Source organism: Phalangium opilio, unplaced genomic scaffold (genome assembly GCF_054372755.1).
Source record: "Phalangium opilio isolate 3A_F unplaced genomic scaffold, DU_Popi_V2 ptg001170l_1, whole genome shotgun sequence".
NCBI lineage: Eukaryota > Metazoa > Arthropoda > Arachnida > Opiliones > Phalangiidae > Phalangium > Phalangium opilio.
The window spans coordinates 4,490,392-4,562,480 of record NW_028324255.1 but is presented as its reverse complement, the minus strand read 5'-3'; the positions used below and the strand labels follow the sequence as shown (position 1 = coordinate 4,562,480).

The following is a 72,089-nucleotide window of genomic DNA, read 5'->3' as shown; positions in this document are numbered from 1 at the left end:
GTAAAAACCTTGACTTTTTACGTCACATCTGAGACCTCACAACACCGCTCCCGGATCGGCTCGAACCACCAACCTATTGGTTAACAGCCGAACGCGCTAACCATTGCGCCACGGAAGCCCAAAAGTTAAATGCTCGTTAGGTATTGTGTAAAAACCTTGACTTTTTACGTCACATCTGAGACCTCACAACACCGCTCCCGGATGGGCTCGAACCACCAACCTTTCGGTTAACAGCCGAACGCGCTAACCATTGCGCCACGGAAGCCCAAAAGTTAAATACTCGTCAGGTATTGTGTAAAAACCTTGACTTCTTAGGTCACATCTGAGACCTCACAACACCGCTCCCGGATGGGCTCGAACCACCAACCTATTGGTTAACAGCCGAACGCGCTAACCATTGCGCCACGGAAGCACAAAAGTTAAATGCTCGTCAGGTATTGTGTAAAAACCTTGACTTTTTACGTCACATCTGAGACCTCACAACACCGCTCCCGGATGGGCTCGAACCACCAACCTATTGGTTAACAGCCGAACGCGCTAAACATTGCGCCACGGAAGCCCAAAAGTTAAATGCTCGTTAGGTATTGTGTAAAAACCTTGACTTTTTACGTCACATCTGAGACCTCACAACACCGCTCCCGGATGGGCTCGAACCACCAACCTATTGGTTAACAGCCGAACGCGCTAACCATTGCGCCACGGAAGCCCAAAAGTTAAATGCTCGTCAGGTATTATGTAAAAACCTTGACTTTTTACGTCACATCTGAGACCTCACAACACCGCTCCCGGATGGGGTCGAACCACCAACCTATTGGTTAACAGCCGAACGCGCTAACTATTGCGCCACGGAAGCCCAAAAACTAAATGGTCGTCAGGTATTGTGGAAAAACTTTGGCTTTCTACGTTACATTTGAGATCACACAACACCGCTCCCGGATGGGCTCGAACCACCAACCTATTGGTTAACAGCCGAACGCGCTAACCATTGATCCACGGAAGCTCAGAAATTAAATGGTTGTCAGGTATTGTGGAAAAACTTTGGCTTTCTACGTTACATTTGAGACCCCACAACACCTTTCCCGGGTGGGCTCGAACCACCAACCTTTCGATTAACAGCTGAACGCGCTAACCATTATGCCACGGAAGCCCAGAAATTAAATGCTCGTCAGGTATTGTGTAAAAACCTTGACTTTTTACGTCACATCTGAGACCTCACAACACCGCTCCCGGATGGGCTCGAACCACCAACCTATTGGTTAACAGCCGAACGCGCTAACCATTGCGCCACGGAAGCCCAAAAGTTAAATGCTCGTCAGGTATTGTGTAAAAACCTTGACTTTTTACGTCAAATCTGAGACCTCACAACACCGCTCCCGGATGGGGTCGAACCACCAACCTATTGGTTCACAGCCGAACGCGCTAACCATTGCGCCACGGAAGCCCAAAAATTAAATGGTCGTCATTTATTGTGCAAAAACTTTGGCTTTCTACGTTACATTTGAGATCCCACAACACCGCTCCCGGATGGGCTCGAACCACCAACCTATTGGTTAACAGCCGAACGTGCTAACCATTGCGCCACGGAAGCCCAAAAATTAAATGGTCGTCAGGTATTGTGGAAAAACTTTGGCTTTCTACGTTACATCTGAGACCCTACAACACCTCTCCCGGGTGGGCTCGAACCACCAACCTTTCGGTTAACAGCCGAACGCGCTAACCATTGAGCCACGGAAGCTCAGAAATTAAATGGTTGTCACGTAATGTGTAAAAGTTTTGACTTTTTGCGCTACATCTGAGACCACACAACACCTCTCCCGGTTGGGCTCGAACCAACAATCTTTCGATTAACAGCTGAACGCGCTAACCATTGCGCCACGGAAGCCCAAAAATGAAATGGTCGTCAGGTATTGTGGAAAAACTTTTACTTTCTACGTTACATTACATGGTCGAGAAACGTCGATTTTGAAAATGGTATTAAAAATCGAGGTACATTTTTATTTATTGATCAATCGAGATGAAATCACTTTTAATGAGTATTTTATAGGTAATTAAGCTTAAGTCGGTCAAAAATTTTTCCAGAAAAAAATGCATTCAAAAGTGTACCGAAAAAAATCGCATGTTTTTTTCTTCAAGATACAAAATCCGTGACAACGATTTCTTATTGAAAATTGAATTTGAACAGTTTTTTGAATGAATATCGTTACATTTGCTTGAGTTACAGCAAAAAATACAAAAATAATGGTTTCAGTGGGTATATTTGAAAATAGTGAAAAAATTCTCAAAATGTGCTTTTCTGGTCGAGAAACGTCGATTTTGATAATGGTATTAAAAATCGAGGTACATTTTTATTTATTGATCAATTGAGATGAAATCACTTTTATTGAGTATTTTGTAGGTTATTAAGCTTAAGTCGGTCAAAAATTTGTCCAGAAAAAAATGCATTCAAAAGTGTACCGAAAAAATCGCATGTTTTTTCTTCAAGATACGAAATCCGTGACAACGATTTCTTATTGAAAATTGAATTTGAACAGTTTTTTGAATGAATATCGTTACATTTGCTTGAATTAGAGCAAAAAATACAAAAATAATGGTTTCAGTGGTTATATTTGAAAATAGTGTAAAAATTCTCAAAATGTGCTTTTCTGGTCGAGAAACGTCGATTTTGAAAAAGGTATTAAAAATCGAGGTTCATTTTTATTTATTGATCAATCGAGATGAAATCACTTTTAATGAGTATTTTGTAGGTAATTAAGCTTAAGTCGGTCAAAAATTTGTCCAGAAAAAAATGCATTCAAAAGTGTACCGAAAAAATCGCATGTTTTTTTCTTCAAGATACGAAATCCGTGACAACGATTTCTTATTGAAAATTGAATTTGAACAGTTTTTTTAATGAATATCGTTACATTTGCTTGAATTACAGCAAAAAATACAAAAATAATGGTTTCAGTGGTTATATTTGAAAATAGTGAAAAAATACTCAAAATGTGCTTTTCTGGTCGCGAAACGTCGATTTTGAAAATGGTATTAAAAATCGAGGTACATTTTTATTTATTGATCAATCGAGATGAAATCACTTTTAATGAGTATTTTATAGGTAATTAAGCTTAAGTCGGTCAAAAATTTGTCCAGAAAAAAATGCATTCAAAAGTGTACCGAAAAAATCGCATGTTTTTTCTTCAAGAAACGAAATCCGTGACAACGATTTCTTATTGAAAATTGAATTTGAACAGTTTTTTGAATGAATATCGTTACATTTGCTTGAATTAAAGCAAAAAGTACAAAAATAATGGTTTCAGTGGTTATATTTGAAAATATTGAAAAAATACTCAAAATGTGCTTCTCTGGTCGAGAAATGTCGTTTTCGAAAATGTTATTAAAAATCGAGGTACATTTTTATTTATTGATCAATCGAGATGTAATCACTTTTAATGAGTATTTTGTAGGTAATTAAGCTGAATTCGGTCAAAAAATTTGTCCAGAAAAAATGCATTCAAAAGTGTACCGAAAAAATCGCATGTTTTTTTCTTCAAGATACAAAATCCGTGACAACGATTTCTTACTGAAAGTTGAATTTGAACAGTTTTTTGAATGAATATCGTTACATTTGCTTGAATTAGAGCAAAAAATACAAAAATAATGGTTTCAGTGGTTATATTGGAAAATAGTGTAAAAATTCTCAAAATGTGCTTTTCTGGTCGAGAAACGTCGATTTTGAAAAAGGTATTAAAAATCGAGGTACATTTTTATTTATTGATCAATCGAGATGAAATCACTTTTAATGAGTATTTTATAGGTAATTAAGCTTAAGTCGGTCAAAAATTTGTCCAGAAAAAAATGCATTCAAAAGTTTACCGAAAAAATCGCATGTTTTTTTTCTTCAAGATACGAAATCCGTGACAACGATTTCTTATTGAAAATTGAATTTGAACAGTTTTTTGAATGAATATCGTTACATTTGCTTGAATTACAGCAAAAAATACAAAAATAATGGTTTCAGTGGTTATATTTGAAAATAGTGTAAAAATTCTCAAAATGTGCTTTTCTGGTCGAGAAACGTCGATTTTGAAAATGGTATTAAAAATCGAGGTACATTTTTATTTATTGATCAATCGAGATGAAATCACTTTTAATGAGTATTTTATAGGTAATTAAGCTTAAGTCGGTCAAAAATTTTTCCAGAAAAAAATGCATTCAAAAGTGTACCGAAAAAAATCGCATGTTTTTTTCTTCAAGATACAAAATCCGTGACAACGATTTCTTATTGAAAATTGAATTTGAACAGTTTTTTGAATGAATATCGTTACATTTGCTTGAGTTACAGCAAAAAATACAAAAATAATGGTTTCAGTGGTTATATTTGAAAATAGTGAAAAAATTCTCAAAATGTGCTTTTCTGGTCGAGAAACGTCGATTTTGAAAATGGTATTAAAAATCGAGGTACATTTTTATTTATTGATCAATCGAGATGAAATCACTTTTAATGAGTATTTTATAGGTAATTAAGCTTAAGTCGGTCAAAAATTTTTCCAGAAAAAAATGCATTCAAAAGTGTACCGAAAAAAATCGCATGTTTTTTTCTTCAAGATACAATATCCGTGACAACGATTTCTTATTGAAAATTGAATTTGAACAGTTTTTTGAATGAATATCGTTACATTTGCTTGAGTTACAGCAAAAAATACAAAAATAATGGTTTCAGTGGTTATATTTGAAACTAGTGTAAAAATTCTCAAAATGTGCTTTTCTGGTCGCGAAACGTCGATTTTGAAAATGGTATTAAAAATCGAGGTACATTTTTATTTATTGATCAATCGAGATGAAATCACTTTTAATGAGTATTTTATAGGTAATTAAGCTTAAGTCGGTCAAAAATTTTTCCAGAAAAAAATGCATTCAAAAGTGTACCGAAAAAAATCGCATGTTTTTTTCTTCAAGATACAATATCCGTGACAACGATTTCTTATTGAAAATTGAATTTGAACAGTTTTTTGAATGAATATCGTTACATTTGCTTGAGTTACAGCAAAAAATACAAAAATAATGGTTTCAGTGGGTATATTTGAAAATAGTGAAAAAATTCTCAAAATGTGCTTTTCTGGTCGAGAAACGTCGATTTTGATAATGGTATTAAAAATCGAGGTACATTTTTATTTATTGATCAATCGAGATGAAATCACTTTTATTGAGTATTTTGTAGGTTATTAAGCTTAAGTCGGTCAAAAATTTGTCCAGAAAAAAATGCATTCAAAAGTGTACCGAAAAAATCGCATGTTTTTTCTTCAAGATACGAAATCCGTGACAACGATTTCTTATTGAAAATTGAATTTGAACAGTTTTTTGAATGAATATCGTTACATTTGCTTGAATTAGAGCAAAAAATACAAAAATAATGGTTTCAGTGGTTATATTTGAAACTAGTGTAAAAATTCTCAAAATGTGCTTTTCTGGTCGCGAAACGTCGATTTTGAAAATGGTATTAAAAATCGAGGTACATTTTTATTTATTGATCAATCGAGATGAAATCACTTTTAATGAGTATTTTATAGGTAATTAAGCTTAAGTCGGTCAAAAATTTGTCCAGAAAAAAATGCATTCAAAAGTGTACCGAAAAAATCGCATGTTTTTTCTTCAAGAAACGAAATCCGTGACAACGATTTCTTATTGAAAATTGAATTTGAACAGTTTTTTGAATGAATATCGTTACATTTGCTTGAATTACAGCAAAAAATACAAAAATAATGGTTTCAGTGGGTATATTTGAAAATAGTGAAAAAATTCTCAAAATGTGCTTTTCTGGTCGAGAAACGTCGATTTTGATAATGGTATTAAAAATCGAGGTACATTTTTATTTATTGATCAATCGAGATGAAATCACTTTTATTGAGTATTTTGTAGGTTATTAAGCTTAAGTCGGTCAAAAATTTGTCCAGAAAAAAATGCATTCAAAAGTGTACCGAAAAAATCGCATGTTTTTTCTTCAAGATACGAAATCCGTGACAACGATTTCTTATTGAAAATTGAATTTGAACAGTTTTTTGAATGAATATCGTTACATTTGCTTGAATTAGAGCAAAAAATACAAAAATAATGGTTTCAGTGGTTATATTTGAAACTAGTGTAAAAATTCTCAAAATGTGCTTTTCTGGTCGCGAAACGTCGATTTTGAAAATGGTATTAAAAATCGAGGTACATTTTTATTTATTGATCAATCGAGATGAAATCACTTTTAATGAGTATTTTATAGGTAATTAAGCTTAAGTCGGTCAAAAATTTGTCCAGAAAAAAATGCATTCAAAAGTGTACCGAAAAAATCGCATGTTTTTTCTTCAAGAAACGAAATCCGTGACAACGATTTCTTATTGAAAATTGAATTTGAACAGTTTTTTGAATGAATATCGTTACATTTGCTTGAATTACAGCAAAAAATACAAAAATAATGGTTTCAGTGGTTATATTTGAAAATAGTGAAAAAATTTTCAAAATGTGCTTTTCTGGTCGAGAAACGTCGATTTTGAAAATGGTATTGAAAATCGAGGTACATTTTTATTTATTGATCAATCGAGATGAAATCACATTTAATGAGTATTTTATAGGTAATTAAGCCGAATTCGGTCAAATATTTGTCCAGAAAAAAATGCATTCAAAAGTGTACCGAAAAAATCGCATGTTTTTTTTCTTCAAGATACAAAATCCGTGACAACGATTTCTTATTGAAAATTGAATTTGAACAGTTTTTTGAATGAATATCGTTACATTTGCTTGAATTAAAGCAAAAAGTACAAAAATAATGGTATCAGTGGTTATATTTGAAAATATTGAAAAAATAGTCAAAATGTGCTTCTCTGGTCGAGAAACTTCGTTTTCGAAAATGTTATTAAAAATCGAGGTACAATTTTATTTATTGATCAATCGAGATGAAATCACTTTTAATGAGTATTTTATAGGTAATTAAGCTTAAGTCGGTCAAAAATTTGTCCAGAAAAAAATGCATTCAAAAGTGTACCGAAAAAATCGCATGTTTTTTTCTTCAAGATACAAAATCCGTGACAACGATTTCTTATTGAAAATTGAATTTGAACAGTTTTTTGAATGAATATCGTTACATTTGCTTGAATTAAAGCAAAAAGTACAAAAATAGTGGTTTCAGTGGTTATATTTGAAAATATTGAAAAAATACTCAAAATGTGCTTCTCTGGTCGAGAAACGTCGTTTTCGAAAATGTTATTAAAAATCGAGGTACAATTTTATTTATTGATCAATCGAGATGTAATCACTTTTAACGAGTATTTTGTAGGTAATTAAGCTTAAGTCGGTCAAAAATTTGTCCAGAAAAAAATGCATTCAAAAGTGTACCGAAAAAATCGCATGTTTTTTCTTCAAGATACGAAATCCGTGACAACGATTTCTTATTGAAAATTGAATTTGAACAGTTTTTTGAATGAATATCGTTACATTTGCTTGAGTTACAGCAAAAAATACAAAAATAATGGTTTCAGTGGTTATATTTGAAAATAGTGAAAAAATTCTCAAAATGTGCTTTTCTGGTCGAGAAACGTCGATTTTGATAATGGTATTAAAAATCGAGGTACATTTTTATTTATTGATCAATCGAGATGAAATCACTTTTATTGAGTATTTTGTAGGTAATTAAGCTTAAGTCGGTCAAAAATTTGTCCAGAAAAAAATGCATTCAAAAGTGTACCGAAAAAATCGCATGTTTTTCTTCAAGATACGAAATCCGTGACAACGATTTCTTATTGAAAATTGAATTTGAACAGTTTTCAATAAGAAATCGTTGTCACGGATTTTGTATCTTGAAGAAAAAAACATGCGATTTTTTCGGTACACTTTTGAATGCATTTTTTTCTGGACAAATTTTTGACCGACGTAAGCTTAATTACCCATAAAATACTCATTAAAAGTGATTTCATCTCGATTGATCAATAAATAAAATTGTACCTCGATTTTTAATAACATTTTCGAAAACGAAGTTTCTCGACCAGAGAAGCACATTTTGACTATTTTTTCAATATTTTCAAATATAACCACTGAAACCATTATTTTTGTACTTTTTGCTTTAATTCAAGCAAATGTAACGATATTCATTCAAAAAACTGTTCAAATTCAATTTTCAATAAGAAATCGTTGTCACGGATTTTGTATCTTGAAGAAAAAAAACATGCGATTTTTTCGGTACACTTTTGAATGCATTTATTTCTGGACAAATATTTGACCGAATTCGGCTTAATTACCTATAAAATACTCATTAAATGTGATTTCATCTCGATTGATCAATAAATAAAAATGTACCTCGATTTTTAATACCATTTTCAAAATCGACGTTTCTCGACCAGAAAAGCACATTTTGAAAATTTTTTCACTATTTTCAAATATAACCACTGAAACCATTATTTTTGTATTTTTTGCTGTAATTCAAGCAAATGTAACGATATTCATTCAAAAAACTGTTCAAATTCAATTTTCAATAAGAAATCGTTGTCACGGATTTCGTATCTTGAAGAAAAAACATGCGATATTTTCGGTACACTTTTGAATGCATTTTTTTCTTAAAAAATTTTTGACCGACTTAAGCTTAATTACCTATAAAATACTCATTAAAAGTGATTTCATCTCGATTGATCAATAAATAAAAATGTACCTCGATTTTTAATACCTTTTTCAAAATCGACGTTTCTCGATCAGAAAAGCACATTTTGAGAATTTTTACACTATTTTCAAATATAACCACTGAAACCATTATTTTTGTATTTTTTGCTCAAATTCAAGCAAATGTAACGATATTCATTCAAAAAACTGTTCAAATTCAATTTTCAATAAGAAATCGTTGTCACGGATTTCGAATCTTGAAGAAAAAACATGCGATTTTTTCGGTACACTTTTGAATGCATTTTTTTCTGGACAAATTTTTGACCGACTTAAGCTTAATTACCTACAAAATACTCAATAAAAGTGATTTCATCTCGATTGATCAATAAATAAAAATGTACCTCGATTTTTAATACCATTATCAAAATCGACGTTTCTCGACCAGAAAAGCACATTTTGAGAATTTTTTCACTATTTTCAAATATATCCACTGAAACCATTATTTTTGTATTTTTTGCTGTAATTCAAGCAAATGTAACGATATTCATTCAAAAAACTGTTCAAATTCAATTTTCAATAAGAAATCGTTGTCACGGATTTCGTATCTTGAAGAAAAAACATGCGATTTTTTCGGTACACTTTTGAATGCATTTTTTTCTGGACAAATTTTTGACCGACTTAAGCTTAATTACCTACAAAATACTCAATAAAATTGATTTCATCTCGATTGATCAATAAATAAAAATGTACCTCGATTTTTAATACCATTATCAAAATCGACGTTTCTCGACCAGAAAAGCACATTTTGAGAATTTTTTCACTATTTTCAAATATAACCACTGAAACCATTATTTTTGTATTTTTTGCTGTAACTCAAGCAAATGTAACGATATTCATTCAAAAAACTGTTCAAATTCAATTTTCAATAAGAAATCGTTGTCACGGATTTTGAATCTTGAAGAAAAAAACATGCGATTTTTTCGGTACACTTTTGAATGCATTTTTTTCTGGACAAATTTTTGACCGACTTAAGCTTAATTGCCTATAAAATACTCATTAAAAGTGATTTCATCTCGATTGATCAATAAATAAAAATGTACCTCGATTTTTAATACCATTTTCAAAATCGACGTTTCGCGACCAGAAAAGCACATTTTGAAAATTTTTCCACTATTTTCAAATATAACCACTGAAACCATTATTTTTGTATTTTTTGCTGTAATTCAAGCAAATGTAACGATATTCATTCAAAAAACTGTTCAAATTCAATTTTCAATAAGAAATCGTTGTCACGGATTTCGTATCTTGAAGAAAAAAACATGCGATTTTTTCGGTACACTTTTGAATGCATTTTTTTCTGGACAAATTTTTGACCGACTTAAGCTTAATTACCTATAAAATACTCATTAAAAGTGATTTCATCTCGATTGATCAATAAATAAAATTGTACCTCGATTTTTAATAACATTTTCGAAAACGAAGTTTCTCGACCAGAGAAGCACATTTTGACTATTTTTTCAATATTTTCAAATATAACCACTGAAACCATTATTTTTGTACTTTTTGCTTTAATTCAAGCAAATGTAACGATATTCATTCAAAAAACTGTTCAAATTCAATTTTCAATAAGAAATCGTTGTCACGGATTTTGTATCTTGAAGAAAAAAAACATGCGATTTTTTCGGTACACTTTTGAATGCATTTTTTTCTGGACAAATATTTAACCGAATTCGGCTTAATTACCTATAAAATACTCATTAAATGTGATTTCATCTCGATTGATCAATAAATAAAAATGTACCTCGATTTTCAATACCATTTTCAAAATCGACGTTTCTCGACCAGAAAAGCACATTTTGAAAATTTTTTCACTATTTTCAAATATAACCACTGAAACCATTATTTTTGTATTTTTTGCTGTAATTCAAGCAAATGTAACGATATTCATTCAAAAAACTGTTCAAATTCAATTTTCAATAAGAAATCGTTGTCACGGATTTCGTATCTTGAAGAAAAAACATGCGATTTTTTCGGTACACTTTTGAATGCATTTTTTTCTGGACAAATTTTTGACCGACTTAAGCTTAATTACCTACAAAATACTCAATAAAAGTGATTTCATCTCGATTGATCAATAAATAAAAATGTACCTCGATTTTTAATACCATTATCAAAATCGACGTTTCTCGACCAGAAAAGCCCATTTGAGAATTTTTTCACTATTTTCAAATATAACCACTGAAACCATTATTTTTGTATTTTTTGCTGTAACTCAAGCAAATGTAACGATATTCATTCAAAAAACTGTTCAAATTCAATTTTCAATAAGAAATCGTTGTCACGGATTTTGAATCTTGAAGAAAAAAACATGCGATTTTTTTCGGTACACTTTTGAATGCATTTTTTTCTGGAAAAATTTTTGACCGACTTAAGCTTAATTACCTATAAAATACTCATTAAAAGTGATTTCATCTCGATTGTTCAATAAATAAAAATGTACCTCGATTTTTAATACCTTTTTCAAAATCGACGTTTCTCGACCAGAAAAGCACATTTTGAGAATTTTTACACTATTTTCAAATATAACCACTGAAACCATTATTTTTGTATTTTTTGCTCAAATTCAAGCAAATGTAACGATATTCATTCAAAAAACTGTTCAAATTCAATTTTCAATAAGAAATCGTTGTCACGGATTTCGTATCTTGAAGAAAAAACATGCGATTTTTTCGGTACACTTTTGAATGCATTTTTTCTGGACAAATTTTTGACCGACTTAAGCTTAATTACCTACAAAATACTCAATAAAAGTGATTTCATCTCGATTGATCAATAAATAAAAATGTACCTCGATTTTTAATACCATTATCAAAATCGACGTTTCTCGACCAGAAAAGCACATTTTGAGAATTTTTTCACTATTTTCAAATATAACCACTGAAACCATTATTTTTGTACTTTTTGCTTTAATTCAAGCAAATGTAACGATATTCATTCAAAAAACTGTTCAAATTCAATTTTCAATAAGAAATCGTTGTCACGGATTTTGTATCTTGAAGAAAAAAAAACATGCGATTTTTTCGGTACACTTTTGAATGCATTTTTTTCTGGACAAATATTTGACCGAATTCGGCTTAATTACCTATAAAATACTCATTAAATGTGATTTCATCTCGATTGATCAATAAATAAAAATGTACCTCGATTTTCAATACCATTTTCAAAATCGACGTTTCTCGACCAGAAAAGCACATTTTGAAAATTTTTTCACTATTTTCAAATATAACCACTGAAACCATTATTTTTGTATTTTTTGCTGTAATTCAAGCAAATGTAACGATATTCATTCAAAAAACTGTTCAAATTCAATTTTCAATAAGAAATCGTTGTCACGGATTTCGTATCTTGAAGAAAAAACATGCGATTTTTTCGGTACACTTTTGAATGCATTTTTTTCTGGACAAATTTTTGACCGACTTAAGCTTAATTACCTACAAAATACTCAATAAAAGTGATTTCATCTCGATTGATCAATAAATAAAAATGTACCTCGATTTTTAATACCATTATCAAAATCGACGTTTCTCGACCAGAAAAGCACATTTGAGAATTTTTTCACTATTTTCAAATATAACCACTGAAACCATTATTTTTGTATTTTTTGCTGTAACTCAAGCAAATGTAACTATATTCATTCAAAAAACTGTTCAAATTCAATTTTCAATAAGAAATCGTTGTCACGGATTTTGAATCTTGAAGAAAAAAACATGCGATTTTTTTCGGTACACTTTTGAATGCATTTTTTTCTGGAAAAATGTTTGACCGACTTAAGCTTAATTACCTATAAAATACTCATTAAAAGTGATTTCATCTCGATTGTTCAATAAATAAAAATGTACCTCGATTTTTAATACCTTTTTCAAAATCGACGTTTCTCGACCAGAAAAGCACATTTTGAGAATTTTTACACTATTTTCAAATATAACCACTGAAACCATTATTTTTGTATTTTTTGCTCAAATTCAAGCAAATGTAACGATATTCATTCAAAAAACTGTTCAAATTCAATTTTCAATAAGAAATCGTTGTCACGGATTTCGTATCTTGAAGAAAAAACATGCGATTTTTTCGGTACACTTTTGAATGCATTTTTTTCTGGACAAATTTTTGACCGACTTAAGCTTAATTACCTACAAAATACTCAATAAAAGTGATTTCATCTCGATTGATCAATAAATAAAAATGTACCTCGATTTTTAATACCATTATCAAAATCGACGTTTCTCGACCAGAAAAGCCCATTTGAGAATTTTTTCACTATTTTCAAATATAACCACTGAAACCATTATTTTTGTATTTTTTGCTGTAACTCAAGCAAATGTAACGATATTCATTCAAAAAACTGTTCAAATTCAATTTTCAATAAGAAATCGTTGTCACGGATTTTGAATCTTGAAGAAAAAAACATGCGATTTTTTTCGGTACACTTTTGAATGCATTTTTTTCTGGAAAAATTTTTGACCGACTTAAGCTTAATTACCTATAAAATACTCATTAAAAGTGATTTCATCTCGATTGTTCAATAAATAAAAATGTACCTCGATTTTTAATACCTTTTTCAAAATCGACGTTTCTCGACCAGAAAAGCACATTTTGAGAATTTTTACACTATTTTCAAATATAACCACTGAAACCATTATTTTTGTATTTTTTGCTCAAATTCAAGCAAATGTAACGATATTCATTCAAAAAACTGTTCAAATTCAATTTTCAATAAGAAATCGTTGTCACGGATTTCGTATCTTGAAGAAAAAACATGCGATTTTTTCGGTACACTTTTGAATGCATTTTTTCTGGACAAATTTTTGACCGACTTAAGCTTAATTACCTACAAAATACTCAATAAAAGTGATTTCATCTCGATTGATCAATAAATAAAAATGTACCTCGATTTTTAATACCATTATCAAAATCGACGTTTCTCGACCAGAAAAGCACATTTTGAGAATTTTTTCACTATTTTCAAATATAACCACTGAAACCATTATTTTTGTACTTTTTGCTTTAATTCAAGCAAATGTAACGATATTCATTCAAAAAACTGTTCAAATTCAATTTTCAATAAGAAATCGTTGTCACGGATTTTGTATCTTGAAGAAAAAAAAACATGCGATTTTTTCGGTACACTTTTGAATGCATTTTTTTCTGGACAAATATTTGACCGAATTCGGCTTAATTACCTATAAAATACTCATTAAATGTGATTTCATCTCGATTGATCAATAAATAAAAATGTACCTCGATTTTCAATACCATTTTCAAAATCGACGTTTCTCGACCAGAAAAGCACATTTTGAAAATTTTTTCACTATTTTCAAATATAACCACTGAAACCATTATTTTTGTATTTTTTGCTGTAATTCAAGCAAATGTAACGATATTCATTCAAAAAACTGTTCAAATTCAATTTTCAATAAGAAATCGTTGTCACGGATTTCGTATCTTGAAGAAAAAACATGCGATTTTTTCGGTACACTTTTGAATGCATTTTTTTCTGGACAAATTTTTGACCGACTTAAGCTTAATTACCTACAAAATACTCAATAAAAGTGATTTCATCTCGATTGATCAATAAATAAAAATGTACCTCGATTTTTAATACCATTATCAAAATCGACGTTTCTCGACCAGAAAAGCACATTTGAGAATTTTTTCACTATTTTCAAATATAACCACTGAAACCATTATTTTTGTATTTTTTGCTGTAACTCAAGCAAATGTAACTATATTCATTCAAAAAACTGTTCAAATTCAATTTTCAATAAGAAATCGTTGTCACGGATTTTGAATCTTGAAGAAAAAAACATGCGATTTTTTTCGGTACACTTTTGAATGCATTTTTTTCTGGAAAAATGTTTGACCGACTTAAGCTTAATTACCTATAAAATACTCATTAAAAGTGATTTCATCTCGATTGTTCAATAAATAAAAATGTACCTCGATTTTTAATACCTTTTTCAAAATCGACGTTTCTCGACCAGAAAAGCACATTTTGAGAATTTTTACACTATTTTCAAATATAACCACTGAAACCATTATTTTTGTATTTTTTGCTCAAATTCAAGCAAATGTAACGATATTCATTCAAAAAACTGTTCAAATTCAATTTTCAATAAGAAATCGTTGTCACGGATTTCGTATCTTGAAGAAAAAACATGCGATTTTTTCGGTACACTTTTGAATGCATTTTTTTCTGGACAAATTTTTGACCGACTTAAGCTTAATTACCTACAAAATACTCAATAAAAGTGATTTCATCTCGATTGATCAATAAATAAAAATGTACCTCGATTTTTAATACCATTATCAAAATCGACGTTTCTCGACCAGAAAAGCACATTTGAGAATTTTTTCACTATTTTCAAATATAACCACTGAAACCATTATTTTTGTATTTTTTGCTGTAACTCAAGCAAATGTAACGATATTCATTCAAAAAACTGTTCAAATTCAATTTTCAATAAGAAATCGTTGTCACGGATTTTGAATCTTGAAGAAAAAAACATGCGATTTTTTTCGGTACACTTTTGAATGCATTTTTTTCTGGAAAAATTTTTGACCGACTTAAGCTTAATTACCTATAAAATACTCGTTAAAAGTGATTTCATCTCGATTGTTCAATAAATAAAAATGTACCTCGATTTTTAATACCTTTTTCAAAATCGACGTTTCTCGACCAGAAAAGCACATTTTGAGAATTTTTACACTATTTTCAAATATAACCACTGAAACCATTATTTTTGTATTTTTTGCTCACATTCAAGCAAATGTAACGATATTCATTCAAAAAACTGTTCAAATTCAATTTTCAATAAGAAATCGTTGTCACGGATTTCGTATCTTGAAGAAAAAACATGCGATTTTTTCGGTACACTTTTGAATGCATTTTTTTCTGGACAAATTTTTGACCGACTTAAGCTTAATTACCTACAAAATACTCAATAAAAGTGATTTCATCTCGATTGATCAATAAATAAAAATGTACCTCGATTTTTAATACCATTATCAAAATCGACGTTTCTCGACCAGAAAAGCACATTTTGAGAATTTTTTCACTATTTTCAAATATAACCACTGAAACCATTATTTTTGTACTTTTTGCTTTAATTCAAGCAAATGTAACGATATTCATTCAAAAAACTGTTCAAATTCAATTTTCAATAAGAAATCGTTGTCACGGATTTTGTATCTTGAAGAAAAAAAACATGCGATTTTTTCGGTACACTTTTGAATGCATTTTTTTCTGGACAAATATTTGACCGAATTCGGCTTAATTACCTATAAAATACTCATTAAATGTGATTTCATCTCGATTGATCAATAAATAAAAATGTACCTCGATTTTCAATACCATTTTCAAAATCGACGTTTCTCGACCAGAAAAGCACATTTTGAAAATTTTTTCACTATTTTCAAATATAACCACTGAAACCATTATTTTTGTATTTTTTGCTGTAATTCAAGCAAATGTAACGATATTCATTCAAAAAACTGTTCAAATTCAATTTTCAATAAGAAATCGTTGTCACGGATTTCGTATCTTGAAGAAAAAACATGCGATTTTTTCGGTACACTTTTGAATGCATTTTTTTCTGGACAAATTTTTGACCGACTTAAGCTTAATTACCTACAAAATACTCAATAAAAGTGATTTCATCTCGATTGATCAATAAATAAAAATGTACCTCGATTTTTAATACCATTATCAAAATCGACGTTTCTCGACCAGAAAAGCACATTTGAGAATTTTTTCACTATTTTCAAATATAACCACTGAAACCATTATTTTTGTATTTTTTGCTGTAACTCAAGCAAATGTAACGATATTCATTCAAAAAACTGTTCAAATTCAATTTTCAATATGAAATCGTTGTCACGGATTTTGAATCTTGAAGAAAAAAACATGCGATTTTTTTCGGTACACTTTTGAATGCATTTTTTTCTGGAAAAATTTTTGACCGACTTAAGCTTAATTACCTGTAAAATACTCATTAAAAGTGATTTCATCTCGATTGTTCAATAAATAAAAATGTACCTCGATTTTTAATACCTTTTTCAAAATCGACGTTTCTCGACCAGAAAAGCACATTTTGAGAATTTTTACACTATTTTCAAATATAACCCCTGAAACCATTATTTTTGTATTTTTTGCTCAAATTCAAGCAAATGTAACGATATTCATTCAAAAAACTGTTCAAATTCAATTTTCAATAAGAAATCGTTGTCACGGATTTCGTATCTTGAAGAAAAAACATGCGATTTTTTCGGTACACTTTTGAATGCATTTTTTCTGGACAAATTTTTGACCGACTTAAGCTTAATTACCTACAAAATACTCAATAAAAGTGATTTCATCTCGATTGATCAATAAATAAAAATGTACCTCGATTTTTAATACCATTATCAAAATCGACGTTTCTCGACCAGAAAAGCACATTTTGAGAATTTTTTCACTATTTTCAAATATAACCACTGAAACCATTATTTTTGTACTTTTTGCTTTAATTCAAGCAAATGTAACGATATTCATTCAAAAAACTGTTCAAATTCAATTTTCAATAAGAAATCGTTGTCACGGATTTTGTATCTTGAAGAAAAAAAACATGCGATTTTTTCGGTACACTTTTGAATGCATTTTTTTCTGGACAAATATTTGACCGAATTCGGCTTAATTACCTATAAAATAGTCATTAAATGTGATTTCATCTCGATTGATCAATAAATAAAAATGAACCTCGATTTTTAATACCTTTTTCAAAATCGACGTTTCTCGACCAGAAAAGCACATTTTGAGAATTTTTACACTATTTTCTATTATAACCACTGAAACCATTATTTTTGTATTTTTTGCTCTAATTCAAGCAAATGTAACGATATTCATTCAAAAAACTGTTCAAATTCAATTTTCAATAAGAAATCGTTGTCACGGATTTTGAATCTTGAAGAAAAAAACATGCGATTTTTTTCGGTACACTTTTGAATGCATTTTTTTCTGGAAAAATTTTTGACCGACTTAAGCTTAATTACCTATAAAATACTCATTAAAAGTGATTTCATCTCGATTGTTCAATAAATAAAAATGTACCTCGATTTTTAATACCTTTTTCAAAATCGACGTTTCTCGACCAGAAAAGCACATTTTGAGAATTTTTACACTATTTTCAAATATAACCACTGAAACCATTATTTTTGTATTTTTTGCTCACATTCAAGCAAATGTAACGATATTCATTCAAAAAACTGTTCAAATTCAATTTTCAATAAGAAATCGTTGTCACGGATTTCGTATCTTGAAGAAAAAACATGCGATTTTTTCGGTACACTTTTGAATGCATTTTTTTCTGGACAAATTTTTGACCGACTTAAGCTTAATTACCTACAAAATACTCAATAAAAGTGATTTCATCTCGATTGATCAATAAATAAAAATGTACCTCGATTTTTAATACCATTATCAAAATCGACGTTTCTCGACCAGAAAAGCACATTTTGAGAATTTTTTCACTATTTTCAAATATAACCACTGAAACCATTATTTTTGTACTTTTTGCTTTAATTCAAGCAAATGTAACGATATTCATTCAAAAAACTGTTCAAATTCAATTTTCAATAAGAAATCGTTGTCACGGATTTTGTATCTTGAAGAAAAAAAACATGCGATTTTTTCGGTACACTTTTGAATGCATTTTTTTCTGGACAAATATTTGACCGAATTCGGCTTAATTACCTATAAAATACTCATTAAATGTGATTTCATCTCGATTGATCAATAAATAAAAATGTACCTCGATTTTCAATACCATTTTCAAAATCGACGTTTCTCGACCAGAAAAGCACATTTTGAAAATTTTTTCACTATTTTCAAATATAACCACTGAAACCATTATTTTTGTATTTTTTGCTGTAATTCAAGCAAATGTAACGATATTCATTCAAAAAACTGTTCAAATTCAATTTTCAATAAGAAATCGTTGTCACGGATTTCGTATCTTGAAGAAAAAACATGCGATTTTTTCGGTACACTTTTGAATGCATTTTTTTCTGGACAAATTTTTGACCGACTTAAGCTTAATTACCTACAAAATACTCAATAAAAGTGATTTCATCTCGATTGATCAATAAATAAAAATGTACCTCGATTTTTAATACCATTATCAAAATCGACGTTTCTCGACCAGAAAAGCACATTTGAGAATTTTTTCACTATTTTCAAATATAACCACTGAAACCATTATTTTTGTATTTTTTGCTGTAACTCAAGCAAATGTAACGATATTCATTCAAAAAACTGTTCAAATTCAATTTTCAATATGAAATCGTTGTCACGGATTTTGAATCTTGAAGAAAAAAACATGCGATTTTTTTCGGTACACTTTTGAATGCATTTTTTTCTGGAAAAATTTTTGACCGACTTAAGCTTAATTACCTATAAAATACTCATTAAAAGTGATTTCATCTCGATTGTTCAATAAATAAAAATGTACCTCGATTTTTAATACCTTTTTCAAAATCGACGTTTCTCGACCAGAAAAGCACATTTTGAGAATTTTTACACTATTTTCAAATATAACCCCTGAAACCATTATTTTTGTATTTTTTGCTCAAATTCAAGCAAATGTAACGATATTCATTCAAAAAACTGTTCAAATTCAATTTTCAATAAGAAATCGTTGTCACGGATTTCGTATCTTGAAGAAAAAACATGCGATTTTTTCGGTACACTTTTGAATGCATTTTTTCTGGACAAATTTTTGACCGACTTAAGCTTAATTACCTACAAAATACTCAATAAAAGTGATTTCATCTCGATTGATCAATAAATAAAAATGTACCTCGATTTTTAATACCATTATCAAAATCGACGTTTCTCGACCAGAAAAGCACATTTTGAGAATTTTTTCACTATTTTCAAATATAACCACTGAAACCATTATTTTTGTACTTTTTGCTTTAATTCAAGCAAATGTAACGATATTCATTCAAAAAACTGTTCAAATTCAATTTTCAATAAGAAATCGTTGTCACGGATTTTGTATCTTGAAGAAAAAAAACATGCGATTTTTTCGGTACACTTTTGAATGCATTTTTTTCTGGACAAATATTTGACCGAATTCGGCTTAATTACCTATAAAATAGTCATTAAATGTGATTTCATCTCGATTGATCAATAAATAAAAATGAACCTCGATTTTTAATACCTTTTTCAAAATCGACGTTTCTCGACCAGAAAAGCACATTTTGAGAATTTTTACACTATTTTCTATTATAACCACTGAAACCATTATTTTTGTATTTTTTGCTCTAATTCAAGCAAATGTAACGATATTCATTCAAAAAACTGTTCAAATTCAATTTTCAATAAGAAATCGTTGTCACGGATTTTGTATCTTGAAGAAAAAAAACATGCGATTTTTTCGGTACACTTTTGAATGCATTTTTTTCTGGACAAATATTTGACCGAATTCGGCTTAATTACCTATAAAATACTCATTAAATGTGATTTCATCTCGATTGATCAATAAATAAAAATGTACCTCGATTTTCAATACCATTTTCAAAATCGACGTTTCTCGACCAGAAAAGCACATTTTGAAAATTTTTTCACTATTTTCAAATATAACCACTGAAACCATTATTTTTGTATTTTTTGCTGTAATTCAAGCAAATGTAACGATATTCATTCAAAAACTGTTCAAATTCAATTTTCAATAAGAAATCGTTGTCACGGATTTCGTTTCTTGAAGAAAAAACATGCGATTTTTTCGGTACACTTTTGAATGCATTTTTTTCTGGACAAATTTTTGACCGACTTAAGCTTAATTACCTATAAAATACTCATTAAAAGTGATTTCATCTCGATTGATCAATAAATAAAAATGTACCTCGATTTTTAATACCATTTTCAAAATCGACGTTTCGCGACCAGAAAAGCACATTTTGAAAATTTTTTCACTATTTTCAAATATAACCACTGAAACCATTATTTTTGTATTTTTTGCTGTAATTCAAGCAAATGTAACGATATTCATTCAAAAAACTGTTCAAATTCAATTTTCAATAAGAAATCGTTGTCACGGATTTCGTATCTTGAAGAAAAAAACATGCGATTTTTTCGGTACACTTTTGAATGCATTTTTTTCTGGACAAATTTTTGACCGACTTAAGCTTAATTACCTATAAAATACTCATTAAAAGTGATTTCATCTCGATTGATCAATAAATAAAAATGAACCTCGATTTTTAATACCTTTTTCAAAATCGACGTTTCTCGACCAGAAAAGCACATTTTGAGAATTTTTACACTATTTTCTATTATAACCACTGAAACCATTATTTTTGTATTTTTTGCTCTAATTCAAGCAAATGTAACGATATTCATTCAAAAAACTGTTCAAATTCAATTTTCAATAAGAAATCGTTGTCACGGATTTTGTATCTTGAAGAAAAAAAACATGCGATTTTTTCGGTACACTTTTGAATGCATTTTTTTCTGGACAAATATTTGACCGAATTCGGCTTAATTACCTATAAAATACTCATTAAATGTGATTTCATCTCGATTGATCAATAAATAAAAATGTACCTCGATTTTCAATACCATTTTCAAAATCGACGTTTCTCGACCAGAAAAGCACATTTTGAAAATTTTTTCACTATTTTCAAATATAACCACTGAAACCATTATTTTTGTATTTTTTGCTGTAATTCAAGCAAATGTAACGATATTCATTCAAAAACTGTTCAAATTCAATTTTCAATAAGAAATCGTTGTCACGGATTTCGTTTCTTGAAGAAAAAACATGCGATTTTTTCGGTACACTTTTGAATGCATTTTTTTCTGGACAAATTTTTGACCGACTTAAGCTTAATTACCTATAAAATACTCATTAAAAGTGATTTCATCTCGATTGATCAATAAATAAAAATGTACCTCGATTTTTAATACCATTTTCAAAATCGACGTTTCGCGACCAGAAAAGCACATTTTGAAAATTTTTCCACTATTTTCAAATATAACCACTGAAACCATTATTTTTGTATTTTTTGCTGTAATTCAAGCAAATGTAACGATATTCATTCAAAAAACTGTTCAAATTCAATTTTCAATAAGAAATCGTTGTCACGGATTTCGTATCTTGAAGAAAAAAACATGCGATTTTTTCGGTACACTTTTGAATGCATTTTTTTCTGGACAAATTTTTGACCGACTTAAGCTTAATTACCTATAAAATACTCATTAAAAGTGATTTCATCTCGATTGATCAATAAATAAAAATGAACCTCGATTTTTAATACCTTTTTCAAAATCGACGTTTCTCGACCAGAAAAGCACATTTTGAGAATTTTTACACTATTTTCAATTATAACCACTGAAACCATTATTTTTGTATTTTTTGCTCTAATTCAAGCAAATGTAACGATATTCATTCAAAAAACTGTTCAAATTCAATTTTCAATAAGAAATCGTTGTCACGGATTTTGTATCTTGAAGAAAAAAAACATGCGATTTTTTCGGTACACTTTTGAATGCATTTTTTTCTGGACAAATATTTGACCGAATTCGGCTTAATTACCTATAAAATACTCATTAAATGTGATTTCATCTCGATTGATCAATAAATAAAAATGAACCTCGATTTTTAATACCTTTTTCAAAATCGACGTTTCTCGACCAGAAAAGCACATTTTGAGAATTTTTACACTATTTTCTATTATAACCACTGAAACCATTATTTTTGTATTTTTTGCTCTAATTCAAGCAAATGTAACGATATTCATTCAAAAAACTGTTCAAATTCAATTTTCAATAAGAAATCGTTGTCACGGATTTTGTATCTTGAAGAAAAAAAACATGCGATTTTTTCGGTACACTTTTGAATGCATTTTTTTCTGGACAAATATTTGACCGAATTCGGCTTAATTACCTATAAAATACTCATTAAATGTGATTTCATCTCGATTGATCAATAAATAAAAATGTACCTCGATTTTCAATACCATTTTCAAAATCGACGTTTCTCGACCAGAAAAGCACATTTTGAAAATTTTTTCACTATTTTCAAATATAACCACTGAAACCATTATTTTTGTATTTTTTGCTGTAATTCAAGCAAATGTAACGATATTCATTCAAAAACTGTTCAAATTCAATTTTCAATAAGAAATCGTTGTCACGGATTTCGTTTCTTGAAGAAAAAACATGCGATTTTTTCGGTACACTTTTGAATGCATTTTTTTCTGGACAAATTTTTGACCGACTTAAGCTTAATTACCTATAAAATACTCATTAAAAGTGATTTCATCTCGATTGATCAATAAATAAAAATGTACCTCGATTTTTAATACCATTTTCAAAATCGACGTTTCGCGACCAGAAAAGCACATTTTGAAAATTTTTTCACTATTTTCAAATATAACCACTGAAACCATTATTTTTGTATTTTTTGCTGTAATTCAAGCAAATGTAACGATATTCATTCAAAAAACTGTTCAAATTCAATTTTCAATAAGAAATCGTTGTCACGGATTTCGTATCTTGAAGAAAAAAACATGCGATTTTTTCGGTACACTTTTGAATGCATTTTTTTCTGGACAAATTTTTGACCGACTTAAGCTTAATTACCTATAAAATACTCATTAAAAGTGATTTCATCTCGATTGATCAATAAATAAAAATGAACCTCGATTTTTAATACCTTTTTCAAAATCGACGTTTCTCGACCAGAAAAGCACATTTTGAGAATTTTTACACTATTTTCTATTATAACCACTGAAACCATTATTTTTGTATTTTTTGCTCTAATTCAAGCAAATGTAACGATATTCATTCAAAAAACTGTTCAAATTCAATTTTCAATAAGAAATCGTTGTCACGGATTTTGTATCTTGAAGAAAAAAAACATGCGATTTTTTCGGTACACTTTTGAATGCATTTTTTTCTGGACAAATATTTGACCGAATTCGGCTTAATTACCTATAAAATACTCATTAAATGTGATTTCATCTCGATTGATCAATAAATAAAAATGTACCTCGATTTTCAATACCATTTTCAAAATCGACGTTTCTCGACCAGAAAAGCACATTTTGAAAATTTTTTCACTATTTTCAAATATAACCACTGAAACCATTATTTTTGTATTTTTTGCTGTAATTCAAGCAAATGTAACGATATTCATTCAAAAACTGTTCAAATTCAATTTTCAATAAGAAATCGTTGTCACGGATTTCGTTTCTTGAAGAAAAAACATGCGATTTTTTCGGTACACTTTTGAATGCATTTTTTTCTGGACAAATTTTTGACCGACTTAAGCTTAATTACCTATAAAATACTCATTAAAAGTGATTTCATCTCGATTGATCAATAAATAAAAATGTACCTCGATTTTTAATACCATTTTCAAAATCGACGTTTCGCGACCAGAAAAGCACATTTTGAAAATTTTTCCACTATTTTCAAATATAACCACTGAAACCATTATTTTTGTATTTTTTGCTGTAATTCAAGCAAATGTAACGATATTCATTCAAAAAACTGTTCAAATTCAATTTTCAATAAGAAATCGTTGTCACGGATTTCGTATCTTGAAGAAAAAAACATGCGATTTTTTCGGTACACTTTTGAATGCATTTTTTTCTGGACAAATTTTTGACCGACTTAAGCTTAATTACCTATAAAATACTCATTAAAAGTGATTTCATCTCGATTGATCAATAAATAAAAATGAACCTCGATTTTTAATACCTTTTTCAAAATCGACGTTTCTCGACCAGAAAAGCACATTTTGAGAATTTTTACACTATTTTCAATTATAACCACTGAAACCATTATTTTTGTATTTTTTGCTCTAATTCAAGCAAATGTAACGATATTCATTCAAAAAACTGTTCAAATTCAATTTTCAATAAGAAATCGTTGTCACGGATTTTGTATCTTGAAGAAAAAAAACATGCGATTTTTTCGGTACACTTTTGAATGCATTTTTTTCTGGACAAATATTTGACCGAATTCGGCTTAATTACCTATAAAATACTCATTAAATGTGATTTCATCTCGATTGATCAATAAATAAAAATGAACCTCGATTTTTAATACCTTTTTCAAAATCGACGTTTCTCGACCAGAAAAGCACATTTTGAGAATTTTTACACTATTTTCTATTATAACCACTGAAACCATTATTTTTGTATTTTTTGCTCTAATTCAAGCAAATGTAACGATATTCATTCAAAAAACTGTTCAAATTCAATTTTCAATAAGAAATCGTTGTCACGGATTTTGTATCTTGAAGAAAAAAAACATGCGATTTTTTCGGTACACTTTTGAATGCATTTTTTTCTGGACAAATATTTGACCGAATTCGGCTTAATTACCTATAAAATACTCATTAAATGTGATTTCATCTCGATTGATCAATAAATAAAAATGTACCTCGATTTTCAATACCATTTTCAAAATCGACGTTTCTCGACCAGAAAAGCACATTTTGAAAATTTTTTCACTATTTTCAAATATAACCACTGAAACCATTATTTTTGTATTTTTTGCTGTAATTCAAGCAAATGTAACGATATTCATTCAAAAACTGTTCAAATTCAATTTTCAATAAGAAATCGTTGTCACGGATTTCGTTTCTTGAAGAAAAAACATGCGATTTTTTCGGTACACTTTTGAATGCATTTTTTTCTGGACAAATTTTTGACCGACTTAAGCTTAATTACCTATAAAATACTCATTAAAAGTGATTTCATCTCGATTGATCAATAAATAAAAATGTACCTCGATTTTTAATACCATTTTCAAAATCGACGTTTCGCGACCAGAAAAGCACATTTTGAAAATTTTTTCACTATTTTCAAATATAACCACTGAAACCATTATTTTTGTATTTTTTGCTGTAATTCAAGCAAATGTAACGATATTCATTCAAAAAACTGTTCAAATTCAATTTTCAATAAGAAATCGTTGTCACGGATTTCGTATCTTGAAGAAAAAAACATGCGATTTTTTCGGTACACTTTTGAATGCATTTTTTTCTGGACAAATTTTTGACCGACTTAAGCTTAATTACCTATAAAATACTCATTAAAAGTGATTTCATCTCGATTGATCAATAAATAAAAATGAACCTCGATTTTTAATACCTTTTTCAAAATCGACGTTTCTCGACCAGAAAAGCACATTTTGAGAATTTTTACACTATTTTCTATTATAACCACTGAAACCATTATTTTTGTATTTTTTGCTCTAATTCAAGCAAATGTAACGATATTCATTCAAAAAACTGTTCAAATTCAATTTTCAATAAGAAATCGTTGTCACGGATTTTGTATCTTGAAGAAAAAAAACATGCGATTTTTTCGGTACACTTTTGAATGCATTTTTTTCTGGACAAATATTTGACCGAATTCGGCTTAATTACCTATAAAATACTCATTAAATGTGATTTCATCTCGATTGATCAATAAATAAAAATGTACCTCGATTTTCAATACCATTTTCAAAATCGACGTTTCTCGACCAGAAAAGCACATTTTGAAAATTTTTTCACTATTTTCAAATATAACCACTGAAACCATTATTTTTGTATTTTTTGCTGTAATTCAAGCAAATGTAACGATATTCATTCAAAAACTGTTCAAATTCAATTTTCAATAAGAAATCGTTGTCACGGATTTCGTTTCTTGAAGAAAAAACATGCGATTTTTTCGGTACACTTTTGAATGCATTTTTTTCTGGACAAATTTTTGACCGACTTAAGCTTAATTACCTATAAAATACTCATTAAAAGTGATTTCATCTCGATTGATCAATAAATAAAAATGTACCTCGATTTTTAATACCATTTTCAAAATCGACGTTTCGCGACCAGAAAAGCACATTTTGAAAATTTTTCCACTATTTTCAAATATAACCACTGAAACCATTATTTTTGTATTTTTTGCTGTAATTCAAGCAAATGTAACGATATTCATTCAAAAAACTGTTCAAATTCAATTTTCAATAAGAAATCGTTGTCACGGATTTCGTATCTTGAAGAAAAAAACATGCGATTTTTTCGGTACACTTTTGAATGCATTTTTTTCTGGACAAATTTTTGACCGACTTAAGCTTAATTACCTATAAAATACTCATTAAAAGTGATTTCATCTCGATTGATCAATAAATAAAAATGAACCTCGATTTTTAATACCTTTTTCAAAATCGACGTTTCTCGACCAGAAAAGCACATTTTGAGAATTTTTACACTATTTTCAATTATAACCACTGAAACCATTATTTTTGTATTTTTTGCTCTAATTCAAGCAAATGTAACGATATTCATTCAAAAAACTGTTCAAATTCAATTTTCAATAAGAAATCGTTGTCACGGATTTCGTATCTTGAAGAAAAAACATGCGATTTTTTCGGTACACTTTTGAATGCATTTTTTTCTGGACAAATTTTTGACCGACTTAAGCTTAATTACCTACAAAATACTCAATAAAAGTGATTTCATCTCGATTGATCAATAAATAAAAATGTACCTCGATTTTAATACCATTATCAAAATCGACGTTTCTCGACCAGAAAAGCACATTTTGAGAATTTTTTCACTATTTTCAAATATACCCACTGAAACCATTATTTTTGTATTTTTTGCTGTAACTCAAGCAAATGTAACGATATTCATTCAAAAAACTGTTCAAATTCAATTTTCAATAAGAAATCGTTGTCACGGATTTTGTATCTTGAAGAAAAAAACATGCGATTTTTTTCGGTACACTTTTGAATGCATTTTTTTCTGGAAAAATTTTTGACCGACTTAAGCTTAATTACCTATAAAATACTCATTAAAAGTGATTTCATCTCGATTGATCAATAAATAAAAATGTACCTCGATTTTTAATACCATTTTCAAAATCGACGTTTCTCGACCAGAAAAGCACATTTTGAGAATTTTTACACTATTTTCAAATATAACCACTGAAACCATTATTTTTGTATTTTTTGCTGTAATTCAAGCAAATGTAACGATATTCATTCAAAAAACTGTTCAAATTCAATTTTCAATAAGAAATCGTTGTCACGGATTTCGTATCTTGAAGAAAAAAACATGCGATTTTTTCGGTAAACTTTTGAATGCATTTTTTTCTGGACAAATTTTTGACCGACTTAAGCTTAATTACCTATAAAATACTCATTAAAAGTGATTTCATCTCGATTGATCAATAAATAAAAATGTACCTCGATTTTTAATACCTTTTTCAAAATCGACGTTTCTCGACCAGAAAAGCACATTTTGAGAATTTTTACACTATTTTCCAATATAACCACTGAAACCATTATTTTTGTATTTTTTGCTCTAATTCAAGCAAATGTAACGATATTCATTCAAAAAACTGTTCAAATTCAACTTTCAGTAAGAAATCGTTGTCACGGATTTTGTATCTTGAAGAAAAAAAAATGCGATTTTTTCGGTACACTTTTGAATGCATTTTTTCTGGACAAATTTTTTGACCGAGTTCAGCTTAATTACCTACAAAATACTCATTAAAAGTGATTACATCTCGATTGATCAATAAATAAAAATGTACCTCGATTTTTAATAACATTTTCGAAAACGACATTTCTCGACCAGAGAAGCACATTTTGAGTATTTTTTCAATATTTTCAAATATAACCACTGAAACCATTATTTTTGTATTTTTTGCTCTAATTCAAGCAAATGTAACGATATTCATTCACAAAACTGTTCAAATTCAATTTTCAATAAGAAATCGTTGTCACGGATTTTGTATCTTGAAGAAAAAAAACATGCGATTTTTTCGGTACACTTTTGAATGCATTTTTTTCTGGACAAATATTTGACCGAATTCGGCTTAATTACCTATAAAATACTCATTAAATGTGATTTCATCTCGATTGATCAATAAATAAAAATGTACCTCGATTTTCAATACCATTTTCAAAATCGACGTTTCTCGACCAGAAAAGCACATTTTGAAAATTTTTTCACTATTTTCAAATATAACCACTGAAACCATTATTTTTGTATTTTTTGCTGTAATTCAAGCAAATGTAACGATATTCATTCAAAAAACTGTTCAAATTCAATTTTCAATAAGAAATCGTTGTCACGGATTTCGTTTCTTGAAGAAAAAACATGCGATTTTTTCGGTACACTTTTGAATGCATTTTTTCTGGACAAATTTTTGACCGACTTAAGCTTAATTACCTATAAAATACTCATTAAAAGTGATTTCATCTCGATTGATCAATAAATAAAAATGTACCTCGATTTTTAATACCATTTTCAAAATCGACGTTTCGCGACCAGAAAAGCACATTTTGAAAATTTTTTCACTATTTTCAAATATAACCACTGAAACCATTATTTTTGTATTTTTTGCTCTAATTCAAGCAAATGTAACTATATTCATTCAAAAAACTGTTCAAATTCAATTTTCAATAAGAAATCGTTGTCACGGATTTCGTATCTTGAAGAAAAAACATGCGATTTTTTCGGTACACTTTTGAATGCATTTTTTTCTGGACAAATTTTTGACCGACTTAAGCTTAATTACCTACAAAATACTCAATAAAAGTGATTTCATCTCGATTGATCAATAAATAAAAATGTACCTCGATTTTTAATACCATTATCAAAATCGACGTTTCTCGACCAGAAAAGCATATTTTGAGAATTTTTTCACTATTTTCAAATATACCCACTGAAACCATTATTTTTGTATTTTTTGCTGTAACGGAAGCAAATGTAACGATATTCATTCAAAAAACTGTTCAAATTCAATTTTCAATAAGAAATCGTTGTCACGGATTTTGTATCTTGAAGAAAAAAACATGCGATTTTTTTCGGTACACTTTTGAATGCATTTTTTTCTGGAAAAATTTTTGACCGACTTAAGCTTAATTACCTATAAAATACTCATTAAAAGTGATTTCATCTCGATTGATCAATAAATAAAAATGTACCTCGATTTTTAATACCATTTTCAAAATCGACGTTTCTCGACCAGAAAAGCACATTTTGAGAATTTTTTCACTATTTTCAAATATAACCACTGAAACCATTATTTTTGTATTTTTTGCTGTAACTCAAGCAAATGTAACGATATTCATTCAAAAAACTGTTCAAATTCAATTTTCAATAAGAAATCGTTGTCACGGATTTTGTATCTTGAAGAAAAAAACATGCGATTTTTTTCGGTACACTTTTGAATGCATTTTTTTCTGGAAAAATTTTTGACCGACTTAAGCTTAATTACCTATAAAATACTCATTAAAAGTGATTTCATCTCGATTGATCAATAAATAAAAATGTACCTCGATTTTTAATACCATTTTCAAAATCGACGTTTCTCGACCAGAAAAGCACATTTTGAGAAATTTTACACTATTTTCCAATATAACCACTGAAACCATTATTTTTGTATTTTTTGCTCTAATTCAAGCAAATGTAACGATATTCATTCAAAAAACTGTTCAAATTCAACTTTCAGTAAGAAATCGTTGTCACGGATTTTGTATCTTGAAGAAAAAAACATGCGATTTTTTCGGTACACTTTTGAATGTATTTTTTCTTGACAAATTTTTGACCGAATTCAGCTTAATTACCTACAAAATACTCATTAAAAGTGATTACATCTCGATTGATCAATAAATAAAAATGTACCTCGATTTTTAATAACATTTTCGAAAACGACATTTCTCGACCAGAGAAGCACATTTTGAGTATTTTTTCAATATTTTCAAATATAACCACTGAAACCACTATTTTTGTACTTTTTGCTTTAATTCAAGCAAATGTAACGATATTCATTCAAAAAACTGTTCAAATTCAATTTTCAATAAGAAATCGTTGACACGGATTTTGTATCTTGAAGAAAAAAAACATGCGATTTTTTCGGTACACTTTTGAATGCATTTTTTTCTGGACAAATATTTGACCGAATTCGGCTTAATTACCTATAAATACTCATTAAATGTGATTTCATCTCGATTGATCAATAAATAAAAATGTACCTCGATTTTCAATACCATTTTCAAAATCGACGTTTCTCGACCAGAAAAGCACATTTTGAAAATTTTTTCACTATTTTCAAATATAACCACTGAAACCATTATTTTTGTATTTTTTGCTGTAATTCAAGCAAATGTAACGATATTCATTCAAAAAACTGTTCAAATTCAATTTTCAATAAGAAATCGTTGTCACGGATTTCGTTTCTTGAAGAAAAAACATGCGATTTTTTCGGTACACTTTTGAATGCATTTTTTTCTGGACAAATTTTTGACCGACTTAAGCTTAATTACCTATAAAATACTCATTAAAAGTGATTTCATCTCGATTGATCAATAAATAAAAATGTACCTCGATTTTTAATACCATTTTCAAAATCGACGTTTCGCGACCAGAAAAGCACATTTTGAAAATTTTTTCACTATTTTCAAATATAACCACTGAAACCATTATTTTTGTATTTTTTGCTGTAATTCAAGCAAATGTAACGATATTCATTCAAAAAACTGTTCAAATTCAATTTTCAATAAGAAATCGTTGTCACGGATTTCGTATCTTGAAGAAAAAAACATGCGATTTTTTCGGTACACTTTTGAATGCATTTTTTTCTGGACAAATTTTTGACCGACTTAAGCTTAATTACCTATAAAATACTCATTAAAAGTGATTTCATCTCGATTGATCAATAAATAAAAATGAACCTCGATTTTTAATACCTTTTTCAAAATCGACGTTTCTCGACCAGAAAAGCACATTTTGAGAATTTTTACACTATTTTCAATTATAACCACTGAAACCATTATTTTTGTATTTTTTGCTCTAATTCAAGCAAATGTAACGATATTCATTCAAAAAACTGTTCAAATTCAATTTTCAATAAGAAATCGTTGTCACGGATTTCGTATCTTGAAGAAAAAACATGCGATTTTTTCGGTACACTTTTGAATGCATTTTTTTCTGGACAAATTTTTGACCGACTTAAGCTTAATTACCTACAAAATACTCAATAAAAGTGATTTCATCTCGATTGATCAATAAATAAAAATGTTCCTCGATTTTTAATACCATTATCAAAATCGACGTTTCTCGACCAGAAAAGCACATTTTGAGAATTTTTTCACTATTTTCAAATATACCCACTGAAACCATTATTTTTGTATTTTTTGCTGTAACTGAAGCAAATGTAACGATATTCATTCAAAAAACTGTTCAAATTCAATTTTCAATAAGAAATCGTTGTCACGGATTTTGTATCTTGAAGAAAAAAACATGCGATTTTTTTCGGTACACTTTTGAATGCATTTTTTTCTGGAAAAATTTTTGACCGACTTAAGCTTAATTACCTATAAAATACTCATTAAAAGTGATTTCATCTCGATTGATCAATAAATAAAAATGTACCTCGATTTTTAATACCATTTTCAAAATCGACGTTTCTCGACCAGAAAAGCACATTTTGAGAATTTTTACACTATTTTCCAATATAACCACTGAAACCATTATTTTTGTATTTTTTGCTCTAATTCAAGCAAATGTAACGATATTCATTCAAAAAACTGTTCAAATTCAACTTTCAGTAAGAAATCGTTGTCACGGATTTTGTATCTTGAAGAAAAAAACATGCGATTTTTTCGGTACACTTTTGAATGTATTTTTTCTGGACAAATTTTTGACCGAATTCAGCTTAATTACCTACAAAATACTCATTAAAAGTGATTACATCTCGATTGATCAATAAATAAAAATGTACCTCGATTTTTAATAACATTTTCGAAAACGACATTTCTCGACCAGAGAAGCACATTTTGAGTATTTTTTCAATATTTTCAAATATAACCACTGAAACCACTATTTTTGTACTTTTTGCTTTAATTCAAGCAAATGTAACGATATTCATTCAAAAAACTGTTCAAATTCAATTTTCAATAAGAAATCGTTGACACGGATTTTGTATCTTGAAGAAAAAAAACATGCGATTTTTTCGGTACACTTTTGAATGCATTTTTTTCTGGAGAAATTTTTGACCGAATTCGGCTTAATTACCTATAAAATACTCATTAAAAGTTATTTCATCTCGATTGATCAATAAATAAAAATGTACCTCGATTTTTAATACCATTTTCAAAATCGACGTTTCTCGACCAGAAAAGCACATCTTGAGAATTTTTTCACTATTTTCAAATATAACCACTGAAACCATTATTTTTGTATTTTTTGCTGTAATTCAAGCAAATGTAACGATATTTATTCAAAAAACTGTTCAAATTCAATTTTCAATAAGAAATCGTTGTCACGGATTTCGTATCTTGAAGAAAAAACATGCGATTTTTTCGGTACACTTTTGAATGCATTTTTTTCTGGACAAATTTTTGACCGACTTAAGCTTAATTACCTACAAAATACTCAATAAAAGTGATTTCATCTCGATTGATCAATAAATAAAAATGTACCTCGATTTTTAATACCATTATCAAAATCGACGTTTCTCGACCAGAAAAGCACATTTTGAGAATTTTTTCACTATTTTCAAATATACCCACTGAAACCATTATTTTTGTATTTTTTGCTGTAACTGAAGCAAATGTAACGATATTCATTCAAAAAACTGTTCAAATTCAATTTTCAATAAGAAATCGTTGTCACGGATTTCGTATCTTGAAGAAAAAAAACATGCGATTTTTTCGGTAAACTTTTGAATGCATTTTTTTCTGGACAAATTTTTGACCGACTTAAGCTTAATTACCTATAAAATACTCATTAAAAGTGATTTCATCTCGATTGATCAATAAATAAAAATGTACCTCGATTTTTAATACCTTTTTCAAAATCGACGTTTATCGACCAGAAAAGCACATTTTGAGAATTTTTACACTATTTTCCAATATAACCACTGAAACCATTATTTTTGTATTTTTTGCTCTAATTCAAGCAAATGTAACGATATTCATTCAAAAAACTGTTCAAATTCAACTTTCAGTAAGAAATCGTTGTCACGGATTTTGTATCTTGAAGAAAAAAACATGCGATTTTTTCGGTACACTTTTGAATGCATTTTTTCTGGACAAATTTTTGACCGAATTCAGCTTAATTACCTACAAAATACTCATTAAAAGTGATTACATCTCGATTGATCAATAAATAAAAATGTACCTCGATTTTTAATAACATTTTCGAAAACGACATTTCTCGACCAGAGAAGCACATTTTGAGTATTTTTTCAATATTTTCAAATATAACCACTGAAACCACTATTTTTGTACTTTTTGCTTTAATTCAAGCAAATGTAACGATATTCATTCAAAAAACTGTTCAAATTCAATTTTCAATAAGAAATCGTTGTCACGGATTTTGTATCTTGAAGAAAAAAAACATGCGATTTTTTCGGTACACTTTTGAATGCATATTTTTCTGGAGAAATTTTTGACCGAATTCGGCTTAATTACCTATAAAATACTCATTAAATGTTATTTCATCTCGATTGATCAATATATAAAAATGTACCGAAAGGTCGGTGGTTCGAGCCCACCCGGGAGCGGTGTTGTGAGATCTCAAATGTAACGTAAAAAGCCAAAGTTTTTCAACAATACCTGACGACCATTTCATTTTTGGGCTTCCGTTGCGCAATGGTTATCGCGTTCATCTGTTTACCGAAAGGTTGGTGGTTCCAGCCCACCCGGGAACGTTGGTGTTAAGTTTTATAAATAACGTAAAAAGTCATAGTTTCTCCACAAAACCTGAAGACCATTTAATTTTTGGGTTTCCGTTGCGCTATGGATAGCGCGTTCGGCTGTTAACCGAAAGCTTGGTGGTTCGAGCACACCCGAAAGCGGTGCTGTGAGGTTTCAGATGTTACGTAAAAAGTCAAAGTTTTTCCACAATACCTGACGACCAATTAATTTCAGAGCTTCCGTGGCTCAATAAAATTCGCCTTCGGCTTTTAACCGATAGTTTGGTGGTTCGAGCCCATCCGGGAGCGGTATTGTGAGGTTTCAGATGTAGCGTAAACAGTCAGAATTTTTCTACAATACCTGACGAACATTTAATTTTTGGCTTGCGTGGCGCAATTGTTAGCGCGTTCAGCTGTTAACCGAAAGGTTGGTGGTTTCAGCCCACCCGGGAGAGGTGTTATGGGGTCTCAGATGTAGCGTAAAAAGTCAAAAGTTTTTCCACAATACCTGAAGACCATTTAATTTTTGGGCTTCAGTTGCGCAATTTTAGCGCGTTCGGCTAATATTCGAAAGGTTGGTGGTTTGAGCCCACCCGGGAGAGGTGTGTTGTGGGGTCTCAGATGTAGCGTAAATGTCATAAGTTTTCCACAATACCTGACATCCATTTAATTTCTGAGCTTCCGTGGCTTAATGGTTAGCGCGTTCGGCTATTAATCGAAAGGTTGGTGGTTCGAGCCCACCCGGGAGAGGTGTTGTGGGGTCTCAGATGTAGCGTAAATGTCATAAGTTTTCCACAATACCTGAGGACCATTCAATTTCTGGGCTTCTGTGGCGCATTTTCAGCTCGTTCGGCTGTTATCGGAAAGGTTGGTGTTAAGTTTGATAAGTAACGTAAAAAGTCATAGTTTTTCCACAATACCTGACGACCATTTAATTTTTGGCTTCCGTGGCACAATGGTTAGCGCGTTTGGCTGTTAACCGAAAGATTGGTGGTTCGAGCCCATCCGGGAGCGGTGTTGTGAGGTCTGAGATGTGACGTAAAAAGTCAAAGTTTTTCCACAATACCTGACGACCATTTAATTTCAGAGCTTCCGTGGCGCAATGGTTAGCGCGTTCGGCAGTTAACCGAAAGGTTAGTGGTTCGAGCCCACCCGGGAGCGGTGTTGTGAGGTCTCAGATGTAACGTAAAAAGCCAAAGTTTTTACACAGTACCTGACAAACATTAAATTTTCGGGCTTCTGTGGCGCATTTTTAGCGCGTTCGGCTGTTATTCGAAAGGTTTGTGGTTTGAGCCCACCCGGGAGAGGTGTGTTGTGGGGTCTCAGATGTAGCGTAAATGTCATAAGTTTTCCACAATACCTGACATCCATTTAATCTCTGAGCTTCCGTGGCTTCATGGTTAGCGCGTTCGGCTATTAATCGAAAGGTTGGTGGTTCGAGCCCATTCGGGAGCGGTGTTGTGAGGTCTCAGTTGTGACGTAAAAAGTCATAGTTTTTCCACAATAACTGAGGACCATTCAATTTCTGGGCTTCTGTGGCGCATTTTCAGCTCGTTCGGCTGTTATCGGAAAGGTTGGTGTTAAGTTTGATAAGTAACGTAAAAAGTCAAAGTTTTTCCACAATACCTGACGACCATTTAATTTCAGAGCTTCCGTGGCGCAATGGTTAGCGCGTTCGGCAGTTAACTGAAAGGTTAGTGGTTCGAGCCCACCCGGGAGCGGTGTTGTGAGGTCTCAGATGTAACGTAAAAAGCCAAAGTTTTTACACAGTACCTGACAACCATTATATTTTCGGGCTTCTGTGGCGCATTTTTAGCGCGTTCGGCTGTTATTCGAAAGGTTTGTGGTTTGAGCCCACCAGGGAGAGGTGTGTTGTGGGGTCTCAGATGTAGCGTAAATGTCATAAGTTTTCCACAATACCTGACATCCATTTAATTTCTGAGCTTCCGTGGCTTAATGGTTAGCGCGTTCGGCTATTAATCGAAAGGTTGGTGGTTCGAGCCCATTCGGGAGCGGTGTTGTGAGGTCTGAGTTGTGACGTAAAAAAGTCATAGTTTTTCCACAATACCTGACGTCCATTTAATTTTTGGGCTTCCGTTGCGCAATGGTTATCGCGTTCAGCTGTTAACCGAAAGGTTGGTGGTTCGAGCCCACCCGGGAGCGGTGTTGTGAGGTCTCAGATGTAACGTAAAAAGTCAGTGTTTTTGCACAATACCTGAAGACCATTCAATTTTTGGGCTTCAGTTGCGCAATGGTTAGCGCGTTTGGCAGTTAACCGAAAGGTTAGTGGTTCGAGCCCACCCGGGAGCGGTGTTGTGAGGTCTCAGATGTAATGTAAAAAGCCTAAGTTTTTACACCGTACCTGACGACCATTAAATTTTCGGCCTTCTGTGGCGCATTTTTAGCGCATTCGGCTGTTATTCGAAAGGTTTGTGGTTTGAGCCCACCCGGGAGAGGTGTTTTGGGGTCTCAGATGTAGCGTAAATGTCATAAGTTTTCCACAATACCTGACATCCATTTAATTTCTGAACTTCCGTGGCGTTCAGCTGTTAACCGAAAGGTTGGTGGTTCGAGCCCACCCGGGAGCGGGGTTGTGAGGTGTCATATGTAACCCAAAATATAAAAGTTTTTCCACAATACCTGAAGACCATTTAATTTTTGGACTTCCGTGGCTCAATGGATAGCGCGTTCGGCTGTTAACCGAAAGGTTGGTGGTTCGAGTCCATCCGGGAGCGGTGTTGTGAGGTCTCAGATGTGACGTAAAAAGCCAAAGTTTTTCCACAATACCTGAAGACCATTAACACCAACCTTTCCGATAACAGCCGAACGAGCTGAAAATGCGCCACAGAAGCCCAGAAATTGAATGGTCCTCAGGTATTGTGGAAAACTTATGACATTTACGCTACATCTGAGACCCCACAACACCTCTCCCGGGTGGGCTCAAACCACCAACCTTTCGAATATTAGCCGAACGCGCTAAAAATGCGCAACTGAAGCCCAAAAATTGAATGGTCTTCAGTTATTGTGGAAAAACTTTGGCTTTTTACGTTACATTTGAGATCTCACAACACCTCTCCCGGGTGGGCTGAAACCACCAACCTTTCGGTTAACAGCTGAACGCGCTAACAATTGCGCCACGCAAGCCAAAAATTAAATGTTCGTCAGGTATTGTGGAAAAATTCTGACTGTTTACGCTACATCTGAGACCTCACAATACCGCTCCCGGATGGGCTCGAACCACCAAACTATCGGTTAAAAGCCGATCGCGAATTTTATTGAGCCACGGAAGCTCTGAAATTAATTGGTCGTCAGGTATTGTGGAAAAACTTTGACTTTTTACGTAACATCTGAAACCTCACAGCACCGCTTTCGGGTGTGCTCGAACCACCAAGCTTTCGGTTAACAGCCGAACGCGCTATCCATAGCGCAACGGAAACCCAAAAATTAAATGGTCTTCAGGTTTTGTGGAGAAACTATGACTTTTGACGTTATTTATAAAACTTAACACCAATGTTCCCGGGTGGGCTGGAACCACCAACCTTTCGGTAAACAGATGAACGCGATAACCATTGCGCAACGGAAGCCCAAAAATGAAATGGTCGTCAGGTATTGTTGAAAAACTTTGGCTTTTTACATTACATTTGAGATCTCACAACACCGCTCCCGGGTGGGCTCGAACCACCGACCTTTCGGTTAACAGATGAACGTGATAATCATTGCGCAACGGAAGCCCAAAAATGAAATGGTCGTCAGGTATTCTTGAAAAACTTTGGCTTTTTACGTTACATTTGAGATCTCACAACACCGCTCCCGGGTGGGCTCGAACCACCAACCTTTCGGTTGACAGCCGAACGCGCTAACCATTGCGCCACGGAAGCTAAAAATTAAATGGTCGTCAGGTATTGTGGAAAAACTTTGGCTTTTTACGTTACATTTAAGATCTCACATCTCCGCTCCCGGGTGGACTCGAACCACCAACCTTTCCGTTAACAGCCGAACGCGCTAACCATTGAGCCACGGAAGCCCAAAAATTAAATGGTCTTCAGGTATTGTGGAAAAACTATGACTTTTTACGCTACATCTGAGACCCCACCCCACAACACCTCTCCCGGGTGGGCTCAAACCACCAACCTTTCGAATATTAGCCGAACGCGCTAAAAATGCGCAACTGAAGCCCAAAAATTGAATGGTCTTCAGTTATTGTGGAAAAACTTTGGCTTTTTACGTTACATTTGAGATCTCACAACACCTCTCCCGGGTGGGCTGAAACCACCAACCTTTCGGTTAACAGCTGAACGCGCTAACAATTGCGCCACGCAAGCCAAAAATTAAATGTTCGTCAGGTATTGTGGAAAAATTCTGACTGTTTACGCTACATCTGAGACCTCACAATACCGCTCCCGGATGGGCTCGAACCACCAAACTATCGGTTAAAAGCCGATCGCGAATTTTATTGAGCCACGGAAGCTCTGAAATTAATTGGTCGTCAGGTATTGTGGAAAAACTTTGACTTTTTACGTAACATCTGAAACCTCACAGCACCGCTTTCGGGTGTGCTCGAACCACCAAGCTTTCGGTTAACAGCCGAACGCGCTATCCATAGCGCAACGGAAACCCAAAAATTAAATGGTCTTCAGGTTTTGTGGAGAAACTATGACTTTTGACGTTATTTATAAAACTTAACACCAATGTTCCCGGGTGGGCTGGAACCACCAACCTTTCGGTAAACAGATGAACGCGATAACCATTGCGCAACGGAAGCCCAAAAATGAAATGGTCGTCAGGTATTGTTGAAAAACTTTGGCTTTTTACATTACATTTGAGATCTCACAACACCGCTCCCGGGTGGGCTCGAACCACCGACCTTTCGGTTAACAGATGAACGTGATAATCATTGCGCAACGGAAGCCCAAAAATGAAATGGTCGTCAGGTATTCTTGAAAAACTTTGGCTTTTTACGTTACATTTGAGATCTCACAACACCGCTCCCGGGTGGGCTCGAACCACCAACCTTTCGGTTGACAGCCGAACGCGCTAACCATTGCGCCACGGAAGCTAAAAATTAAATGGTCGTCAGGTATTGTGGAAAAACTTTGGCTTTTTACGTTACATTTAAGATCTCACATCTCCGCTCCCGGGTGGACTCGAACCACCAACCTTTCCGTTAACAGCCGAACGCGCTAACCATTGAGCCACGGAAGCCCAAAAATTAAATGGTCTTCAGGTATTGTGGAAAAACTATGACTTTTTACGCTACATCTGAGACCCCACCCCACAACACCTCTCCCGGGTGGGCTCTAACCACCAGCCTTTCGGTTAACAGCCGAACGGGCTAACCATCGTGCCAGGGAAGCCTAAAAATTAAATGGTCGTCAGCTATTGTGGAAAAACTTTTATATTTTGGGTTACATCTGACACCTCACAACACCACTCCCGGTTGCGGTTGAACTACCAACCTTTCGGTTAACAGATGAACGCGCTAACCATTGCGCCACGGAAGCTCAGAAATTAAATGGTTGTCAGGTATTATGGAAAAGTTATGACTTTTTACGCTACATCTGAGACCTCACATCACCGCTCCCGGATGGGCTCGAACCACCAACCTTTCGGTTAACTGCCGAACGCGCTAACCATTGCGCCACGGAAGCTCAGAAATTAAACGGTCGTCAGGTTTTGAGGAAAACCTTTGACTTTTTACGTCACAACTGAGACCTCACAACACCGCTCCCGAATGGGCTCGAACCAACAACCTTTCGATTAACAGCCGAACTTGCTAACCATTAAGCCACGGAAGCTTAGAAATTAAATGGATGTCAGGTATTGTGGAAAACTTATGACATTTACGCTACATCTGAGACCCCACAACACCTCTCCCGGGTGGGCTCAAACCACCAACCTTTCGAATAACAGCCTAACGTGCTAAAAATGCGCAACTGAAGCCCAAAAATTGAATGGTCTTTAGTTATTGTGGAAAAACTTTGGCTTTTTACGTTACATTTGAGATCTCACAACACCACTCCCGGTTTGACTCGAAATACCAACTTTTCGGTTAACAGCCGAACGCGCTAACCATTGCGCCACGGAAGCCCAAAAATTAAATGGTCGTCAGGTATTGTGGAAAACTTATGACTTTTTACGCTACATCTGAGACCCCACAACATCTCACCCGGGTGGGCTCGAACCACCAACCTTTCGGTTAACAGCTTAACGCGAGGTCTCAGATGTAACGTAACAAGTCGGTGTTTTTCCACAATGCCTGACGATCATCTAATTTTTGGGCTTCCGTGGCGCAATGGTTAGCGCGTTCAGCTGTTAACCGAAAGGTTGGTGGTTCGAGCCCACCCAGGAGCGGTGCTGTGAGGTTTCAGATGTTACGTAAGAAGTCAAAGTTTTTCCACAATGCCTGACGATCATTTAATTTTAGAGCTTCCGTGGCTCAATTGTTAGCGCGTTCGGCTTTTAACCGATAGTTTGGTCGTTCAAGCCCATCCAAGAGCGTTGTTGTTAGGTCTCAGATGTAACGTAAAAAGTCAGTGTTTTTCCACAATACCTGACGAACGTTTAGTTTTTGGGCTTCCGTGGCGCAATGCTTAGCGCGTTCAGCTGTTAACCGAAAGGTTGGTGGTTCGAGCCCACCCGGGAGAGATGTTGTGGGGTCTCAGATGTAGCGTAAAAAGTCATAAGTTTTCCACAATTCCTGACAACCATTTAATTTCTGAGCTTCCGTGGCTCAATGGTTAGCGCGTTCGGCTGTTAACCGAAAGGTTGGTGGTTCGAGCCCATCCGGGAGCGGTGTTGTGAGGTCTCAGATGTAACGTAAAAAGTCGGTGTTTTTCCACAATGCCTGATGATCACCTAATTTTCGGGCTTCCGTGGCGCAATGGTTAGCTCGTTCAGCTGTTAACCGAAAGGTTGGTGGTTCGAGCCCACCCAGGAGCGGTGCTGTGAGGTTTCAGATGTTTTTCTTAATAATAAATCGTTTTTATTATGTTATTAAACGTTTAAAAACTATATTTAAACATGTAGTGTATTAAACTAAAAGCACTTTGAAAATGTTTCATTTTCGCGTAAAAAATCAAATATAGAAAATTCTAGTTATGCGCCACACACATAGATGGCGCTACCGACGAATGATAAAGTATACTTGTTGAAAAAACCGGGCGCACGAAGCGTAGATTTGATGTGTAATTCTAGGGGCTTATATGTTCCAAGCTCTTTGTTACTTATAACACTTCACACTAACGCTCCAGCGTTGGCTCTAACCACCAACCTTTCAGTTAACAGCCGAACGCGCTAACCATCGCGCCAGGAAGAATAAAAATTAAATGGTCGTCAGGGATTGTGGAAAAACTTTTATATTTTGGGTTACATCTGACACCTCACAACACTGCTCCCGGGTGGGCTCGAACCACCAAGCTTTCGGATAACAGCCGAACTAGCTAAAAATGCGCCACAGAAGCCCGAAAATTAAATGGTCGTCTGGTATTGTGTAAAAACTTTGACTTTTTACGTCACATCTGGGACCTTACATCACCGCTCCCGGATGGGCTCGAACCACCAACCTTTCGGTTAACAGCCGAACGCGCTAACCATTGCGCCACGGAAGCCTAAAAATTAAATGGTCGTCAGGTACTGTGGAAAAACTTCGGCTTTTTACGTCACATCTGAGATCTCACAATACCGCTCCCGGGTGGTCTCGAACCACCAACCTTTCGGTTAACAGCCCAACGCGCTAACCATCGAGCCACGTAAGCTCAGAAATTAAATGGTTGTCAGGTATAGTAGAAAACTTATGACTTTTTTACGTTACATCTGAGACCCCCACACCTCTCCAAGTTGGGCTCGAACCACCAACCTTTCGAATAACAGCTGAACGCGCTAACCATTGCACCACAGAAGCCCAAAAATTAAATGGTCGTCAAGTAATGTATAAAAACTTTGGCTTTTTACGTCACATCTGAGACCTCACAACACCGCTCCCGGGTGGGCTCGAACCCAGGTCTCAGATGTTACGTAAAAGTCAGTGATTTTCAACAATACCTGACGACCATTTAATTTTTGGCCTTCCATGGCGCAATGGTTAGCGCGTTCATCTGTTAACCGAAAGGTTGGTGGTTCAATCCCACCCGGGAGCGGTGTTGTAAGGTCTAAGATGTGACGTAAAAAGTCAAAGTTTTTCCACAATACCTGACGACCATTTAATTTTTGGGCTTCCGTGGCGCAATGGTTAGCTTGTTCGGCTGTTATCCGATAGCTTGGCGGCTCAAGCCCAACCGGGAACGTTGGTGTTAAGTTTTATAAGAAACGTAAAAAGTCAAAGTTTCAAAGTTTCAAAGTTTATTTGGTATTTCCATGATACCTGACGACCATTTAATTTTTGGGCTTGCGTGGCGCAATGGTTAGCGCGTTCATCTGTTAACCGAAAGGTTGGTGGTTCAAGCCCAACCGGGAGCGGTGTTGTGAAGTCTCAGATGTAACGTAAAAAGTCAGAGTTTTTCCACAATACCTAACGAACATTTAATTTTTGGGCTTCCGAGGCGCAATGGTTAGCGCGTTCAGCTGTTATTCAAAAGATTGGTGGTTCGAGCCCATCCGGGAGCGGTGTTGTGAGGTCTAAGACGTGACGTAAAAAGTCAAAGTTTTTCCACAATACCTGACGACCATTTAATTTTTGGGCTTCCGTGGTGCAATGGTTAGCGAGTTCAGCTGTTATTCAAAAGGTTGGTGGTTCGAGCCCACCCGGGAGCGGTGTTGTGAGGTCTCAGATGTAACATAAAAAGCCAAAGTTTTTACACAATACCTGACGACCATTAAATTTTCGGGCTTCTGTGGTGCATTTTTTAGCGCGTTCGGCTGTTATTCGAAAGGTTGGTGGTTCGAGCCCACCCGGGAGAGGATTTGTGAGGTCTCAGATGCAACGTAAAAAGTCACAGTTTTTCCACAATACCTGACGAACATTTAATTTTTGTGCTTCCGTGGCGCAATGGTTAGCGCGTTCAGCTGTTAACCGAAAGGTTGGTGGTTCCAGCCCACCCGGGAGAGGTGTTGTGGGGTCTCAGATGTAGCGTAAAAAGTCATAAGTTTTCCACAATACCTAACAACCATTTAATTTTTGGGCTTCCGTGGTGCAATGTTTAGCGCGTTCAGCTGTTATTCAAAAGGTTGTTGGTTCGAGCCCACCCGGGAGCGGTGTTTTGAGGTCTCAGATGTAACATAAAAAGCCAAAGTTTTTACACAATACCTGACGACCATTAAATTTTCGGGCTTCTGTGGTGCATTTTTTAGCGCGTTCGGCTGTTATTCGAAAGGTTGGTGGTTCGAGCCCACCCGGGAGAGGATTTGTGAGGTCTCAGATGCAACGTAAAAAGTCACAGTTTTTCCACAATACCTGACGAACATTTAATTTTTGTGCTTCCGTGGCGCAATGGTTAGCGCGTTCAGCTGTTAACCGAAAGGTTGCTGGTTCCAGCCCACCCGGGAGAGGTGTTGTGGGGTCTCAGATGTAGCGTAAAAAGTCATAAGTTTTCCACAATACCTAACAACCATTTAATTTTTGGGCTTCCGTGGTGCAATGGTTAGCGCGTTCAGCTGTTATTCAAAAGGTTGGTGGTTCGAGCCCACCCGGGAGCGGTGTTGTGAGGTCTCAGATGTAACATAAAAAGCCAAAGTTTTTACACAATACCTGACGACCATTAAATTTTCGGGCTTCTGTGGTGCATTTTTTAGCGCGTTCGGCTGTTATTCGAAAATTTGGTGGTTCGAGCCCACCCGGGAGAGGATTTGTGAGGTCTCAGATGCAACGTAAAAAGTCACAGTTTTTCCACAATACCTGACGAACATTTAATTTTTGTGCTTCCGTGGCGCAATGGTTAGCGCGTTCAGCTGTTAACCGAAAGGTTGGTGGTTCCAGCCCACCCGGGAGAGGTGTTGTGGGGTCTCAGATATAGCGTAAAAAGTCAAAGTTTTTCCACAATACCTGACGACCGTTTAATTTTAGGGCTTCCGTGGTGCAATGGTTAGCGCGTTCAGCTGTTATTCAAAAGGTTGGTGGTTCGAGCCCACCCGGGAGCGGTGTTGTGAGGTCTCAGATGTAACATAAAAAGCCAAAGTTTTTACACAATACCTGACGACCATTAAATTTTCGGGCTTCTGTGGTGCATTTTTTAGCGCGTTCGGCTGTTATTCGAAAGGTTGGTGGTTCGAGCCCACCCGGGAGAGGATTTGTGAGGTCTCAGATGTAACGTAAAAAGTCAGAGTTTTTCCACAATACCTGACGAACATTTAATTTTTGGGCTTCCGTGGCGCAATGGTTAGCGCGTTCAGCTGTTAACCGAAAGGTTGGTGGTTCGGGCCCATCCGGGAGCGGTGTTGTGACGTCTAAGATGTGACGTAGAAAGTCAAAGTTTTTCCACAATACCTGACGACCATTTAATTTTTGGGCTTCCGTGGCGCAATGGTTAGCTTGTTCGGCTGTTATCCGATAGGTTGGCGGCTCAAGCCCAACCGGGAACGTTGGTGTTAAGTTTTATAAGAAACGTAAAAAGTCAAAGTTTCAAAGTTTCAAAGTTTATTTGGTATTTCCATGATACCTGACGACCATTTAATTTTTGGGCTTCCGTGGCGCAATGGTTAGCCTGTTCGGCTGTTATCCGATAGGTTGGCGGCTCAAGCCCAACCGGGAACGTTGGTGTTAAGTTTTATAAGAAACGTAAAAGTCATAAGTTTTTCCACAATACATAACAACCATTTAATTTTTGGGCTTCCGTGGCGCAATGGTTAGCGCGTTCATCTGTTAACCGAAAGGTCGGTGGTTCAAGCCCACCCGGGAGCGGTGTTGTGAGGTCTCAGTTGTAACGTAGAAAAGTCCGAGTTTTTCCACAATACCTGACGAACTTTTAATTTTTGGGCTTCCGTGGCGCAATGGTTAGCGCGTTCAGCTGTTAACCGAAAGGTTGGTGGTTCCAGCCCACCCGGGAGAGGTGTTGTGGGGTCTCAGATGTAGCGTAAAAAGTCATAAGTTTTCCACAATACCTAACAACCATTTAATTTTTGGGCTTCCGTGGTGCAATGGTTAGCGCGTTCAGCTGTTATTCAAAAGGTTATTGGTTCGAGCCCACCCGGGAGCGGTGTTGTGAGGTGTCAGATGTAACACAAAAAGCCAAAGTTTTTACACAATACCTGACGACCATTAAATTTTCGGGCTTCTGTGGTGCATTTTTAGCGCGTTCGGCTGTTATTCGAAAGGTTGGTGGTTCAAGCCCACCCGGGAGCGGTGTTGTGAAATCTCAGATGTAACGTAAAAAGTCAGAGTTTTTCCACAATACCTGACGAACATTTAATTTTTGGGCTTCCGTGGCGCAATGGTTAGCGCGTTCAGCTGTTAACCGAAAGGTTGGTGGTTCGGGCCCATCCGGGAGCGGTGTTGTGACGTCTAAGATGTGACGTAAAAAGTCAAAGTTTTTCCACAATACCTGACGACCATTTAATTTTTGGGCTTCCGTGGCGCAATGGTTAGCTTGTTCGGCTGTTATCCGATAGGTTGGCGGCTCAAGCCCAACCGGGAACGTTGGTGTTAAGTTTTATAAGAAACGTAAAAAGTCAAAGTTTCAAAGTTTCAAAGTTTATTTGGTATTTCCATGATACCTGACGACCATTTAATTTTTGAGCTTCCGTGGTGCAATGGTTAGCGCGTTCAGCTGTTATTCAAAAGGTTGGTGGTTCGAGCCCACCCGGGAGCGGTGTTGTGAGGTCTCAGATGTAACATAAAAAGCCAAAGTTTTTACACAATACCTGACGACCATTAAATTTTCGGGCTTCTGTGGTGCATTTTTTAGCGCGTTCGGCTGTTATTCGAAAGGTTGGTGGTTCGAGCCCACCCGGGAGAGGATTTGTGAGGTCTCAGATGCAACGTTAAAAGTCACAGTTTTTCCACAATACCTGACGAACATTTAATTTTTGTGCTTCCGTGGCGCAATGGTTAGCGCGTTCAGCTGTTAACCGAAAGGTTGGTGGTTCCAGCCCACCCGGGAGAGGTGTTGTGGGGTCTCAGATGTAGCGTAAAATTTTCGGGCTTCTGTGGTGCATTTTTAGCGCGTTCGGCTGTTATTCGAAAGGTTGGTGGTTCAAGCCCACCCGGGAGCGGTGTTGTGAAATCTCAGATGTAACGTAAAAAGTCAGAGTTTTTCCACAATACCTGACGAACATTTAATTTTTGGGCTTCCGTGGCGGAATGGTTAGCGCGTTCAGCTGTTAACCGAAAGGTTGGTGGTTCGGGCCCATCCGGGAGCGGAGTTGTGAGGTCTAAGATGTGACGTAAAAAGTCAAAGTTTTTCCACAATACCTGACGACCATTTAATTTTTGGGCTTCCGTGGCGCAATGGTTAGCTTGTTCGGCTGTTATCCGATAGGTTGGCGGCTCAAGCCCAACCGGGAACGTTGGTGTTAAGTTTTATAAGAAACGTAAAAGTCATAAGTTTTTCCACAATACATAACAACCATTTAATTTTTGGGCTTCCGTGGCGCAATGGTTAGCGCGTTCATCTGTTAACCGAAAGGTCGGTGGTTCAAGCCCACCCGGGAGCGGTGTTGTGAGGTCTCAGTTGTAACGTAGAAAAGTCCGAGTTTTTCCACAATACCTGACGAACTTTTAATTTTTGGGCTTCCGTGGCGCAATGGTTAGCGCGTTCAGCTGTTAACCGAAAGGTTGGTTGGTTCCAGCCCACCCGGGAGAGGTGTTGTGGGGTCTCAGATGTAGCGTAAAAAGTCATAAGTTTTCCACAATACCTAACAACCATTTAATTTTTGGGCTTCCGTGGTGCAATGGTTAGCGCGTTCAGCTGTTATTCAAAAGGTTATTGGTTCGAGCCCACCCGGGAGCGGTGTTGTGAGGTGTCAGATGTAACACAAAAAGCCAAAGTTTTTACACAATACCTGACGACCATTAAATTTTCGGGCTTCTGTGGTGCATTTTTAGCGCGTTCGGCTGTTATTCGAAAGGTTGGTGGTTCAAGCCCACCCGGGAGCGGTGTTGTGAAATCTCAGATGTAACGTAAAAAGTCAGAGTTTTTCCACAATACCTGACGAACATTTAATTTTTGGGCTTCCGTGGCGCAATGGTTAGCGCGTTCAGCTGTTAACCGAAAGGTTGGTGGTTCGGGCCCATCCGGGAGCGGTGTTGTGACGTCTAAGATGTGACGTAAAAAGTCAAAGTTTTTCCACAATACCTGACGACCATTTAATTTTTGGGCTTCCGTGGCGCAATGGTTAGCTTGTTCGGCTGTTATCCGATAGGTTGGCGGCTCAAGCCCAACCGGGAACGTTGGTGTTAAGTTTTATAAGAAACGTAAAAAGTCAAAGTTTCAAAGTTTCAAAGTTTATTTGGTATTTCCATGATACCTGACGACCATTTAATTTTTGAGCTTCCGTGGTGCAATGGTTAGCGCGTTCAGCTGTTATTCAAAAGGTTGGTGGTTCGAGCCCACCCGGGAGCGGTGTTGTGAGGTCTCAGATGTAACATAAAAAGCCAAAGTTTTTACACAATACCTGACGACCATTAAATTTTCGGGCTTCTGTGGTGCATTTTTTAGCGCGTTCGGCTGTTATTCGAAAGGTTGGTGGTTCGAGCCCACCCGGGAGAGGATTTGTGAGGTCTCAGATGCAACGTTAAAAGTCACAGTTTTTCCACAATACCTGACGAACATTTAATTTTTGTGCTTCCGTGGCGCAATGGTTAGCGCGTTCAGCTGTTAACCGAAAGGTTGGTGGTTCCAGCCCACCCGGGAGAGGTGTTGTGGGGTCTCAGATGTAGCGTAAAATTTTCGGGCTTCTGTGGTGCATTTTTAGCGCGTTCGGCTGTTATTCGAAAGGTTGGTGGTTCAAGCCCACCCGGGAGCGGTGTTGTGAAATCTCAGATGTAACGTAAAAAGTCAGAGTTTTTCCACAATACCTGACGAACATTTAATTTTTGGGCTTCCGTGGCGGAATGGTTAGCGCGTTCAGCTGTTAACCGAAAGGTTGGTGGTTCGGGCCCATCCGGGAGCGGAGTTGTGAGGTCTAAGATGTGACGTAAAAAGTCAAAGTTTTTCCACAATACCTGACGACCATTTAATTTTTGGGCTTCCGTGGCGCAATGGTTAGCTTGTTCGGCTGTTATCCGATAGGTTGGCGGCTCAAGCCCAACCGGGAACGTTGGTGTTAAGTTTTATAAGAAACGTAAAAGTCATAAGTTTTTCCACAATACATAACAACCATTTAATTTTTGGGCTTCCGTGGCGCAATGGTTAGCGCGTTCATCTGTTAACCGAAAGGTTGGTGGTTCAAGCCCACCCGGGAGCGGTGTTGTGAGGTCTCAGATGTAACGTAGAAAAGTCCGAGTTTTTCCACAATACCTGACGAACTTTTAATTTTTGGGTTTCCGTGGCGCAATGGTTAGCGCGTTCAGCTGTTAACCGAAAGGTTGGTGGTTCCAGCCCACCCGGGAGAGGTGTTGTGGGGTCTCAGATGTAGCGTAAAAAGTCATAAGTTTTCCACAATACCTAACAACCATTTAATTTTTGGGCTTCCGTGGTGCAATGGTTAGCGCGTTCAGCTGTTATTCAAAAGGTTGGTGGTTCGAGCCCACCCGGGAGCGGTGTTGTGAGGTGTCAGATGAAACATAAAAAGCCAAAGTTTTTACACAATACCTGACGACCATTAAATTTTCGGGCTTCTGTGGTGCATTTTTAGCGCGTTCGGCTGTTATTCGAAAGGTTGGTGGTTCAAGCCCACCCGGGAGCGGTGTTGTGAAATCTCAGATGTAACGTAAAAAGTCAGAGTTTTTCCACAATACCTGACGAACATTTAATTTTTTGGCTTCCGTGGCGCAATGGTTAGCGCGTTCAGCTGTTAACCGAAAGGTTGGTGGTTCGGGCCCATCCGGGAGCGGTGTTGTGAGGTCTAAGATGTGACGTAAAAAGTCAAAGTTTTTCCACAATACCTGACGACCATTTAATTTTTGGGCTTTCGTGGCGCAATGGTTAGCTTGTTCGGCTGTTATCCGATAGGTTGGCGGCTCAAGCCCAACCGGGAACGTTGGTGTTAAGTTTTATAAGAAACGTAAAAAGTCATAAGTTTTTCCACAATACATAACAACCATTTAACTTTTGGGCTTCCGTGGCGCAATGGTTAGCGCGTTCATCTGTTAACCGAAAGGTTGGTGGTTCAAGCCCACCCGGGAGCGGTGTTGTGAGGTCTCAGATGTAACGTAGAAAAGTCCGAGTTTTTCCACAATACCTGACGAACTTTTAATTTTTGGGCTTCCGTGGCGCAATGGTTAGCGCGTTCAGCTGTTAACCGAAAGGTTGGTGGTTCCAGCCCACCCGGGAGACGTGTTGTGGGGTCTCAGATGTAGCGTAAAAAGTCATAAGTTTTCCACAATACCTAACAACCATTTAATTTTTGGGCTTCCATGGTGCAATGGTTAGCGCGTTCAGCTGTTATTCAGAAGGTTGGTGGTTCGAGCCCACCCGGGAGCGGTGTTGTGAGGTGTCAGATGAAACATAAAAAGCCAAAGTTTTTACACAATACCTGACGACCATTAAATTTTCGGGCTTCTGTGGTGCATTTTTTAGCGCGTTCGGCTGTTATTCGAAAGGTTGGTGGTTCAAGCCCACCCGGGAGCGGTGTTTTGAAATCTCATATGTAACGTAAAAAGTCAGAGTTTTTCCACAATACCTGACGAACATTTAATTTTTGGGCTTCCGTGGCGCAATGGTTAGCGCGTTCAGCTGTTAACCGAAAGGTTGGTGGTTCGGGCCCATCCGGGAGCGGTGTTGTGAAGTCTAAGATGTGACGTAAAAAGTCAAAGTTTTTCCACAATACCTGACGACCATTTAATTTTTGGGCTTCCGTGGCGTAATGGTTAGCTTGTTCGGCTGTTATCCGATAGGTTGGCGGCTCAAGCCCAACCGGGAACGTTGGTGTTAAGTTTTATAAGAAACGTAAAAAGTCAAAGTTTTTCCACAATACCTGACGACCATTTAATTTTTGGGCTTCCGTGGCGCAATGGTTAGCGCGTTCAGCTGTTAACCGAAAGGTTGGTGGTTCAAGCCCACCCGGGAGCGGTGTTGTGAGGTCTCAGATGTAACGTAGAAAAGTCCGAGTTTTTCCACAATACCTGACGAACTTTTAATTTTTGGGCTTCCGTGGCGTAATGGTTAGCTTGTTCGGCTGTTATCCGATAGGTTGGCGGCTCAAGCCCAACCGGGAACGTTGGTGTTAAGTTTTATAAGAAACGTAAAAAGTCAAAGTTTTTCCACAATACCTGACGACCATTTAATTTTCGGGCTTCTGTGGTGCATTTTTAGCGCGTTCATCTGTTAACCGAAAGGTTGGTGGTTCAAGCCCACCCGGGAGCGGTGTTGTGAGGTCTCAGATGTAACGTAGAAAAGTCCGAGTTTTTCCACAATACCTGACGAACTTTTAATTTTTGGGCTTCCGTGGCGCAATGGTTAGCGCGTTCAGCTGTTAACCGAAAGGTTGGTGGTTCCAGCCCACCCGGGAGACGTGTTGTGGGGTCTCAGATGTAGCGTAAAAAGTCATAAGTTTTCCACAATACCTAACAACCATTTAATTTTTGGGCTTCCATGGTGCAATGGTTAGCGCGTTCAGCTGTTATTCAGAAGGTTGGTGGTTCGAGCCCACCCGGGAGCGGTGTTGTGAGGTGTCAGATGAAACATAAAAAGCCAAAGTTTTTACACAATACCTGACGACCATTAAATTTTCGGGCTTCTGTGGTGCATTTTTTAGCGCGTTCGGCTGTTATTCGAAAGGTTGGTGGTTCAAGCCCACCCGGGAGCGGTGTTTTGAAATCTCATATGTAACGTAAAAAGTCAGAGTTTTTCCACAATACCTGACGAACATTTAATTTTTGGGCTTCCGTGGCGCAATGGTTAGCGCGTTCAGCTGTTAACCGAAAGGTTGGTGGTTCGGGCCCATCCGGGAGCGGTGTTGTGAAGTCTAAGATGTGACGTAAAAAGTCAAAGTTTTTCCACAATACCTGACGACCATTTAATTTTTGGGCTTCCGTGGCGTAATGGTTAGCTTGTTCGGCTGTTATCCGATAGGTTGGCGGCTCAAGCCCAACCGGGAACGTTGGTGTTAAGTTTTATAAGAAACGTAAAAAGTCAAAGTTTTTCCTCAATACCTGACGACCATTTAATTTTTGGGCTTCCGTGGCGCAATGGTTAGCGCGTTCAGCTGTTAACCGAAAGGTTGGTGGTTCAAGTCACCCGGGAGCGGTGTTGTGAAGTCTCAGATGTAACGTAAAAAGTCAGAGTTTTTCCACAATACCTGACGAACATTTAATTTTTGGGCTTCCGTGGCGCAATGGTTAGCGCGTTCAGCTGTTAACCGAAAGGTTGGTGGTTCGAGCCCATCCGGGAGCGGTGTTGTGAGGTCTAAGACGTGACGTAAAAAGTCAAAGTTTTTCCACAATACCTGACGACCATTTAATTTTTGAGCTTCCGTGGTGCAATGGTTAGCGCGTTCAGCTGTTATTCAAAAGGTTGGTGGTTCGAGCCCACCCGGGAGCGGTGTTGTGAGGTCTCAGATGTAACATAAAAAGCCAAAGTTTTTACACAATACCTGACGACCATTAAATTTTCGGGCTTCTGTGGTGCATTTTTTAGCGCGTTCGGCTGTTATTCGAAAGGTTGGTGGTTCGAGCCCACCCGGGAGAGGATTTGTGAGGTCTCAGATGCAACGTTAAAAGTCACAGTTTTTCCACAATACCTGACGAACATTTAATTTTTGTGCTTCCGTGGCGCAATGGTTAGCGCGTTCAGCTGTTAACCGAAAGGTTGGTGGTTCCAGCCCACCCGGGAGAGGTGTTGTGGGGTCTCAGATGTAGCGTAAAAAGTCATAAGTTTTCCACAATACCTAACAACCATTTAATTTTTGGGCTTCCGTGGTGCAATGGTTAGCTTGTTCGGCGGTTAATCGAAAGGTTGGTGGTTCGAGCCCATCCGGGAGCGGTGTTGTGAGGTCCCAGATGTGACGTAAAAATTCAAAGTTTTCCCACAATACCTGACGAACATTTATTTTTTGGGCTTCCGTGGCGCAATGGTTAGCAAATTGGGCTGTTAACCGAAAGGGTGGTGGTTCGAGCCCATCCGGGAGCGGTGTTGTGAGGTCTCATTTTTGACGGATAAAGTCAAAGTTTTTCCACAATACCTGACTACCATTTAATTTTTGGGCTTCCGTGGCGCAATGGTTAGCTTGTTCGGCTGTTATCCGATAGGTTGGCGGCTCAAGCCCAACCGGGAACGTTGGTGTTAAGTTTTATAAGAAACGTAAAAGTCATAAGTTTTTCCACAATACATAACAACCATTTAATTTTTGGGCTTCCGTGGCGCAATGGTTAGCGCGTTCATCTGTTAACCGAAAGGTTGGTGGTTCAAGCCCACCCGGGAGCGGTGTTGTGAGGTCTCAGATGTAACGTAGAAAAGTCCGAGTTTTTCCACAATACCTGACGAACTTTTAATTTTTGGGCTTCCGTGGCGCAATGGTTAGCGCGTTCAGCTGTTAACCGAAAGGTTGGTGGTTCCAGCCCACCCGGGAGAGGTGTTGTGGGGTCTCAGATGTAGCGTAAAAAGTCATACGTTTTCCACAATACCTAACAACCATTTAATTTTTGGGCTTCCGTGGTGCAATGGTTAGCGCGTTCAGCTGTTATTCAAAAGGTTGGTGGTTCGAGCCCACCCGGGAGCGGTGTTGTGAGGTGTCAGATGAAACATAAAAAGCCAAAGTTTTTACACAATACCTGACGACCATTAAATTTTCGGGCTTCTGTGGTGCATTTTTAGCGCGTTCGGCTGTTATTCGAAAGGTTGGTGGTTCAAGCCCACCCGGGAGCGGTGTTGTGAAATCTCAGATGTAACGTAAAAAGTCAGAGTTTTTCCACAATACCTGACGAACATTTAATTTTTTGGCTTCCGTGGCGCAATGGTTAGCGCGTTCAGCTGTTAACCGAAAGGTTGGTCGTTCCAGCCCACCCGGGAGAGGTGTTGTGGGGTCTCAGATGTAGCGTAAAAAGTCATAAGTTTTCCACAATACCTAACAACCATTTAATTTTTGGGCTTCCGTGGTGCAATGGTTAGCTTGTTCTGCGGTTAATCGAAAGGTTGGTGGTTCGAGCCCATCCGGGAGCGGTGTTGTGAGGTCCCAGATGTGACGTAAAAATTCAAAGTTTTCCCACAATACCTGACGAACATTTATTTTTTGGGCTTCCGTGGCGCAATGGTTAGCAAATTTGGCTGTTAACCGAAAGGGTGGTGGTTCGAGCCCATCCGGGAGCGGTGTTGTGAGGTCTCAGATGTAATGTAAAAATCAGTGTTTTTCCACAATACCTGACGACCATTTAATTTTTGGACTTCCTTGGCTCAATGGATAGCGCGTTCGGCTGTTAGCCGAAAGGTTGATGGTTCGAGCCCATCCGGGAGCGGTGTTGTGAGGTCTCATTTTTGACGGATAAAGTCAAAGTTTTTCCACAATACCTGACGACCATTTAATTTCAGAGCTTCCGTGGCTCAATCAATAGCGCGTTCGGCTTTTAACCGATAGTTTGGTTTTTTCGAGCCCACCCGGGAGCGGTGTTGTGAGATCTCAGATGAAACGTAAAAAGTCATAGGTTTTCCACTATACCTGACAATCATTTAATTTCTGAGCTTCCGTGGCGCAATGGTTAGCGCGGTCGGCTGTTAACCGAAAGGTTGGTGGTTCGAGTCCACCCGGGAGCGGTGTTGTGAGATCTCAAATGTAACGTAAAAAGCCAAAGTTTTTCCACAATACCTGACGACCATTTAATTTCAGAGCTTCCTTGGCTCAATCAATACCGCGTTCGGCTTTTAACCGATAGTTTGGTGGTTCGAGCCCATACGGGAGCGGTGTTGTGAGGTCTCAGATTTAACGTATAAAGTCAAAGTTTTTCCACAATACCTGACGACCATAAAATTTCAGAGCTTCCGTGGCTCAATCAATACCGCGTTCGGCTTTTAAACCGATAATTTGGTGGTTCGAGCCCATCCGGGAGCGTTATTGTGAGGTCACAGATGTAACGTAAAAAGTCAGAGTTTTTCAACAATACCTGACGACCATTTAATTTTTGGCCTTCCGTGGTGCAATGGTAGCGCGTTCATCTGTTAACCGAAAGGTTGGTGGTTCCATTCCACCCGGGAGAGGTGTTGTGGGGTGGGGTCTAAGATGTAGCGTAAAAAGTCATAAGTTTTCCACAATACCTGACGACCATTTAATTTTTGGGCTTCCGTGTGCAATGGTTAGTGCGTTCAGCTGTTATTCAAAAGGTTGGTGGTTCAAGCCCACCCGGGAGCGGTGTTGTGAGGTCTCAGATGTAACGTAAAAAGTCAGAGTTTTTCTACAATACCTGACGAACATTTAATTTTCGGGCTTCCGTGGCGCAATGGTTAGCGCGTTCAGCTGTTAACCGAAAGGTTGGTGGTTCCAGCCCGCCCGGGAGAGGTGTTGTGGGGTCCAAGATGTAGCATAAAAAGTCATAAGTTTTCCACAATACCTGACAACCATTTAATTTCTGAGCTTCCGTGGCTCAATGGTTAGCGCGTTCGGCTGTTAATCGAAAGGTTGGTGGTTCGAGCCCACCTGGGAGAGGATTTGTGAGGTCTCAGATGCAACGTAAAAAGTCACAGTTTTTCCACAATACCTGACGAACATTTAATTTTTGGGCTTCCGTGGCGCAATGGTTAGCTTGTTCGGCTGTTAATCGAAAGGTTGGTGGTTCGTGCCCATTCGGGAGCGGTGTTGTGAGGTCTCAAATGTAACGTCAAAAGACAAAGTTTTTCAACAATAACTGACGACATTTAATTTTTAGGCTTCCACGGCGCAATGGTTAGCGCGTTCATCAGTTAACCGAAAGGTTGGTGGTTCAAGCCCACCCGGGAGCGGTGTTGTGAGGTCTCAGATGTAACAAAAAGTCAGAGTTTTTGTACAATACCTGACGAACATTTAATTTTCGGGCTTCCGTGGCGCAATGGTTAGCGCGTTCAGCTGTTAACCGAAAGGTTGGTGGTTCGAGCCCATCCGGGAGCGGTGTTGTGAGGTCTAAGATGTGACGTAAAAAGTCAAAGTTTTTGCACAATACCTGACGACCATTTAATTTTTGGGCTTCCGTGGCGCAAGGGTTAGCCTGTTCGGCTGTTATCCGATAGGTTGGTGGTTCGAGCCCACCCGGGAGAGGATTTGTGAGGTCTCAGATGCAACGTAAAAAGTCACAGTTTTTCCACAATACCTGACGAACATTTAATTTTTGGGCTTCCGTGGCACAATGGTTAGCTTGTTCGGCTGTTAATCGAAAGGTTGGTGGTTCGTGCCCATTCGGGAGCGGTGTTGTGAGGTCCCAGATGTGACGTAAAAATTCAAAGTTTTCCCACAATACCTGACGAACATTTATTTTTTGGGCTTCCGTGGCGCAATGGTTAGCGCATTCGGCTGTTAACCGAAAGGGTGGTGGTTCGAGCTCATCCGGGAGCGGTGTTGTGGGGTCTCAGATGTAGCATAAAAAGTCATAAGTTTTCCACAATACCTGACAACCATTTAATTTCTGTGCTTCCGTGGCTCGATTGTTAGCGCGTTCGGCTGATAACCGAAAGGTTGGTGGTTCGAGCCCACCCGGGAGCGGTATTGTGAGATCTCAAATGTAACGTAAAAAGCCCAAATTTTTCCACAGTACCTGACGACCATTTAATTTTTGGGCTTCCGTGGCGCAATGGTTAGCGCGTTCGGCTGTTAACCGAAAGGTTGGTGGTTCGAGCTCACCCGGGAGCGGTGTTGTGAGATTTCAGATGTAACGTAGAAACCCAAAGTTTTTCCACTATACATGACAACCATTTAATTTCTGAGCTTCCGTGGCTGGATGGTTAGCGCGTTCGGCTGTTAACCGAAAGGTTGGTGGTTCGATGCTTCTTCTGAGACCTCACAACACCGCTCCCGGATGGGCTCGAACCACCAACCTTTCGGTTAGCAGCCAAACGCGCTAACCATCGAGGCACAGAAGCCAAAAAAATAAATGTTCGTCAGGTATTGTGGAAAAACTCTGACTTTTCACGTTACATCTGAGACCTCACAATACCGCTCCCGGATGGGCTTGAACCACCAAACTATCGGTTAAAAGCCGAACGCCAATTTCATTGAGCCACGGAAGCTCTGAAATTAAATGTTCGTCAGGTATTGTGGAAAATCTTTGGCTTTTAACGTTACATTTGAGATGTCACAACACCGCTCCCGGGTGCGCTTGAATCACCAACCTTTCGGTTAACAGATGAACGCGATAACCATTGCGCAACGGAAGCTTAGAATTTAAAATGTTGTCAGGTATTGTGGAAAATCCACGGCTTTTTACCTTACATTTGAGGTCTCACAACACCGCTCCCGGGTGGCCTCGAACCACCAACCTTTCGGTTAACAGATGAACGCGATAACCATTGCGCCACGGAAGCTCAGAAATTAACTGGTTGTCAGGTATTGTGGAAAAACTTTGACTTTATACGCTACATCTGAGACCCCACAACACCTCTCCCGGGTGGGCTGGAACCACCGACATTACGGATAACAGCCGAACGCGCTAACCATTGCGCCACGGAAGCCCAAAAATTAAATGGTTGTCAGGTATATGGAAAAACTTATATTATGGGTTACATCTGACACCTCACAACACCGCTCCCGGGTGGGCTTGAACCACCAACCTTTCGGTTAACAGATGATCGCGATAACCATTGCGCTACGGAAGCCCAAAAATTAAATGGTCGTCAGGTATTGTTGAAAAACTTTGGCTTTTTACGTTACATTTGAGATCTCTCAACACCGCTACCGGGTGGGCTCGAACCTCCAACCTTTCGGTTAACAGCCGAACGCGCTAACCATTGAGCCACGGGAGCTCAGAAATTAACTGGTTGTCAGGTATTGTGGAAAACGTATGATTTTTTAGGCTACATCTGAGACCCCAAAACACCTCTCCCGGGTGGGTTGGAACCACCAACCTTTCGGTTAACAGCTGAACGCGCTAACCATTGCGCCACGGAAGCCCAAAAATAAAATGTTCGTCAGGTATTGTGGAAAAACACTGACTTTTTACGTTACATCTGAGACCTCACAACACCGCTCCCGGATGGGCTCGAACCACCAACCTTTCGGTTAACAGCCGAACGCGCTGACCATTTCGCAACAGAAGCCCAAAACTTAAATTTTCGTCAGGTTTTGTGGAAAAACTCTGACTTTTAACGTTACATCTGAGACCCCACAATACCGCTCCCGGATGGGCTCGAACCACCAAACTATCGGTTAATAGCCGAACGCGAATTTCATTGAGCCACGGAAGCTCTGAAATTAAATGGTCGTCGTGTATTGTGGAAAACTTTATCGTGCCTTTTGTCCTGCCGATAAATACTTTTACCTCCGGGTTCCTCCTCGCGTAACGGTAGAGGGTGGGGTTAGCGAGTCATGTCAATGTGTCTAGGGGATTGTTTACTTTTGCGTTAGCAATAAGAAGACCATGGTTTGGGTTTCGCCAATACTCAAGATTTAATCGTAAATTAAACAAACAATAAACAACAACATATACATTGGCCATATGGCCGTACCAATGCCAAAAAAAGTAAATAGTAAAATAAAAATACTTCTGTACATTACAGTTTGTAGCGAGCGTCCTGTTTGTTGACCGCCACGACGCGTAACCGGGTGCCGAATATTTACAAGTTATTTACATATATTTACAAGTCGCGCACCTCGCGTATGCCATCGGGGCTCTATTGCCTTTTCCGGACGCCGTAGTTCTCAGGAACTCTTTTATCTTTTTCGCTCGTCTTGATGCTCCTTCTTTAAGATCCGAATCTCATATCATCGTCATCTGATCGGGTCCGTAATTTTATGCATTTGGGGTCGCGTCGCGGAAGCCCGCGAAACCGCTTTCCAATCAAACGGAAGCCCGCGAAACCTTTGCCAATCAGGCAAGGGTTAGCATCAGGTCACGTCACGCGTGGTGTACGTGGCACGCTCGCCATAGGTCAGAGGCATTCCCGGGGAATGCTCGACCATGGAGGTAACTTTCTCACGACCTCGAAAGTTCGAACACCTTAGCACTGGTGGTCGGGGTCGTGATAATGATCTTGAAAGAAGGACGCTTTTACTTTTTACAATGACGGCGAACTTCGGCCGCCAACCAAAAATAAAGCCCTATCTACTCGATTGGTACTTTCTATATTACACATTTTACTTTTAACAATGACGGCGACACTCGGTTCCCAGCCATACCTGGGCAATAGGTACTTTCTATATACCATTGGTCGAAACCCTTTTTCTCAGAAATAAAAAATACAAAAGAACTACTAAGCACGGAGTTGAACCATGGGGAATACTAGCGGTCCTCGTTTGGATGGTCATCGCTAAAACCTTGCGAAAGTAATGTTTAAACTATAGATAGGATCGGGCGACATGAAAGGAGCGAGGCCTAACACTCTAACCATGGCGCCTGAAAGTCGTGCTAAAAGTATAACCCCTTTGTTACTCTTCGAGCGACCAGCGCCCGAGGGAGTTTAAAGGAGGAAAAGGTAGACTTTCTGTATGTTGGATAACTGTCAAGAATAAATCAAACTGATTTAAAAGAAAGATATGAGATATTTTTGGTGAATTTTAGACTTGGCTTAAATTAATTCGGTCTTTTCGAATTTCGCATTACAACCTTCTCCCACTTAAAGTCACACGTTCTCGTGGGACCAGGAGTTCATAATAACCCCCCTTCGGGGGGAAATATGAAACTAGCCATAGAGCTAATGGTAAAAATCGCGAACAACAAGATTCTGTCGTTGCGCATAGAAAGGATTAGCCTGTTTATGGACATACAACCTTACTAGAGAGCTGCATGGAAACGGTAAATTTCTATTTACCGTGGTAACCATGGAAAACCGTGGGAATGGATGGTTTTTCTACTAATATCACATATTCGGATCGTGAATGGATGGAAAACAACCAATATGGAATGGAAGTGGTTAAATTGATATACATTTTAGTTTGGAAATGGTTGGTAAATGGATAGAACCATTTTTCTATGAAAAACCCTAAAATTCCAAAGACATAAACTTAAAAAGGGTTTTGCCACAGAGTAATGGCAGCTCCCTGCCTTTGACTGTATTAGACTATTTATGACAATATAGCACAGGTCCCACTACTACTCATCTCACCTAGTTTCTTCTAGCCACTTCCCTCGCTAACAGTACCTTCTTCTAGCACATCCTATTACTTTAGAACACGAAATTCACGGCTATTATAGCTGTCAATCAGTCCATTGTAAGTTTCCGCGTCGAATTCTCGGAATAAATATTTTGGGAAGTGTACTTGGCGTCGGGCGAGTAATAGAGGTCAGATTTTTCTACAGTTGTTCAGCCCTTAGTTTTACTAAAATTCCCGATGAAGCCCCGGTATTGCAGTGGTAATTTTGGGCCAAACCAAGACGCTCAAGGGTTATATTCTTTCGAACACTACTCCTCGACTTTATTGCCCTCCAGTTTCCAGAAACTGACAGATTCCCGACCCCTTTCTAGATTTTTCTTTATTTTACGGTCTCGAGTCCGGCTACCGGCGTTTAAGGCGTGTGCGCTTAGTGCGGTGCTTTGGAATTTGGATACCAAAATTACAATGAGCTCAAACGAAGAAAGTTCTCCAATTATTACAAAAGAAAAATTGAAACATTTACTTCAAAACAGGGATGAAACGGTTAGTTTTTTATGTCCGCCAAATGCGCCTTCAGATGTTTGGAAGCGGTTTAATCAAATTAAGGTTAATAATGTGCTGACCCAGTATGTTGTGTGTTTGGACACAAAATACAACGCGATTCTCAATTTCAAATCCAAAGATGGGACGAGTGGCCTGAAAAACCATAAGCGCAACTCGCAAAATATAGAAGCACAATCTAAGGTAAGAAAGAAATTCTTTCTAATTATGTTTAAGTGATAAAATAATAACTACTTCATAATAATAACCATGTGAAATGCTTTAAGATTACAAATTTTCTGAGTCATGGACAATCGTCAATAAGCTCAAGAACCAAAAAACGAGTACTATCAGATTGCTCCAAAATGGTTACAATGGACATTCGACCCTTCAGATCAATCCAAGGTGAAGGTTTTCGCATATTAGCAAATTCACTTATATCTGTTGGTGCTCAGCATGGAAATATCGACGCGTCGTTAGTACTTCCAAAGCCAACTACAGTTAGCAGAAACTGCGAGGATCTCTACCGTGAAGTGAAGAAGAAACTAATTATGGATTTGGATTCAGTTTAATCTATAGCAGTCACAACAGACGGCTTGACAGACAGCTTCAGAATAGTGTAGTACAATTCTGTAACGGTTCATTTTTACCAGGAAGGCTTTAGACTTCAGTGCAAAGTTTTAGGTACAAGAGAAATTGATAAAAAAAAATCAGGCGATAATATCATTGAGCTTGTTTTAGAGGTATTTAAAGAATTTGAATTAGAGAACAAGGATATTTATTTTGTTACCGACAGTGCTGCCAATATGGTGTCTGATTTGAGAAAGTATCCATGGTTTTGGTGCGCCGCACACCAATTAAACCTGATTTTGGACCACGTAACCTACTTCAAAAAGTCTGCATTGCAAAGAAAGTTGGTGAAAACTCTGAAACAAGAAGTGTGTACTCGATGGAATTCGCGGTTGGAAATGATTGAGTCCGTGTACGAGGCGAAAGACCAAATTAGAAAATTATTGCCAGAACGAGGAGAGGAGAGACTTTTTTTCCAAATAGATATGGAACTGTTAAAATCCACCATCAAGATACTGGAATGTTACAGATCTTGCAGTAATGATCTTTGTCAGGAAAAAAAACCTACTTTGCACCTTGTTATTCCATGGCTGGACAGACTCAAAAAACAATGTTATTTCTGTGAAGATGATCATCCAGAAATTAAAAATGTATAGTTCTTTTCCAAAAATTGGTGTTTTAAGAACTTCACGTACCGTAAAACGAAACACTTGTTATTATTGTATTTCGTAGTGCAAAGAGCTACTCCTTGCAGAGCTTCAAAAGTTCACGATAAACAAGTACCATAAAATGGCAGTTTTCTTAAACCCTAAAATGAAACTAATGAAATCAATTCCTGAAGAGCAGCGACCTAGTGTGATCAGTTATATTCGTGGTGAACTGGAGCAGGATACTACACTCAATGAAGATGATGATGATGATTGCTCTGACTCGCAGCCACTTTCAAAAATAGCTAACGTGGTTAGCTGATTTTTTAATGTGTAAATTAATTTAAAAAATAATTTATTGCAAAAGCAACTCTAAATTCATTTAGGAAAAGGATGACATATTTTCAAACCTACTGGACGAACCTAGTTGTAACGTAAACGAGGATGAAGTGTCGACTTATCAGTCACTTGTGCCATTACCTACAACGTCAACTTCACTTGAAGATTGGTGGAAAGACCAAAATTTGCCAAATCTCAAGTCCTTGTTTCAGCGAATTATGTCAATTCCCGCTTCAAGTTGAACCAGTGAACGTTGTTTCAGCAAACAGGGTAGGATTTTAGAGGAAAGAAGAACGCAGTTGAAGCCAAATAAAGTGGACATCATTCTTTTTTTGCACGAAAACCTTAAAGATAACCACTAGTGTTTTTGTTAAAATTAAAACATTCGACAGGGTTCATACAACTTTTGGAAAACATATTTCCCTGACATTTCCAGGTTTCTCCCCACATACTTCCTTGAATTTTCCAGAGTTACGAGCCTTTAGAGTTTAGGGTAACGCTATTCCTATGAAGGGATTTGCTTGTTTATGTTTTGCTAAATTACTCCGCCCCTGTTTGTCGTAGCCCTAAGTTTTTAGTATGGTTGGATGGGGGACAAGTTGAACTATAACATACTCATAGGACATCCCCGTAACTCTAGTATAACTAGAGTTACGAGCCTCCAAATTTATTGTTAAAAATGAAAAGTAACCTAATAACAATAAGTGAGACACTAACATAAGTTGACGAAGATATTGACGTAGCCTCAAGTTTAAAGTACCATTGTATGGGGAAAGAAAAGGGCTATAACATATTCAAAGGAGATCCCCGTATCTCTAATAGAACAAGAGTTATGGGCCTTCAAAGGGCAGTGTTAAAAATCATAAGTAAAATAATAACAATAAGTGAGACGATACCATAAGTTGAACGTTTTCCTTAATTACTTGGGTCCAGTTTTTCGTCTCCCTAAGTTTTTAGTATCATTGGATGGGGAACATATTGGACTATAACATACTCAAAGGACATCCCCGTATCTCTAGAAGAACCTGAGTTATGGCATGTTTTTGAACATTTCGCTTAATTACTCGGCCCATGCTTGTCGTAGCACTAAGTTTATAGTATGGTTGGATGGGCGGACAAATTGGATTATAACACACTCAAAGGACATCCCTGTATCTCTTGTAGAACCAGAGGATAAAAGAGTGCGACAGGGTGGGTTAGCTAAACGAGTGCGACAGGGTGGGTTAGCTAAACTTGTGCGACCGGGTGGGTTAGCTAAACGAGTGAGACAGGGTGGGTTAGCTAAACGAGTGCGACAGGGTGGGTTAGCTAAACGAGTGCGACAGGGTTGGTTAGCTAAACGAGTGCGACAGGGTTGGTTAGCTAAACGAGTGCCACAGGGTGGGTTAGCTAAACGAGTGCGACAGGGTGGGTTAGCTAAACGAGTGCGACAGGGTGGGTTAGCTAAACGAGGGCGACAGACTGGGTTAGCTAAACGAGTGCGACAGGGTGGGTTAGCTAAACGAGTGCGACAGGGTTGGTTAGCTAAACGAGTGCCACAGGGTGGGTTAGCTAAACGAGTGCCACAGGGTGGGTTAGCTAAACGAGTGCGACAGGGTGGGTTAGCTAAACGAGTGCGACAGGGTGGGTTAGCTAAACGAGTGCGACAGGGTGGGTTAGCTAAACGAGTGCGACAGGGTGGGTTAGCTAAACGAGTGCGACAGGGTGGGTTAGCTAAACGAGTGCGACAGGGTGGGTTAGCTAAACGAGTGCGACAGGGTGGGTTAGCTAAACGAGTGCGACAGGGTGGGTTAGCTAAACGAGTGCGACAGGGTGGGTTAGCTAAACGAGTGCGACAGGGTGGGTTAGCTAAACGAGTGCGACAGGGTGGGTTAGCTAAACGAGTGCGACAGGGTGGGTTAGCTAAACGAGTGCGACAGGGTGGGTTAGCTAAACGAGTGCGACAGGGTGGGTTAGCTAAACGAGTGCGAAAGGGTGGGTTTAGCCAAACGAGAGAGCCATGTTTGTCGTAGCCGTAAGCTTTTAGTATGGGTGAATGGGGGACAAATTGGACTATAACATACTCAAATGACATCCCCGTATCTCTAGTAAAACCAGAGTTACGAGCCTCCAAAGTAAAGTGTAATGTTAATCCTATGGAGTGTATGTTCACGAACATTTTGCTTAATTACTCGGCCCTGATTTCCTTGAATTTTCCCTGAGGTTTTTGTCAACTATTTATTTCCCTGATTTTTCCAGATTTTCCCGGCTTTCCTGGTTTGTATGAGCCCTGATTCGAAATAAATTTATATTTTTGTTGTGGCTCATTTTGTGAAGGAAAAATTGGGCAGATTTCAGAAGAATGTTTCGACTAGTGTAGAAGTTGCAGGTGAGTTCTCCTTGTTTGTCATTCAATGGTACTAATTACGTTGTTCGTTTATAATATTGAATATCGGTAATGGTAAGAAATGGTTCTCTGCTATATTTGATTTCGGTAATGGTTGGAAATGAGATAACGTTTCTTAATCGGGAATGGGAATGGTTGGTATTTGGAAACCACGGATCGGTAACGTATGGGGAGGTTGATGAAATCTATGGGTGGAATTGGTAAACAAAAATTTGAACAAGAGTGGTATGGAAATGGTAACGTTTGAAACTGAAATGCAGCTCTCTAAACCTTACAGTATATCGTAGTGGTATCTATGCTCCTTGGTTTTCCGTTCCAAAACTTCCGTTGGCTGGGATCTCCGTCGAAAAGAAAAATGGCGATATGGTGGACGTAGAAACACGTTGCAATTCTTATATTAAAGATACTGGGAATAAATTTGTCCAAATCGTTTTAATTTAACCACGGAATTCTCACTCACACATATCACAACAAAACATCATTGACGATCGTTTAAATGTTTTGTAGAAAACTAGAAACCCCGACTAAAAGCCAACTTCTTAGCCAAGGCTTAATTTACACCGTTCCGACAGAAGCAGACGTGAGCAATTTTCGCTCCCAAAATCACAAGATAAAAATAGTTCTAAACCGGATGTGTGTAAGTTAATGCGCGTGGGCGCTAAAAAATGGGGTAACTATTTCTTTGGGAGTTAAGCGGTGTATGAATCCGCTGAGCTTTACGGCGAAACTTTGTTGTTACGGGCTTTTTAACCAGTTTCGTACTTCGGGCTATTATGAACTCCTGGTGGGACTAAGTTCAACTCCGGTAATAGCAAACGCAAAAACTAAACGCTAGTTCAGCATAACCAAAAACTAAACAAAAATTCGTTTACTGATCATAAACAAAACTACTAAAACATAGCACCAGCGATAGCGATTAAATGAAATCCAAAACTTATTTACTTGAAAAGTATTAATGTTCATCAAAATAATATCAAAAATAAACATAAGCAAATTATCGTCTTAAAAACAGATCAAGAGCAGCGCTATCCAGTTAACTGTAACCTAAACAAAAGTCCACACGAATAATCAATCATTATATGGACTAACAAGATTATGATACTTTACGAAATCATTTTTTAAAAAAATAGACTCTAGTCTTTAAACATATTAACCACAATACATAAAAAGAATAGAACAAAACACAAAATTTACAGAGCGCTCTAAATTAACTTCGAAGTGAATTCACATTAATCTATTTACTTTTTAATAACCCTACGCGTAACTGATCTCTAGGTCGTAGTACTCTACGATCACTAAGATCATCACGATCATCCTGATCGTCATTATCGAATGGTTTAATTTCATTGTTTCCTATTAAACCTATACTGGTAGGGTGACTATCATTTTTCCGTTTAGTCGGTACCGAAATTTTGTCACCATTACCCGAATTCGTAGTGTCAGCCTCGTAACCCTGCGCAAGGGCTGATACTGCCAGCCTTTGTCTTTCGAAGTACGGTTTTAGCTCTGAAACATGATATGTTCCAGGCAATTCTTTGCCATTTGGGTGAGCCAACCTGTACGTTAGTTTTGATAACTTTTTCGAAATTTTAAAGGGACCTTCGTACTTATCCGCTAATTTCTTACTAAAGTCATCCGCAGCGCTGGATAAAAATGTGTTTTACGTAACACTAAATTTCCATCCTGGAACTCGAAATCACGATGACTTCGGTCATAGTACGCTTTTTGCTTTTGTTGAGCAATTTTAATGCGGTCTTTAGCCTTTTCAACAGCTTCCACCACTACCGAAGCTACTCTGAGACCATAAAAACTCTCAGTCTCAGGCACTAAATATTCTTCCGGATTTTTATCTTTCAGAACGCTACTGGCCGTTCTCAGTTCGCGACCAAACATCAAGAACGCAGGGGTGTAACCTGTCGTCTCTTGACGAGCGGTCCTAATAGCCATGGCGAACTGGGAAATGCCTTTGTCCCAATCTTTGTGATTATCCTCTACATAGGATACTACCATAGTTCCTATGATTCTATTAAACCTTTCTGTTAGGTTACCCTGAGATGAATATAAGGACGTATAGCGTTGTTTGACCTGCAACGTCTCGAAAACCTTTTTGAAAATACGAGAAACAAACTGTCGGCCATTGTCGCTTACTACGTAGGTGGGCAATCCAAATCGCGTAAAAATGTCACCGATAAGATGACGCACAATAGGCTTAGTAGTAGCGGTCCTTAACGGGAATATCTCCACCCATTTGGTTAAGGTGTCTGACACCACTTATCATTTTCTAAATATTGAAAAATCGCGCTCATTTCTTTGTCGTTACGCTGTGCTTGTATAATGTCGTCGCGGTCAAACTTGACTAATACCGGGCTAGAATTAGGGGTGCTAGATGTTATTGCACTAAGAATACCTATATCACAGTCGGAGTTACGCGTTAATTGTTCATCCCTACTTAGGATCCTTGATTGTTCAACTACCGCTGAAGTTTCGGTATGCTCGTCTTGTTCCGGTATCCGCGAGAGGGCGTCAGCTACAACATTATCTTTGCCGGGTATATGGTTTACGGTGAAATCAAAAGCTTGTAGAATTGCGTTACACCTGGCAAATTTGCCGGTGGGGTCTCGCGCGCGGTAAAGCCAGCGTATTGCACTGTGATCGGTAAAAACTTCAAATTTTGACCCTTCTATGTATGGGCGGAACTTCTCTACTGCCCAGACGACAGCTAAACATTCCCGCTCAGTCGTGGAATATTTTCTTTCCGTGTCGCTAAGTGAGCGGCTAGCGAATTGGACGACGTGTCGCTTTCTCTTTATTTTCTGCGACAGCACTGCTTCCAATCCAAGGTAGGAAGCGTCCGTGTGTAGTATGAAGGGCTGTGTATAGTCCGTTGAACTTAGCACTGAGGCCGACGACAATTCTTTCTTCAAGGTATAAATGTACGTCCGCACTAGGCGTAAATTTTCGATCGCCACGCTACGTACGCTACGCTCGCCACGCACGCCAAGAAAAACCACTGTCCGCACTTGGCAAATTTTCGCGCCAACCGCGCTGGGCGAAAGAGGCGAAGAGAGAAAAAATGTTCGCCAAGCTGAAATTTTTACGTCGGTCTCGCCGGCGTTGGTGGCGTACATCCAATCTCACGTGAGAATGTTGTCTGCCTTCTATATTAAAATAGCGCCTGTTTGTAGCAAAGAATAACGATTAGCTCACGCAGTTAATTAAATAGTTCCACTGCTTTTAATTCAGAAACGTAAACAAAACGTAAATAAACGAAGAATACGGATTAGAGTAGTTTTTCAGAATAGGGAAATTGATGGCGATCTTAAAATTTTGGGATTCCGTGGCGCAATGGTTAGCGCGTTCGGCTGGTGGTTCGAGCCCATCCGGGAGTGGTGTTGTGAGGTCTCAGATGTGACGTAAAAAGCCAAAGTTTTTCCACAATACCTGACAACATTCTAAATTCTAAGCTTCCGTGGCGCAATGCTTAGTGCGTTCGGCTGTTAAACGAAAGGTTGGTGGTTCGAGGCCATCCGGGAGCGGTGTTGTGAGGTCTCAGATGTGACGTAAAAAGTCAAAGTTTTTCCACAAAACCTGACGACGATATAATTTTTGGGCTTCCGTTGCGCAATGGTTATCGCGTTCATCTGTTAACCGAAAGGTTGGTGGTTCGAGCCCACCCGGGAGCGGTGTTGTGAGATCTCAAAAGTAACGTAAAAAGCCATAGTTTTTCCACAATACGTGACAACATTTTAAATTCTAAGCTTCCATGGCGCAATGCTTAGTGCGTTCGGCTGTTAACCGAAAGGTCGGTGGTTCGAGCCCACCCGGGAGCGGTGTTGTGAGGCCTCAGATGTGACGTAAAAAGTCAAAGTTTTCCCACAATACCTGACGAACATTTATTTTTTGGGCTTCCGTGGCGCAATGGTTAGCGCATTCGGCTGTTAACCGAAAGGTTGGTGGTTCGAGCCCATCCCGGAGTGGTGTTGTGAGATCTCAAAAGTAACGTAAAAAGCCAAAGTTTTTCCACAATACCTGACGACGATATAATTTTTGGGCTTCCGTTGCGCAATGGTTATCGCGTTCATGTTAACCGAAAGGTTGGTGGTTCGACCCCTCCCGGGAGCGGTGTTGTGAGATCTCAAAAGTAACGTAAAAAGCCAAAGTTTTTCCACAATACCTGACAACCATTGAATTTCTGAGCTTCCGTGGCTCAATGGTTAGCGCGTTCGGCTGTTAACTGAAAGGTTGGTGGTTCGAGCCCGTCCGGGAGCGGTGTTGTGAGGTCTCAGATGTGACGTAAAAAGTCAAAGTTTTTACACAATACCTGACGGCAATTCAATTTTTGGGCTTCTGTGGCGCATTGGTTAGCGCGTTCGGCTGTTATCCGAAAGGTTGGTGGTTCAAGCCCACCCGGGAGCGGTGTTGTGAGATCTCAAAAGTAACGTAAAAAGCCAAAGTTTTTCCAAAATACCTGACAACATTTTAAATTCAAAGCTTCCGTGGCGCAATGTTTTTTGCTTTCGTCTGTTAACCGAAAGGGTGGTAGTTCGAGCCAATCCGGGAGCGGTGTTGTGAGGTGTCAGCTGTAACCCAGAATATAAAAGTTTTTCCACAATACCTGAAGACCATTTAATTTTTGGGCTTCCTTTTCGCAATGGTTATCACGTTCATCTGTTAACCGAAAGGTTGGTCGTTCGAGCCCACCCGGGAGCGGTGTTGTGAGATCTCAAAAGTAACGTAAAAAGCCAAAGTTTTTCCAAAATACCTGACAACATTTTAAATTCAAAGCTTCCGTGGCGCAATGTTTTTTGCTTTCGTCTGTTAACCGAAAGGGTGGTGGTTCGAGCCAATCCGGGAGCGGTGTTGTGAGGTGTCAGCTGTAACCCAGAATATAAAAGTTTTTCCACAATACCTGAAGACCATTTAATTTTTGGGCTTTCTTTTCGCAATGGTTATCACGTTCATCTCTTAACCGAAAGGTTGGTCGTTCGAGCCCACCCGGGAGCGGTGTTGTGAGATCTCAAATCTAACGTAAAAAGCCAAAGTTTTTCCACAATACCTGACAACATTTTAAATTCTAAGCTTCCGTGGCGCAATGCTTATTGCGTTCGGCTGTTAACCGAAACGTTGGTGGTTCGAGCCCACCCGGGAGCGGTGTTGTGAGGTCTCAGATGTGACGTAAAAAGTCAAAGTTTTTCCACAATACCTGACGACGATATTATTTTTGGGCTTCCGTTGCGCAATGGTTATCGCGTTCATCTGTTAACCGAAAGGTTGGTGGTTCGAGCCCACCCGGGAGCGGTGTTGTGAGATCTCAAAAGTAACGTAAAAAACCAAAGTTTTTCCACAATACCTGACAACATTTTAAATTCTAAGCTTCCGTGGCGCAATGCTTAGTGCGTTCGGCTGTTAACCGAAAGGTCGGTGGTTCGAAACCACCCGGGAGCGGTGTTGTGAGGTCTCAGATGTGACGTCAAAAGTCAAAGTTTTTCTACAATACCTGACAACCATTGAATTTCTGAGCTTCCGTGGCTCAATGGTTAGCGCGTTGGGCTGTTAACCGAAAGGTTGGTGGTTCGAGCCCATCCGGGAGCGGTGTTGTGAGGTCTCAGATGTGACGTAAAAAGTCAAAGTTTTTCCACAATACCTGACGACGATATAATATTTGGGCTTCCGTTGCGCAATGGTTAATGCGTACATCTGTTAACCGAAAGGTTGGTGGTTCGAGCCCACCCGGGAGCGGTGTTGTGAGGCCTCAGATGTGACGTAAAAAGTCAAACTTTTTCCACAATACCTGACGACCATAAAATTTCATAGCTTCCGTGGCTCAATCAATACCGCGTTCGGCTTTTAAACCGATAGTTTGGTGGTTCGAGCCCATCCGAGAGCGTTATTGTGAGGTCACAGATGTAACGTAAAAAGTCAGAGTTTTTCAACAATACCTGACGACCATTTAATTTTTGGCCTTCCGTGGCGCAATGGTTAGCGCGTTCATCTGTTAACCGAAAGGTTGGTGGTTCCAGCCCACCCGGGAGAGGTGTTGTGGGGTGGGGTCTCAGATGTAGCGTAAAAAGTCATAAGTTTTCCACAATACCTGACGACCATTTAATTTTTGGGCTTCCGTGTGCAATGGTTAGTGCGTTCAGCTGTTATTCAAAAGGTTGGTGGTTCAAGCCCACCCGGGAGCGGTGTTGTGAGGTCTCAGATGTAACGTAAAAAGTCAGAGTTTTTCTACAATACCTGACGAACATTTAATTTTCGGGCTTCCGTGGCGCAATGGTTAGCGCGTTCAGCTGTTAACCGAAAGGTTGGTGGTTCCAGCCCGCCCGGGAGAGGTGTTGTGGGGTCCAAGATGTAGCATAAAAAGTCATAAGTTTTCCACAATACCTGACAACCATTTAATTTCTGAGCTTCCGTGGCGCAATGGTTGGCGCGTTCAGCTGTTAACCGAAAGGTTGGTGGTTCGAGCCCACCCGGGAGCGGTGTTGTGAGATCTCAAATGTAACGTAAAAAGCCAAAGTTTTTCCACAATACCTGACGACCATTTAATTTCAGAGCTTCCTTGGCTCAATCAATACCGCGTTCGGCTTTTAACCAATAGTTTGGTGGTTCGAGCCCATCCGGGAGCGGTGTTGTGAGGTCTCAGATTTAACGTATAAAGTCAAAGTTTTTCCACAATACCTGACGACCATAAAATTTCATAGCTTCCGTGGCTCAATCAATACCGCGTTCGGCTTTTAAACCGATAATTTGGTGGTTCGAGCCCATCCGGGAGCGTTATTGTGAGGTCACAGATGTAACGTAAAAAGTCAGAGTTTTTCAACAATACCTGACGACCATTTAATTTTTGGCCTTCCGTGGCGCAATGGTTAGCGCGTTCATCTGTTAACCGAAAGGTTGGTGGTTCCAGCCCACCCGGGAGAGGTGTTGTGGGGTGGGGTCTCAGATGTGACGTAAAAAGTCAAAGTTTTTACACAATACCTGACGGCAATTCAATTTTTGGGCTTCTGTGGCGCATTGGTTAGCGCGTTCGGCTGTTATCCGAAAGGTTGGTGGTTCAAGCCCACCCGGGAGCGGTGTTGTGAGATCTCAAAAGTAACGTAAAAAGCCAAAGTTTTTCCAAAATACCTGACAACATTTTAAATTCAAAGCTTCCGTGGCGCAATGTTTTTTGCTTTCGTCTGTTAACCGAAAGGGTGGTAGTTCGAGCCAATCCGGGAGCGGTGTTGTGAGGTGTCAGCTGTAACCCAGAATATAAAAGTTTTTCCACAATACCTGAAGACCATTTAATTTTTGGGCTTCCTTTTCGCAATGGTTATCACGTTCATCTGTTAACCGAAAGGTTGGTCGTTCGAGCCCACCCGGGAGCGGTGTTGTGAGATCTCAAAAGTAACGTAAAAAGCCAAAGTTTTTCCAAAATACCTGACAACATTTTAAATTCAAAGCTTCCGTGGCGCAATGTTTTTTGCTTTCGTCTGTTAACCGAAAGGGTGGTGGTTCGAGCCAATCCGGGAGCGGTGTTGTGAGGTGTCAGCTGTAACCCAGAATATAAAAGTTTTTCCACAATACCTGAAGACCATTTAATTTTTGGGCTTTCTTTTCGCAATGGTTATCACGTTCATCTCTTAACCGAAAGGTTGGTCGTTCGAGCCCACCCGGGAGCGGTGTTGTGAGATCTCAAATCTAACGTAAAAAGCCAAAGTTTTTCCACAATACCTGACAACATTTTAAATTCTAAGCTTCCGTGGCGCAATGCTTATTGCGTTCGGCTGTTAACCGAAACGTTGGTGGTTCGAGCCCACCCGGGAGCGGTGTTGTGAGGTCTCAGATGTGACGTAAAAAGTCAAAGTTTTTCCACAATACCTGACGACGATATTATTTTTGGGCTTCCGTTGCGCAATGGTTATCGCGTTCATCTGTTAACCGAAAGGTTGGTGGTTCGAGCCCACCCGGGAGCGGTGTTGTGAGATCTCAAAAGTAACGTAAAAAACCAAAGTTTTTCCACAATACCTGACAACATT

General features: G+C 37.4%; 6 non-coding genes across 6 annotated transcripts; 3 read left to right on the top strand and 3 right to left on the bottom strand.

Moving 5' to 3' along the window:
• Positions 1 to 1,368: 1,368 nt before the first annotated feature.
• TRNAH-GUG (transfer RNA histidin (anticodon GUG)) lies at positions 1,369 to 1,441 on the bottom strand. The gene has a single exon. It is a non-coding gene; the product is annotated as a tRNA-His (tRNA).
• Positions 1,442 to 35,036: 33,595 nt separating this feature from the next.
• TRNAN-AUU (transfer RNA asparagine (anticodon AUU)) lies at positions 35,037 to 35,109 on the top strand. The gene has a single exon. It is a non-coding gene; the product is annotated as a tRNA-Asn (tRNA).
• A 1,192-nt stretch (positions 35,110 to 36,301) lies between these two features.
• Positions 36,302 to 36,374, top strand: TRNAN-AUU (transfer RNA asparagine (anticodon AUU)). Its single transcript has one exon. It is a non-coding gene; the product is annotated as a tRNA-Asn (tRNA).
• Positions 36,375 to 38,164: 1,790 nt separating this feature from the next.
• On the bottom strand, positions 38,165 to 38,237 carry TRNAD-GUC (transfer RNA aspartic acid (anticodon GUC)). The gene has a single exon. It is a non-coding gene; the product is annotated as a tRNA-Asp (tRNA).
• A 1,105-nt stretch (positions 38,238 to 39,342) lies between these two features.
• On the bottom strand, positions 39,343 to 39,415 carry TRNAD-GUC (transfer RNA aspartic acid (anticodon GUC)). Its single transcript has one exon. It is a non-coding gene; the product is annotated as a tRNA-Asp (tRNA).
• Positions 39,416 to 55,973: 16,558 nt separating this feature from the next.
• On the top strand, positions 55,974 to 56,046 carry TRNAI-GAU (transfer RNA isoleucine (anticodon GAU)). Its single transcript has one exon. It is a non-coding gene; the product is annotated as a tRNA-Ile (tRNA).
• The last annotated feature ends 16,043 nt before the right edge of the window (positions 56,047 to 72,089 follow it).